This window comes from Hetaerina americana, unplaced genomic scaffold, assembly GCF_022747635.1.
Source record: "Hetaerina americana unplaced genomic scaffold, ioHetAmer1.1.p SCAF_2, whole genome shotgun sequence".
In the NCBI taxonomy this organism is placed as follows: domain Eukaryota; kingdom Metazoa; phylum Arthropoda; class Insecta; order Odonata; family Calopterygidae; genus Hetaerina; species Hetaerina americana.
In genome coordinates, this window is record NW_027286763.1 from 102,616,128 (window position 1) to 102,688,216 (window position 72,089).

Sequence of the window (72,089 nt, forward strand, 5' to 3'; positions counted from 1 at the left end):
CAAATTTGGTGCACATATCCAACTATTTATTTCAATAATCCTTCGTAAAACCTCGGTAAGATTCAGTTAGCGGTTTAATTAATTACAGTACCATACTTGGTTGTTCACTATCTTTGAAGATAAAATTTTAAATCAATCAATTTCGCTCAAATAACTTGCATACACATTCATACACTAATTTTAAAATGTAATGGTTAAATTCATGCGTGTGTTGTGTACGGTTTACCTGCAACGACATGTTATGTTATCGTTAAAGATGCTCAGTTCAAAGACAATTATAAAAAATATGAATTCTTTCAAAAATTTCTCTCATATTATGCATCGGACTATTTATTAAAATAATACTTAGTTTATTTCATACTAGAAGGATGCGCGGATTACGATTGATGGCATGCTACGTTTTTCACCATTGCAAAAGTTACTCGGTGCGTAGACAATTTTATAAAAAATAAAATTCTTCAAAAAAATTTCCCCATATTTGATACCCATATTTAGCTATTCATTGAAACAATGATTAGTTGTTCCAAAACGTGTGCAATTTACGGTTTATATGCAGCAGAATGTTGTTTTAATAATATAAACGATACTCATTTCTTATTAATTAGTATAAACTTTAATTCTTCAACCTATTTGGCCCATATTAAGCATACGTATTTACTTATTCATTTAAGCAATCCATCGTTTCATCCATTGTTGAACAGTGCATGGATTACGTACAGTGGTTTGTTCTGTTCTTTAACAATATTTTAAGATACTCAATGCCTAGACAATTTCATAAATATTGAATTCTTCTAACCATTTCGCTCATTTTTGGAACACACATCAAATAATTCACTCCTTTCAATACACATCGTACATGTGGAAGTATTCATTTAAATGACCCGTAGTTGAATCCATTCGCGTACAGTGTTTCAGCGTATTTTGTGTTTCACTATCGTAAATAATAAACATTTTAAAAAATACTTTTTAAGAAATTCATTTACAAATTTTGTTCATATTTGGTACACATAACTAATTATTAATTTAAAGAATTCTTAGTGCTATACGTTTGCGGTGAAAGGTTTGCACACAGCACAATGTTCAGATTGTTTACCTTCGTAAACGATACGCAGTTCTTAAACAATTTAATAAAATTTGAATCCTTCAAAACATTTCGCTAACATGTGGTACATATATTGAGCTATTCATTTAATAAACCCAAACATGTGCGGTGTACAATTTACATAAAATGGAATGTTATGTATTCAATACCGTTAAAAATACAGAGTTCAAAGGCCATTTTATGAAGATAACCTAACTCTAATTACAACTCTCCTTGATTATAATTCTTTCACTAATTGTGCTCATATTTGGTACACATAGCCAACTATTAATTGAAATAATACAATACATAGTCGAGTACATACTTATACGGCGTAACGATTACGTACAGTACGGTACGTTTTTCACTGTCGCAAACGTTACTCAGTTTTTAGACAAAATGAAAAAAAAAGAGTCCTTCAACCAATTTCCTTCATATATGGTACACATTTAAATAATCCTTGGTCAAATGCATACGTGTGCGGTGTACGGTTCACGTAGAGCAAATTTTTTTTAATGAGCGTAGACGACACCCAGCCTTAGACAATTGTATAAATTTTTAATTCTTCGATCGATTTCCCCCATTGTAAGTGCGTATTAAACGATATGTATGAATCGAACTATGGTATATTTCATTTAATTGTTAAATAAATGTACCAAATATGAGCGAATGTTATTGAAGAATTCAAATTTTATCAAATTATCTGTGTATAACCGTTTACCACACATGGATGCCACTAAGAATTATTTAAATGATTAATTAGATGCGTACTAAATATGAACTAAATTAGAGAATGAATTTAAATCTTATAATGTCGTTTTTGAATGGCAGATCATTTACGTTTGTGAAAAATAAAATATGGCTCTTTACGTAATCAGTAAACGAAGTAGTAGTATTTAGGGGAGACGACCGACTGTTGAGGTCATTTGCGCCATAGAGGATGGACAGGAAAGGATGAAGGGTGGAGAGAAACCCGGCGTCGGCAATAGCCTGCTCTTTGCGAAAGGCGCCAAGGAGTCCGCAGCTTAACGTCCCATCCGACGGACGGCGCACTCACAAAGCACACGGGTTCTCCACAAAGCACCTCAATTAGGGATGGAGATACCTCTGAAAAATATTCAACTCCGCCGGGTTTTGAACTCGGGGCCTCTGGGTGGGAAGCCAGTACGATAGCCACCGCACCATCTCGATCCCCTCGGCAAACCAAGCACGAACGGATTCAGCCATAGGTTATTTGAATGAATGCTTCCATATGCATTCCAAATATCAGGAAGATTGGTTGAAGAATTTAATTTTTATGAAACGATTAACGTTTTTAAAAAGCATAACATTCTTCGGCACATAAAACGTACACTGCACATGGATTCAAGGATGTTTTTAATGAGTAGTTCAATAAAAGTACCAAATAGAGGCAACATTTTGGAATAAATAAAATTTTAAGTAGGATGGTTATGGTTAAGGTTATGAAAAGCCTAACGTGGTACTGTAAGTAAACTGTTCACCACATGCATATTAGTTAAAATAAGGATTCTTAAAAGTGAATGATTCGATATGTGTTCCAAATATCAGGAATATTGGGTGGAGAATTTAAATTTAATAAATTTAGAACTGAGTAACGTTTGTGATTGGGAAAACATACCATGCCTATGTGTGTCATCCGAGTTAAAAAAATTGTTATAACATTAAAGAAACATGCATTGAACACTTTGAACGCTTCACAATCATCACTCCATATGAAAAAGCGGGTATTACTACATTTCATAGTGTTTTCAAGCTTGAACATTGCAGAGTAGAAAGATCCTCGTACTTCTGCTGTGTATATGGATAAAGTACACACATCAAATGATTCGAACATGTAGATGATGAATACAAAAGAATTCAATCAATGGCTCAGAAAGTTCAAATAACTAGTTGACCATTTCAATGCACAACTTGCATGCCATGCATGAGAAATCCTTTGTATGTTAGAATGAGGCACTTCCATATTATTTGATTAAACAATCTGCGTAATATACTCTGTCTTGTGGTCATGAAAAATGTATCGAAAGTCTGCTCACAACTTCAGAATGTTTCACTGAAGTGTTCCTATAAACAATTTCAGAGTTTAAAAATCATTCGCCTTGACCGGGATTCGAACCCGGATCCCCTGATGCCCGACTGAGTTCTTTAGCTAGTTAAGCTACCGAGGCGTCCTCTTACACTCGGAGATCTTGGTGGCTTTTAAGGAACAATTTGTTGTGATGAAATACCATTCATACAATCTCACTGACATTCATGGTCATGTTGGATGCATATCAGTCCACAAGGTTAAAGCCAACTTTAAAAACTAGGGGTGTCATACCTTTGAAAAATTTCAAGAAACTGCAGGAGATGCCATGACGGTAACATTTAATGGAGTCATATAGGTTCAAATCCTGGTCAAGGCAAACGATTTTTAAACTGAAATTGTTGCATTGTAATGGATTTTTTACAGATGACTCCCTTAAAAGTTACTATCGTGGCATCTCCCACAATTTCTTGAAATTTGTTACTATAAAGGTTTTATGATCATATCTCATCATTATGGCAGTCCAACAAGGAACAATTAAATTTGCATATCTCATTATAGCATTGCAAGACCAAAGTAAACATTCAACAACATACTATAAATCAGTTGAGCATATTAAGTAATACCCCGTCTATTTCATCAGTGAATGGCCTATGCAACTCAAGTATTTTTAATGTTAGAAGAAGCCCTTTGATGTTTATAACCTTATTTCCTCTTAACACCCATCTCAATAAAACTTTGTTAAAGTGATAACACTACATGATTTAATTAGCAGTAAAACTTTGATGGTCACTTTTCTTCACCATCGATATAAATCACAGAGGTTGATCCCAATTGCATGCTTAGGTTGTGGGGTTTACCCTCCCCATTTAAAAAATGGGGCGTTGCCAAAGTAGCTAGCAAAACCAGAGCTGTTTTTTTGAAAGGAAAAAATAGAAAATACGAGCTGGTTGCTTAACTTTCCTTTTCCATAAAAGTAAATGACTTCGCTATTTCTAAGGAGAGTTCATTCAAATCTTCCATACTAGTCCCTATCTGTAAATTGAATGATTGAGTTTACTATATTTTGATATTTTAATATTTTTTATTTTGATATTTTAGCACCCTGCAAGCCAATGTTAGGGTGTGTGGCAGGGAGTAAATAAAGACCAGAGTAATTTTGACCCGATTGACCACTACTGTGTTCAGAGAATGTTATTCTGATCCCTCATCGTTAGTGGAAAATAATGACATCTTAAATCTATTTATTCTAATCTTAATCTCTCTAATTTTATTGACATGATCTCTCCTACGATAGTATTATGGGGTAATAATATGTTTTCAACATCACTGCTAAAGAGAAGTCCTTTCAATTTATGCAAGAAATTTAATATTTAATTTAATCCTCGCTTTGTGAGTGATTCCCAGCCTAGCTGCTCTAATATTTTGGATGCACTACTAAGTTTATCATGGAAATGTTTTGCCAATCTGGCTCCTCTATGCTGCATGCAATCCAATTTGGCAATCAATACAACTTCATAAGGATCCCATATACTAGCAGCATATTCTAAATGAGGCCTAATCAGTAAAAGAAAACATTTCTCTTTGATCTTTTCATCACATATACCATGTTCTCCACTAATAAATCCTAATTTTTGTTAGTTTGTCCATATATTTCCTATATGTGTTTCATTATGAATGAATGATCCTGTAGGATCCTACAGTGAATTATACACACAATATTGCATGAGAGAATGCAGAGCAATGGAATGATGGATTGGGCTATAGGCCAAAGAGTGCTGGATTATGAATCAGAAAAGGCAGGAGGGATTGTCAAATATTGAGCGACACACAATGTATGAAAAGCACAGATTCCTCTGCCATTGTTAAAAAGGCATTCCAGAACTCCAAGGAGGTCAAGTTAGCTATCATCTCATCTGCTAGCATTTTGCTTTCATGAAGTTGTAATGGGTAAGAAAAAATTAATATCCACTACCTTCCTTGGTAGACACTTGTGATAACATGACATTTTCTGTTTTTCTGATGAAATCTCATCTCCAATGTTTTACTTCCTTGTAAACTCTACACTGTTTGAATCAAGTACCCATATAACCCAATGGTTCTCATCAAAAAAGATTAGTTTATCAATGGCAGAACTGTAGTTGATAGGGAAGTTTAATAGAATGATGGATCTTGTCAAGACAATACAAACAACACAGGTATGCAATAGACGCATCAAAAGACAAGATCAGAAACAGTATGAGAGATACATTCATCTACCGAATATAAAGCTTTAGATCCTAGCCATAAGTATATAACTGATCTGAAATCGGGAAAGCTATGTTGCTATCCTTACAGTTACAGGTACATAAATGATTTAATTCCCATATTGGAACAGAATTCTTAAGATATAGTTGACCTACATTAATTTACCAATAAGAGATTTTTTTCATGTATTGTGATTATGAGTATCACATTGCATAGGGAATGAACAGAACGTGCTGAATTGACCTCAAGTTATGTGGCATGGAGAGTAATGAGGAACCAATGCATTAATCCAGAACAATTAATTAAGTCTTGCATTTATAAATGTGTTGAGGTGCCTCTCTGCATAAAGTCGCCTAAAGGAGAATTAGTCCCACAACCAGATGATTATTGAACTAATGAGAGGGGAAAATCAGCCAAACAGTATGAAGTATGGTGGGAACATGGAGATGCCCATTTCATTTAAGCTTATGCATTCAAAGACTACATTTTAAAGTTAGATATTCTTTTGTCTGAACTAAAATTTTTATTCTTCATCCCGCTATTACAGAGGTGTGTAACTTAGGTGGGGATTTGACTTACTCAAGTAAAGATTACACAGCAAACGCTAGATTAGATCCATATCAATATGTGCACCATAGAGTTTGCTAAGATGCACTAAAATGCCATATGACCATCTGTTAACTCCTTTATCTTCCCTTCTAATTAGAAAGTGAAATTTCATGTTTTTAATAAGCAGTGATATTAGTTTATCAGAACTGCAACAAATATTGTGATGGCTATGTTATCTTAAATTTATCTTTACATATTAAAAATAGTCATAAACGCTAGGGCTAAAAAAAGGTCTGATTTTAGACTATTTTTTAGATTTTTTTATGTACATTGTTTATTTTTCTTCAATATATAACTTTAATCTAGGCATAAAATAAACAATTGTTTGTTTTTAGTAATAAAATATTTTACTGCTTTAACTATGTAGTTAGGCTAATAAATACATTTTTATTATCCTTAGACAATCACTGGAACAAAATATTATGCCAAGCTTCATCTTCATGTGAAGATCCAGTTATTTCCAGCCTCACTCAGCAATGGCTAATTATTCTTCAAAGAAGAAAATGGTCGCAAAGCAAAATCTAGGAAATTGTTTAACTTACAAATTTTACATGTAATGCTAAGAAAACTGTAAAAAAAAAGAAGACAGCAATGATATCACATTGGTCAACACTTCCTTAACAGCATGGTGCTGAACTTAAGCTTGTGCCATGTTGAGCTAAACACAGGTACACAAAAAAAACTGTCCCAATGCACGAAAATCTATTGACTGAAATGGTAATGAAGGAGAGAAAATATATATATATTTCCCTGAGCTTTAAAATTTCAAGCTTTAAAATGATGCACCAATTATTGAAAATAAATATTTCTTTTTACTCTTAAAAAAGAAAAGGAGGTCTCAATTTTGGGACCCCAGAATATCAAAAACATTACCCAATTATATTTCACAGATTCACAAACAACTACAATGATGAAAACAAGGAAATATTTTTCCATTTTAGGTCCATAAGAAATGGTACAAAAATGTGCACTGATAGATTTTAAGAGGCAAAATGAAATAGGTTCACTGGCCCTGTGCTAAACTTACATCTAACACTGCTTGATCCTAAATAAAACAGCAGGACTGCCTCATCTCCCTCCATTAGGTGTGGACAGGAATATTCAATTGTTCCCGGCTCAACTTTGTGGAAGTTCATGTTCATTAAATGAAGAACACAATGTATCTTTCCACTGTTCTTTATTCATGTACAACTAGTTTCAATTATTAAGCATCATCATCAGGTGCAAATTAATCAAGTCGCAGTCCATTGAAATAAATAACAGTGGAAAGACACATTGTGTTCTCCATTTGGTGGACAGGAATGTTTAGTAACCACTTATTCAGAAGCATACACAATGGAAGGAAGAGTTTTACAAATACCCTGTTAAAGGTTCTAGAAATCCCATTTTCTCATATGCTTTCCTTTTTTCATCCCTTTTAATTTTATATTATATTTAATTGGCACCAAATTCTGATCAGAATCCACATCTACTCCTGGGACAGTGTGCAAAATGATGGCACTGATCCTTAATCTAATAGTAAGCCAAATCATATGAATAATTTATCTGATATTCGTCACATTACATATATTAATAAAATCAAAAACATTGCTACTGAGGGTACTTGTAAATGTATGCTGTGCATTTTGCCATTGCCACCATCTCTCTTATGGGTTGAGGCAGTGGGGTTGCCAAAACTATTCTTCTTTCACAGAACAAAGCTATCAGAATAATATGTAGTACAGATGCTAGATATCACAGTAAACCACTGTAAATTGCTAATTGTATAATGAGAGTTTAGAGCTATTGTATTTATGTTATCTTATTTGATGTTAAATAAAATGCCAATAATCTCCTCACAAGACCCAGGGTATATAATTATGAAACAAGAAAAAACATTAGCTAAATGCATTCCATTCTCATTTGGCTAAGACTCAAGCCTCCATGGGGGTACCATTTTTAAGTAATTATTACTAAGAAATTACCAATATTTTTTTTTAAGGTAATCTACCGGTTAAGGTAGGTTTTTGGATGGACACAACTACCAATCAAATATTTTATTACTCCTAACAAAACACAAAATCCATCATCCTACTCTATATCAGGTCCCTCTTCATCCCTGAGTACTTTCTTCCTCCCTTCATCCCATCCAACATCCCTATCCTGTTCCTTCCCTTTCCTCTTTTGCCCAACATTCTACCCTCTATCACAGTCTTCAACATCCCACTGCCCGTCAACACCCCCTTCATCCACTTTTCCTGCCTCCATAGGATTTCTCCCAACAAACCCCTCTCTTTGCCCACCATACCAAGTACTTCCTCATTTGTTTTCTTCTCTGTCCATTTCACCTTCTCCATTCTTCTCCACACCCACATTTCAAAAGCCTCCAATCTACGTCTATCCTCCTGCTTCAATGACCTCGTTTCCGCACCATACATAGCTACGCTCCATATCAAAGTTTTTACGAGTCTTTTCTTAACATCCTTACTCAAAGTCCCTGTCATCAACTCCCTCCTCCTTGTGAAAGCCTCTTTGCCTAGCGCAATTCTTCTCCTTACGTCCCTACTACTTTGACCGTGTTGGTCCAAAACACTACCGAGATAGGTAAACTGTTCTACCTGCTCTAGTTTTTGCCCTCCTATTTTAATGTTAAGCTTGGCCTTTTTCTTTCTAGAAAATCGCATAACCTTTGTTTTATTAATATTGATTCTCATCCCATACCTGTCGCACTGAATTTCCAATTCACTCAGCAATGCTTGCAGCCCCTTGGCTGACTGACAAACTAAAGCTTGGTCATCAGCAAACCTAACTGATTTTACGAATTCCCCGCCCACTTTCATTCCTACCTCGATTTCTTCCCATGACTCTTTGATCATTTCCTCTGCATAAAGGTTGAACAGCAACGGTGATAATCGGCAACCCTGCCTTACACCCCTTCCTAACACTGCCCATCCTGACTCCCCGTTTCCCACCCGCACCTGAGCAGTCTGAGACATGTACAGGTTGCGGATTAGCCTCCTTTCCCTCCAATCTATTCCTATTTTCTGCAATATAATCATTAGTTTTTCCCAATTCACTCTATCAAACGCTTTTTCGAAATCTACGAAACAGGCAAATACCTCCTGGTTGTGTTCTATATTCCTCTCGATTAATAATCTCATTACTGCAATGGCATCACGCGACCTCTCCCCTTCCTAAAACCAAACTGATCATCCCCTAAGTAATCATTTGCCCTACTCTCTATCCTTTTGTTTATGATCCTGAGAACAACTTTAGCTGCGTGGGATATCAAACTAATTGTCCTATAGTCCTCACATGACGTGGCCGTTACCTTTTTCGGAATAGGAACTAAAACTGATCTCACCAAGTCTTCCGGCCACATTCCTTCTTCCTAGATACTACGTATCAGCCCATATAGCCTCTTCCCCCCACATTTCCCTGAACATTTCAATAGTTCCGCGGGCATGTTATCCACCCCCACGACCTTATTTCGTTTCATCCCCCTTAATGCCCTTTCTGTCTCATCGTCGAGTATGCCTGGACCTAAGCTGTCTTCCTCTACGTCATTTTCTTTTTCTATGTCTAACTTTGTTGGTCTGAGTTCTTTACTATACAGTTCTTCTATATACTCCTTCCATCTCTCTTGGATCTTTCCTGCGTCAACTATTACCTTACCCGCCTTATCCCAAACTGCTATCGTTGATCTGCCTTTCTTACTTCCCGATAACGATTTAACTTTGCTGTACAGCGCACCGATTTCACCCTTCCTCTGCAGACTTTCCATATCCTTGCACTGCGTCTTCCACCATGCTTCTTTTGCTTTATTTGTTGCCCGCCTCAATTTGTTGTTCAATTCTTTGTACTTCATTTTGTCTAATTCTGTATTTACATTCTTCCATTTTCTCTGCTCATCCATCTTTGTAATCATCTCATCCGTGATCCATGGTTTCCTAGTCCTTTTAGCGTTAACGGTTCCAATAGTGTCTTTTGAGGCTTTAGACAACCCTTTCTTGATCATTTCCCATTTTTCTTCGATAGTACTCAGCCCTCTACCATCTTCCATGATTTTCTCTACCGCCTGTTTGTATTCCTTCCTTTTCAACCCATTTAATGCTTCTACATTCAATTTTCTAACTCGCCGCCCCTGCCTTATCTTTTTGAAACGTACGCTACATTTCATAACAACTAAATTGTGGTCTGAGTCCGCATCCACTCCAGGGAAGCTGTGGGAATTTATCACACTGTTCCTAAACCTGTGTCTAACCAGGATATAATCTAGCTGATATCTTCCTGAGTCACCTGGCATTTTCCATGTATACCTGCATCTTTTGTGGTGTCTAAACCAAGTGTTGGTGATGACTAACCCCTGTCTCCTGCAGAACTCAACTGCTTTCTCCCCGCGGTCATTCCTCGTGCCTAAACCGTAGTCTCCCACCTCATCACCATCCCTTCCTTCGCCTACCATCGCATTCCAATCCCCCATCACTATCAAATGTTTCCCTGCAGGAACACACGCGATCATGTCCCCTAACTGATCGTATATCCTATCGACCTCTTCTTCCTTATGGTTGCTCGGTGGCATGTATACCTGAATAATAGCTAAGTTCGTCGGTTCTGCTTTTATCTCCACTAGTAGTATTCTATCCGTTACCTGCTCTATGTTGACTACGCTTCTTCCTACCTCTTCATTTAATACTATGGCAACCCCTCGTTGGCTCTCGTCCCCACTGCTGTATATTATTCTATACTTATCACTCCAGTAATCCCCGCTATCTTTCCATCCCACCTCGCATAGACCTAAAATATCTATATTTCCCCTTCCCATCTCTCGCTTAACATTCTCCAATTTCCCTGTCGTCATCATTGTCCTAACATTCCACGTTCCTATTCTAACTAATTTGGTCTTCTTCTCCTGCATCTTCTGTCCTGCTGCTGCTGGTTTTCCCTTGCAAGGGTTTCGTGGGATGACGACCGCCGAAGCCTTGCCTCCCCCGCTGCCGGGCACGACACACGGCCGATTGGGCCGAGCCCCGTGGTTGCCAGTTCTCAAAATATCTCTATTGTCCTTCACATTGTTCTTGGGAATGATAATTGAGGTGGTTTCCCGTTGCCTTCCTCAATAGTGTTTTTAACGTGACACCATCACTTAGTGGCCGCCCCACTGGGGTCAGACGCCATTGCAGCCGCCTCACTGAGGAACAGACGCTGCGTGGGCTACCTTTCGTCTGGCTCCTAACCTTTGACCTATCTGGCATGGGTGACCCTACCAGGAGCAATTTTTATTACTCCCGCCAGCACAGCTCTAGGGGTCATCGGAACGCACAAGCCCTTCCACCACGTCAAGGTTGTAGTCCGGGGAGGGATTACCAATATATGTATATAAAATTTATTCTGCTAATGAATTGATCCTAATGTACATAATCATGTTAATTATAGCTATTAATGTTGATCATTTGTTTCGGGAAGCCGAAGATTACAGTTACTCATAGTAAGGAGATGATAGAGGCTCACAGTCTGATTAAGTTCCTTCATTTGAAAGGTTGCAGTGCCTGGCAAATCCATTATAAAATGATGGCTGTTCATGGAAATGATAGAAAATCATATGAAATAGTTGAGGTGGAGAAGGAATTTTTAAACTGGCCACATGTCCCTCTCATGCAATCCATGAAGGGGAAGATGGTCATTCACAGACAATGCTGCCACAGAGAAGAAAGTTGTATTTCATTTGGGCGAATTGAGGGAGAATTTAAAGTGCCTTTAAAAAACATGCTGTATAAATGTGAAATAAGTTACATAAATTGTGCATTATTGAACATGTCATTTACACTGAAAAGAAATTTCAATTTTCCTCTAAGAGGTTTTGTTTTTTAACTCGGCCCATATTAACAAAAGGTTAGAAGTTAATTTAATTCTAACTCCCTTGCACCTCGTTTACTCCCTTCTCTTTAACCTCCTCCTCCATAGTCTCTTCCACCTCCTTCATCTCCTTAAGTTTGATTCTAACCTTTTGCATGTGACACGCTGCCTTCTTGAAGACAAGGCTGCTACATCATAAAATTTGACTTCTTTGAACCATTCATACACCTTTCTTCGAATTTTTATAAAATCAAACGACAGCTATCTATATGAAGGTTGATTTTGATGGGTTATGGCAGAGTGTACCCAATACTAACCTCAACAACCTCTGGAATTGATGCATAGGGTAGGGGGTGCAGCGCCTTTCCCTGGGTCGTCTGTGATTTTGCAGGAAGATGTGGAAGCCGAAAAATCATAATTTTGCCAAACGGCAAAAATATTTTGCATACTTTTATTTATAGAGGAAGGTACAAATGCCATTTAATGTGAACAAAATGACCAATACAATAACATTCAATGCGGTTCTATTTCAACGCACCGCTAAAAAAAGTGCGCTTATCGACAGTGTTTCTAATATAGTCAGAAGGTTGGGGTGGAATTACGAAAACATTCGTCATCAATGGAGTACCTTGCGGTGTATGATGGACGGAGGGAAGAGAGTGTAAGAGATTGAAATTTTCGTGCTTCATTTTAATTTCAAGTATCAGAATTTGAAGTTGATTCCTAGTGTTGCTAATTCAGGATTAACTGTCCAGTAAATAAATAAAATGTAGGAAAAGTGAGACAAGTGCTTAGTGAATTTATCGTGATCATTGCAATGTTGTTGAAGTTAATAGTTTTTAATCAATTTTCCCTTGGATGTCTGGAAGTATTAAGAAGTTGCTACCTGTCGCTTCCGTCGTAGTGCTGTTTGGGTGTATTCCGTTTTGATTTCATTCTTTGAAAATTTCTTTCTTTTCAAGCAGAGCGATGTGTGCTCTTAGCCTCTTTAAGTTTATTTTGTTCGTCTTAGTGATGCCGATGTATGGCTCATTTCAAAGTAGTGAAGTCGATAATTATGTAGCGAAATCTCCGGTGAAGTCAAACTCATTCATTTCAAAGATAGTGGAAGGCTTCTACGGTGTAGGTTATACATACCAAGTAAATAGCAGCATTGAATACACAATTCAGTATTTAAGCGCATCTCAGGTAAGTGGTTATTAAGCCTTGACAATATGCTATGAAGAACCTATAAATTATAAATACACAATGCAACAAAACGATGTGAGTGTTTTTTCCTTTCCTAATTTAAGTGGAAACCGAATCAGACGGCAAGAATCAGTGTCGAAAGTATCTCAGCAAGCAAAATCTTTCCAGTCCTTGTAGTTGTCCGGCAGCAGAAGGGAATTCTGTCGTGGCAACTTCCCCTCATTGTGGGTACCCATTCAAACATTGAGTAAGTGTAGTAACTTATTTCTGTAAGATTTATTTTTTCTGAGTTACGACGTACATTATTTTGTTTGTAATGACTGATGAATTTACTTCTATCTCCTATCAAAATTCCAGAATAAAGATCTCTACCCAACCGACTTGGCTTTAGGAATTTTGAAACCTAAGGTTGAATCATTTTTAGCTTGCACGAAGCCTTACTGCGGCTCTGACACAATTGTCAATGCAGATTTATTTACATATTTCCCTAAAGAATAGGTTATTCTTCGTCACGAACGTCGGACATTCGAATTCACAAACCATATTCCAAATTGTGCCGTTGAAAAATATTTTAAGTGGTTTTTAATGCCACAAGTTACTGATATGATTTATTCATAACTTACCTTGCCTTTTTTCACTCGGCCTTTTATGATTGTTCTTTCCACAGTAAGGAATATCAAAAGGTTTCACGTACGCTGTGTCCGTCTAGATATTACATTTTGGATGACAAAACATCATATGCTGGTGAAGAGGAAACTGTCATAGTCAGTGTGTCATCTTCCAGTCCAGTGAATATTACTGTTAAAATTCAAGTTGAACTTATGGAAGATTTTTTCCTGGAGTAAGTACAGTCTTTTGTTATTGTCACTATTTAATTCCATTAATTTTCCTCCATCGATTTTATTCATGTAATTCAGTGCACAAAATCTAAGCATTTATGCTATTCAGAGCACTTGAGTTAAAGCAATAAGATCATTTTCACGAGTAATCAATTTTTGACATTTTGAGGTAACTTATAACTTTTTTTCCATAATTTTTTTTAAATGTGGCATTGGTAGTATGTGAATTTTATGTAAACAACTATCACTTTTAAATTACTTAAAGAGAAAAGTGAAGTAAAGTAGTCATGTTTATAATAGTATTGACTACCTAGTGATATTAATCACTGTCTACTTTGAATGATATATTTACCAAGAAATAAAAATACAAAATGTGGAGTTGGTACAATTTATTACAGATTACCTGGTATTATTGGACCCTTGTGATTTATAAATGTTTCAAATTATTTGAAGAATGGAGGCAATACCACGACTCTGACTGTAACCGTGTATTTTGCTAATGTGCATAGACATCCACAATGTAAATGCAAATATCACTCTGTAAAAATGATTCACCTTTCAGTCCTATGCAGTTTAACCCGTCAAGGCATATGATTTTTATACTGGGAAATTCCTGCATTTTGGTACAAAATAAGTTATCTATTGATGCCTCATAGAAAAGGCATGAGATGATGTCAAAACCTCGTTACACAATTGACTCTCTTTGTTAAAACTAAAATATGATGAGCCCGATTAAGAGTGTTGTAAGGCCTCTAGTCCACTGCAGTAATTGGATTGTAAGAAATGTGTATCTGCTACCAGTATTAGTACTCAGCCACCACCCACAGAGTAGAAGGGAAGATTCTCCATGATAGAAGCTGAGGTGTCTCCAGCAGATTAGTCAGTTGACTTTTTGTCTTGGGTGTGAAGTAATGGACCCATGTTTCATCCATAGTTATGAAACGGCTCAAAAATTCTGCTTTGTTGTTGTGAAACTTTGCTAAACACTTAATTGAAACATCTTCACGACACTGGTTTTGCTCGAGTGTGAGCACCCATCTTGCCCACAACTTTCTCAAGTCCAAATTTTCAGTTAATATGCGATGTACCACACTTTTTGAAATGCCTACTGTAACTGCCAGCTCGCACACTTTCAGTCGACAATCATTCAGTATCACTTTGTGGATTTTCTTCACCGTTTCTGGAGTTGTCACCTCATTTGGTCGACCAATGCGATGCTGGTAAGGCCTCATTTAAACTCTGCCACCTAATATTTTACTGTTATAAACGAAGGAGGAGACTCACCCAGAGTAGAATTCAGTTCAGCTTTTATATTGGCTGGGCTGAGGCCTTTCAAATAAAAGTATTGTATCACATAACGATGACCAATTTTCTCCATTTTCACAAATTCACTGGAAACGTTCACTATTGTCGACGGCTAAACAAATACTAACCTACACAGCTTCTTCCAACTTGAAAAATATGCTTAATAGATTGCATACTTCTAATACAACGGTGTTTTTCAAGCAACTACCGCCATCCCTAGGTCAGGTTGGGTACTTCTGGGACCACCCTCATATATAAATAGGTGTTACATCACAGTTACTCTAGGAACTCTCAAGGAGTTGTGACTCTGTGTATTGGAAATTAATCAATAGATCCCTGCATTAATTTCTTCACGGTATTATCTATTTGTTCCGCTCAAATATGCTCGTTAAAGACTGTAAATTTCTTTTGATTAAGAACTTAGGGAAGCAGTTAATTTTTGTCATTAATAGGTAATTTATATTGTTTTCACTTGTATGGAATTGACTTATGAAAACTAGTCTGTCCTTTGTGCATAAATTACGATTCCATTTATCACATGATGCTCAGGGGAGTTTAATTGTCATTTTAAATTCTCAGTTCAACAAATAGAATTCCCAAGAACCATGTATTTGATGGTAGTTTCTTCAATTTTTTCCGGTCAATTTTAAGTGAATAATGTGATTTTTCAATGTATGAATTTCACCAACTTGTTGCCTTGGTTTTTTGCAGGCTCTCTCAACCCAGGACTATTTTCGCTTCACCAAATGGACCACATTTTTATGCATTCCACTTCCCTAATGACACAGATACTGCCCTTCTTCTGGTAGATTCCCCGGATAATATATGTACCACAGTTTCCATTCAGACAATTAATGTAAGTTTTTACCTTGGAATATTTTTACACTTAGTGAATATAGTGCAAATCACTGCCTCATTGCTGACCATTTTTACTGTATGTATTTCAAAAGTGAAACCATTTTCAAACGTATTTTGCATGTGCGTAATAAAGAGTTAACAATATAGTATTTACTTTAAATTTTTGATTCCTAATCCAAATTACCATTTATCTCCCGAGTCATAATTGAGCTGTCAAGAGTCTGATTATTTGATGGTAGTTCTTCATAATTTACAGACAAGTGTGCAAAGTAGGGAGCACATGTTTATTGGATAAAAAGTATTTAGGCTAAATTCATTCATAATAGTGAAATAGTACATGAAATTTGTAATTGAAATTTCCTTTTCACACTTATTTTATTTCAGTAGTGGAGTGATTTCAGATTATGTTGGATTACTTCAAGGTTAGGTGTTATATTTTTAATTTGTGTCAGGCACTAAATTGTAATGTCATTGCTAATAGACTTTTACTTTGGCAAATGTTTTAGTGTTTCATTTAGTTATTTATTTCTGGAAATGCATTTTGTTATATTTAAATAGTAGTAATTTATATCAATTTAACACTAGTAATTCTGCCTACTTCATTTTCCATTGATTTTTCTCCAAAAATGCCCCCTACTACCACATTATATCTGTTGTTCATTTCTTTACCACACCATTCAGCTTGTTGTCTCCATCAAGCATCCAATTTTCAATCAACCTCTTATCTGAAAGACCAAATTTCACAACCATAGGATGTTAACTTCAAATCAATGTTTTCACTTAACCTCTCATTACATCCTCACTCAATATTGATTGTCTCCCAACTTGTGAATGCTTCTTTTGACTACTTATTTTGAAATTGTTTTCATAATATTCTCAATGATTCACCCATTTCCTCCAAAATGCTATCAAAATGTGTGAACTGTTTCACCTCTTGTAGTTTATGCTCTTGTATTTTGGCTTTTAGTGCTGTTTTCTTACTTCTGGGGCATGCCATTATTTTGCCTTTCCTGTTATTTATCTCATACCCTAGAGATGGATTAAGTCCTTCAGTATGTTTAAAGCTAATTGCTTGGGTCGTATTATGGATTTTGAAAACTTGGCATCTAGCATTACAGAATCTACCATTAAATAAAATAATGAAAAGTGCAGAGAGCAAAAAAAATTCTATAGTTCGAAAAACTTAATTCTACAGGTTGAAACTATGACATGGCATTTCACAGTTCAAACCTCCCTGAAGCTTCAAAGGGTTATAATTCCCATTTGCTTCTATGCTATGATTCTTTTGAAAGTATCATACCCAAATAAGCTCACTTAGCTAAATTATATTCAATTATAAATGCATCATATGCAGCCATTGGTGAGAAATTTTTTTAGTTTTACTTTGTGGAATCATATTGCAATCTATCTGTACCTTATTTTGTATTACTGATTTTAAACATCATGTCAGAAATGCATGCATAAGTTTAGCAATGAATAACAAGATCATGAGATCTTTTATAATGATATCTGCCAAATCTGATTCATATTGATATTTTCCCCAAGTCATCAATCCATCCAGTCTACACAAATATTGGCCTTGTACAGTCATTATCTTGGTTCGTTCTATTTTGCTTAATTATTTCTTAAGTTTTTCAAAGGTAACAAATGAATAATAATTGTTTCCACCATTCATTTCTATGAATCTTCTCAATATTATTGTAAAAAGTGTATCCCTTCCTAAAACTAGTCTAACCTTCATACTACAATAGGGAAAAGATAATACCTAATTTATGCTTCTGTCGTACATTTTATCTTCTTACTGCATAATTAGAATGTCTTTTATATACACTAAAGTAAATGAATTAATGGCAATATTTCAAGCTTGCTGTCTCTGTGTATATTATTTATTATTTCAAGTTTTCTTCCCATAAAAATTGCCTTGCCACAGTTTAGCAAAAAAATGCTGTTTATAAATTCTAATTCGCCCTTGGTTCCATTTTTCTTGCATATTAGTGTCCTGTATTTGACTTGGAAAAAGATGTTCAGTTTGAAGGTCAGTGGGAAACAATGTTTACCAAAGGAGGAATAACAATAATGGTGAGTAGGAATTAAATTTTATTCTAAGTTGGTGCTCAGGTTATTATTTTTTTCTACCTGGCAACTTAAATTCCATTTTAATTTATATTTCTATTGGTGAGATGAGATACTTAAGACAAGTTAATGATCACCATACTCAATATGTTGTCAATCAACTAAATTTTTCAAGTTGGTTTGTTTAGTAAAGAAATTTTGAAAAATTGATTACGATTATGATTTTTTAAAAAAACTTGATTTCATTACCTTGGCTGTTTTACTGGAAAATTTATTTTCTGTACATTTAATTGCTCTTCATATACATTATTTGCCTAAGACCACATTTCTTATTGCTTAATTTTTTTGCATGCATTAATTTATATCGACCTATTTTTTCAATTGCTTATGTCCATCACATGCACATTTCACATGTTTGTTTATTATATTTTCCATATGGATTTCCAAGGCAAAGATTTTTTTCACTGCGAACACCCGCCTGAGCCCCTGAAAACACTGGACAAAGATCATTTTAATTAGATACATTAGTACAAAATGTACTTCCTTATTAATCCATCTATACATTTTAAATTGTGATTATAATAAGGAAATGCATATCTTACTAAATATGGAACCAACAGCACACATTCATTAATTCCCATCAAAGTGGTGTTTTTACTTCAATTAATTAATCTTTGGAACCATCAGATATTTTAATGTAGAAAAGTAGTAATGTTGTGAGTGCTAACATTTGGCCTTCAAGGGATTGCACAATCAGAGGTAAGCAAATTTCATTTGCAGTACCACATTCATTGGTATACATTATAGGTAAGGTATTGTGTTTTAAGACAATATAAATCGCAATCTGCATGATAATTAGGCATACATAGTCCAATAGCTATCCAGCGGTTAACAAGTGATTCACAGGTATTGAGGGCCAGTTTTAATAGTCATTCCATTTATTTTATGAGTGTTATATTAGGTGTCATTTGTTGTATTTATGAGACAATTGGATCAGATATTGGTTATTGATTGGTTGCATCAAAATAAAAGGTTCAATTTTGGGTGTTGCCTCTGGGTACCCCTAGATTCACACCAGCTATGTATTTTTTTGAGTACCAGATCTTCCTGGGAAACCGCAGGTGGCACAGAGAAAAGAATGGGTCCCCTTACCCTGATTTGTGGATGCCACTTGCCTTTGGGCTTAGTATTGGCTGAGCTCTACCCTCACCCATCAAACTAACCTTCTGTTTGATTACTGTGACTTCTTGTACTTATTCATAAATCCTGTAATGTTAAAAAATGATGGTAATTCATTGGGACACTACTATAGCTAATATTATAAATGTATGAGAGTGTTATTTGGGTCATTCAATAATTCCTTAGAAAATATAAGAGATGGTGCTCATAGTATCGGAACAGATTTGTTTTTAGTAAGCTTCATCTCTCACTAGATTTCTGTTAAAGTTTCCATCCATCATATGGTTTCATTATCATAGTTGATTGAAGCAACAAACTTTTGTTTAAACACTTCTATTTAACAGGCTTAAAATCAAAAGATATCAAAGCTGAGTTGGATGAAGTTCTTGACATATGTCCTCGTGTGTTTTCTACTATTCGCTATTGGAAAATGAGTCTAAATGTGGCTGTACATCCACAGGTGATGAGCATCTTATGGGATGTCCTGTGAAATTGACTTCCTTCGAAATTATTGACAAAATGTACCTTATGGTATTTTGAGTGATCAAAGAATCAAACTTCAAAAAATAGTTTAGGCGACAGGCATATCACAAGGCAGAGTGTTTTCAATTTTGCATGAAAAATTGTATGGGAAAAAAATCTTGGCTAGATGGGTGCCGTGTTTGCTCTCAGTGCAGAATAAACACAATCATGTGGTTGATTCTGAGGCTGCTTTGAAGCTTTTCAATTGCAATCCTGACAAGTTTCTGTGTCGATGCATAACTGTGGATGAAAACATGGATTCATTGTTACACTCAAGCACAGGAACAGTTGATGCAAGGATCGGGATGATGTGGTGGCAAACGTACTGGCTTCCTGCCCAGAGGGCCTGGGTTTGAATCGTGGAGATGGCATATCTTTTTCAGTGGTATCCCGATCCGTACTAGAGGTGCTTTGTGGAGATTATTTTGAGCGAGTACGCCATCCGTCGGATGGGAAGTTAAGCTTGGGGCCCCTTAGTGCCTTTTATTAAGAGTAGACTAATGCAGATGCTGGGTTTCTCTCCACCCTCCCTCCTTTTTCATCCATCCCTAATGGTGCAAGTGACCTCAGCCTGTCAGTCGCCTCCCCTAAATATACTAATACCACTAACAGTTGAAACAGTGGATATCTAAAGGCGATCCAGCTCCAAAGAAGGCAAAGATGATGAACTTGGGCGATTAGGTGATGACCATGGATTACAAAGATGTACAAGGAATCATCCACATCAGGATTATTGGAGAGAATTATGCATTTTTATTGTACCAACAGAGTGAAGAAATCAAAGAAAAACATCCTCATTGGGCAAAGAAAAAAATTCTCTTCCATCAAGTCAATGCAATGTGTATTTTGCCATCAAAATTGCACACCTGCAAAAATTAATTAATATGGAGTTAAACTTCAAATTTTTAAAACATCCTCAGTGTTTGCCAGATTTCGCTCCAAGTGACTCATTTTCTTTCCAAATTTTACAAAATGGCTCATTGGAAAAAGATTCATATAAAACAAAAGAGGTCTTAACTATACAGATGCCTTTTGAGAACTTTTGAAATCCTACTTTTTGGACGGTTGAAAAAAGTTGGAGAAATGCTGGGAAAAATATACATTCAGCTGAAAGGAGATTATTCTAAAAAATAAAAAAAAATATTCCCAAAATAATTGGTTTTTCTATTTTTTCCTAAGGACTTATTGAACGACCCATGTTAATTAGCAAAATGAAGTTTTCCAATCATCACGATCTAGATTCATTGTTACATCCAAATCTTAGAGTCACATGAGTTGGTCAGTCAAGTCAAGTGCACAGCATTGCTGGTGAAATGAGCTTACTTCTTAAGTATCCTTTTATGATTTTACTATTGATCAAATCCATGCATAATTATTGGGGAAGGGTGTACTCAGAAAAGGTGTCTCACTTGAATCTGGTAGCTACTGGAGTGAATATGTCTGCATTCATGACTCCTAGATAAGAACGCATAATATCAGTTAAACCGTAGCTTAGAGAAAATGATTCTACCTTTGTGTTTTATTGGTATGGAAGACCATAATGAGAGGTTATTGGGAAATTGCCTGCCTATCAAACCTGAAAGTAACCTTTTTCCCATTTCAACAAATGTTGGCCACAAGAAAAAGGAAATTTCATGCTTGAGAATGATAAACTTCCTGTCAATAAAATGATACTTGATGCTATTAATTACCTATTGCACCGACGCCTGATGAACTTATAGCCCCTTTAATTTGACCGTGTGATAGCTGAAAGGGTAAAGTGTAGATGTAGTGTCGCTTCCATCCCAGCTCCAGGACTTGAATAGGTACATATTTTACTTTTATGTCTATTACATATCTGCTGATAGATTATGTACTTGAAGGAAAATTAGGAATTTTCAGAAATTCTAAGTGATAACAGGCCATGACTTGGTGAAGTCCAGCTGCCCAAATGAGCCCTTACCATGTATACAAGAGATGGAATGTGCTCTGTAAATGTTTGATTGAACATTCATTTGACTTCATTAGTATCCTGTTTACTGTTGACACTTTTTTTGCTATGTGCATTTAACCTGGACCATTTTGATATATGTTAAACCAGAATCACAATATGTATAGAGTTTGTATTATTCATTATTTCACATAATCATGTGAGATTTTGGAAAGTACGGCTTACCCTCAGAAATGGGGGCACTGCTGTGTTCTCTTAGTTCTCTACTGTTTCTAAGTCAGAATATATTTCCCTCATTCTTTTAGAAAGAGTCATATCCACATGGTCTCTATGTGGTGTTTGTTGTGCAAGGTGATGATTGGGAGTGTACTGGGAAGCAGACAACTGGAGACAGCAGTCGCAACAAGTCACTAACATTTGTCCTTCAGCCGGGTATCACTGAGCAATACTATTTAGTGGCCACTGTTAGTTCACTGATGGTCTTCCTTCTATTCTACATCTTCTCGGGTGGTGTCCTGTTCTTTAACGTATTTGGGTGAGCAAGCCATTTCTCTACAACTGTTTCTAGGGGAAGAATTCATGGTGTTGGTGCATGACTTAATTTCTTACAGTAATTTGGAATGGGTCCATTGAACTAATAATTATTTTTGAGAGATTTAGTCATAATGAGTTTTCTTATTAGCTTATAGTATACTCCTTGCCAAAGGGTCTGTATGATAGGCTTAATCTACTCAATTACTTTCCTCTAGTAATCCACAGGAGCCAATAGCTTCAGGCATTCTTAATAGCACAATCAATGATTTAGATGCCCCTGGTAAGTACATTTTTATTATTAGTCACAGCTTGGCTGGAAGTGTATATATGTTATTCCATTTCATTTCCTGTATAGTATCAAGAAATTTTTGTAAATATTTATTGTAGATAACTTTGGTGAAGCATCAACAGCTTCTTCAATTCCTCATGAAACTGAACCTTCCGTGGCTCATTCCGATTCAACATTAGATGAGGATGACATTGATGTTATGCTGGATGTTGAACATGAGAAAGATATATTCAGGTAATTTCAGAAATGTGTTAACTGCCGATGAATATGTACAATAGTGCTAGCTTTAATCAGATTGGGAATATGTATTGCAATACTATATACAGGTTAATAATATTCTTTGCAGGACAAAACCAATTCTACATGTTTGTGACCTAGCTCGTAAAAATCCACGTGCACTTCAAATGAAGTCCCAGCAGTATTTGTGGAGTGTTTTCACTGTTGGAGTTTTCTATGCTCTCCCTGTTGTCCAATTGGTTTTTACCTACCAGACGGTAAGTCGTCTTTTTCATCAAGTCTTCTATTTGCCCATAGTTCTGTTAATAGACTTGTTTGGGCATGATACAAGTAAGACATTCTCACCGTTAAAATGTTCCCTTGGAATCTTACTTTAGATATATAATCAGAAACCTATGTCTGTAAGTGAAATCTGAGTCTTTCAATTTTTAGAAACCAGCAAAATGTTATTAGTAAGGTGCCTATTCTGCAGCCAATAATGATTTTTTGTGGCACTCTGATATTTCGGTAAACTAGGTGAACATCAACAGGAGTCAGAGTTTGACAGCAGGGAAGGCAACAGTACTGCCCGTGATCAAGTTACTTGAAAAATATGTACATTATAATAAATATATATTCATTTCTGAATAAAAAGTGGCCAACAATCTAGAGGAAAGGATAGTGGGAAAACAATTATACAACGTCATAAATCCACAGCATGTCACAAAACGCACTGTTCCTATCCATGATGATGTTGTATGATTGCTTTCCTACTATCCTTTCCTCTAATCATCCATTTCTCCTTTGGTAGGTGAAACAGCTCCCTAACGCCATCTCCTGGCCAAAGAATCGGGGTACTTGGTTGCATAAACCCCCACATTTTCCATTTTGTTTCCTTGATAGCTTAAGTAGTTAGAGCATCGGCTCAGAAAATCAAAAGATCCATGGTTCAAGTCCTGGTCAAGGAAATATTTTTGCACTTATAATCTTCTTAATTCAGCCTTCCCCACCTTCTTGTGTTCATCCTTTGTGTGTGTTCCTTCCCTTTTCCGTATTTCTATTTCCATGTGAATGAGTGTATGTGTATATGTATATATATATATATACACACATGTGTGTGTATTGTGTGTGTGTGTGTGTGTGTGTGTGTGTGTGTGTGTGTGTATATATATATATATATATATATATATATATATATATATATATATATATATATATATATATATATATATATATGTGTATGTGTGTGTGTGTGTATATATATATATATATATATATATACACACACATATATATAAATATATATATATATACACACACACATACAGGTACATACATATATACATATATATACATATACATACGCATACATACACACATACATCAGTATTTCATATTTCATTGACCATTGCTGATTGAACTAAATAAGCAATAACTTTTGTTACTTTCTGTAATTGGATCCTTTTGTTTACAATCAGGTCCTTCGGCAAACCGGCAATCAAGATCTCTGTTATTACAATTTCCGCTGTATGCATCCATTTGGTTCACTCTCTGATGCGAATCATGTGTTCTCCAATATTGGTTATGTGCTTCTTGGACTGCTCTTCATCATCATCACAATTCATCGTGAGAAATTGCATCAGAAGAATGGCTGGAGCAATGTAAGTAAAGTAATGCTTTCTCGAAACATATTGACATTTCATCGATGCTCATAGTTGATGAAAGTACATAGCCACAGATGTTATTATGCTAAGCTCAGAAATGTTTTTTTTTTAATTCTACTAGTTTGAGGAAGGACAACATTTAGTGGGGGTAGTTACTAATAGTAGTAGTTATTTGAGGAGGTGACCGATAGCTGAGGTAATTTGCACTATTATGGATAGATTGGTAATTTGGATGGAGAGAGGTAGGATTTGCGGAGAATAGAGGAAGCATGAAGAGAAAACCACATTAGCCTTTGCCTACTCTTAATGGTAGGCACCTAAGGGTCTACAGTTTTAATGCCCCATCTGTTGTACTCAATGTGGGGTGCTGTCTACATATGGAACCCCAAGTAGAGAATGGGATACCAATGCATAAACCCGCTACCATGAGGGTTTGAACCTACACCCTAGGGAATGGAAGCCAGTACATTAGTCACCACAACATCTCAATGCCCATAGATATTTAGTCTTTCTGAGGTTATTAGTGGTGAGCTGTGGTTGTAGGAGGATCATTGATGCAAAAATTAGAGCAGAGTCACATGTATTGAAATGAAATGAAGTTAATGACTTTGTAATTCCATTGTGGAATTAAAAAGTGAATAACTTCATTTCGTTTCAATATGTACTGCAAATTCCATAAAGTTACGCCGGAGACAACAAAAAGAATTGCATATCTTTGTAAGACTATTTTGAATAAGTAAACTAAGTCGTACAAGTATAATTTGCAAATCCTGAGTGCAAAATCTGAATTTGTTTCTAGTTGCAGTATATTTCATGTGCTGTGATGCTGTAAATGTTTTAATTTTTTAATCTTGTATCCAATTAAAAAATATGGTTAATCCAGTCACTTAAAGATATTTTAACTTCCAAGGCATTCACTTTTGAGTAGGATGAATGGAAATTGTTGTGCAATTAATATGTATGACTCTTTGAAAGATTACCTCAAAATAAGTACATTAAATCCATCTGCATTGATTACTTTAAAATTGTAGTAAATTATCAGATTATACAAGTTCATTTTTGTGAAAAAGACTAGAGAATGAGGAAGGAAAAAAGATTGTCCGCATCCTAGTGGTCTGAGAGTGCAACCTCAAAGAATGCTAGTTTCAAGTTAAGCAGGTCATTTTCAGGTCAAGAAAGCCAGGTGGCAGGGATAATATCAAATGAACCAAGGGAAAGAAGTAAATTTTTGGGCAATAAATATGAGGTTTTCCGGCTTGAGGATGTTGGTATTGCATTTATCTACTCGGTAACATTAGTGCAAGGAATGACTGGGGATGATACAACCTCCAAAATGGGGTCAGCTACAGGTCAGCTTATATTTATGAGGAGGTGGTAAATGCTTGGACCGTATTTCATAGTCATTATTGTCTAGCCATAGTCATGACACTCCAATAATAATTATAGCTTGCATTAAGGTTATGGTAGAGATAAAGTTACAAAATAGTGATTCCTGAAGTCACTGCTTTCTTAAGGGCTTGTATGCTGAGAATGTTCTCATCCAAACCAAAATTGACTTAGCGGCAGACCTGATAAAGCCAGCTATTTCTTATCTCAAATTGCCATATACCAAATGAAAGTGGGCAGTATTAGCAACATTACTTTTTTGGGCAAAGTCTATTCTTGTACATAAAATCTCTCATTCTATTAAGGAAAAGTATTCTGTGCACTTTACTGTACAGTTTACCATGTGCACTTTAACTTGACAGGTTTTTACCTGTAACTAAATGCTAATTGTCAATCTAACACCTCAGTATTTTGTTCATCTTTTGTTTGCAGAGAAATCTTGGGATACCACAGCATTTTGGCCTGTTCTATGCTATGGGAGCTGCCCTCATGATGGAGGGTGTATTAAGTGCATCATATCATGTTTGCCCAAATCACTCAAATTTCCAATTCGGTAAGCTTGCCCCTTATTCTTATTTTTTTAAACTTGTGCATAAACAGAAGATTAAATTAAGGTCTATTATTAGATATTCCCGTGGTATGTTTTTCTACTCTGTGATGACCTAAATTTGTGTCCTCTTTAAGTGTGTCTGTATAAGTAATACATGGGAATGGATTTCTCTGGATATTTCATTGGATATAAGCAAAATAGTTTTCTTTGGCATTAAATTGAACAGGTTATTCTAGCCTAAATCTTTAAATTCAGTTTTTAGAACATTCATAATTAATTTTTTTTTAATTCTTATTAATCAAACGTATTTTCCTTTTTAGTTTGTATTTAGCAGTGAGTTATGATCATCATTGTGTGTTGTCAATCCAAGGATTGGTTTGTAGAAGATCTGCCAACTCTCCCGTCCCCTTCCAATCTATTTGTTCCCTCAGAGCTCCTTGCACCATCATTTTCCATCATTTGCTTCATTTAATTCAACCTTGGCCTTCCTCTGTGATTCCTCACCTCTACACTTCAATAGTGGTCTTCAGTATTCTATTGTACCTTTGGAGATAGAACAGTTTTTCTTCATTCTTCTGCTTCTCCCACCTATATCTTAATGTATATGTTGGTTGTGAAGATTTTCAACTTTTTTTTTAAATTGGAATTGGAGGTTAGCTCAAGTGGCAATGTTGGTGTATGAGGGCGGTTCAATAAGTACCCGTGTTTGACAACAAAGGGCGTTCCTGTGGGAAGTTTATGTTATCATCGTGTGCTGTCATCTATCAAACGACAATGAAACAAATTTCAGACTGATTTATAGGTTAGTTTGGATTTGGCACTCATTCAAGTAAGACATGTTTCGTGATTTTCTAAGATGGAAAAAGAGCAGTATCGTTCGGTAATTTGCTTTTTGTTTTTGGATGGAAAGAAATGCGAGGAGATAAAAGCAAAGTTGGATGCTGGAAAGGAAACAAACTATGCAAATTTCACTTGAATAGAGATTTATTCACGACCCGGGTTTCAAACACTTAATGTCATCTTCAGGTGACTATACAGAGTTACATATCCTATATATATGACAAGCAATGGGGGGGGGGTAGGGGTTTAGGAGCGGAGGAGAAGGGAAGCGGGAGGGGCGAGAGGGGGGGGAGAGGGAAAAGAGTGTAGAGGGAGGTTTGAGAGAGAGAGGGGTGTTTGTGTTGGGTAAGGAGAGAGAAGGAGGAAAACGGGGGGGGGGGGAAGAAAAGGGGGGGAGGGAGGGCTCTGGTAGAGGATGGGAGGGGGGAGGTCCATGAGCCGAAAATTCCGCTGTATCCTGTGCGTCATAGTCGGTCACTGGTGTCGTTGGCTGGGCGTTGACCGGTTGGGCTTTGCTGGATTCTAGGTAACGTCCTCATTACCTGGCTTGGTTTCCAAGGGTCGACGTTGGAAAGGCCTCCTGCGGGGGAGGCCAGCGTACCGGGAGGAAAAGGGGGGGAAGGGGAAATTCCATCTCCTCCTCATCAGCGTCTTACATTGGGTAGTCCCATGGACTCAAAGGGAATGGAAAAAAATGGGGAGTGGGATGGGAGAATTTGGTCGTTAACCAGTAACGTCTTTCTTCGGGAATGCTGGACGATTTCCAACGCTTCGAGGGCGTCCAGTCTCCTCTCCTTATCTTCGAAGTGCAAAATTTCTGGAGCGAAATTGCTATAATGACCATATTCAAGGAGATGTCTGGCGAACAAAGAATGATCCTTGCCCGCTTCGAAGCACTTCCGGTGTTCATCCGTTCTTATTTCAAGGCTCCGAAGTCCTCCCGATGTACATGGCTGGGCAGTCGTTACATTTTAACCGATAGACGCCACTCTTTTTCCGGTTGGGTACGTCATTTTTGGCGTTGATTAACTGTTTGCCTAGCGTGGATGGAGTAGCATAGGTGATACGGTATTTGTCCACTGGGATTTTTTTGGCGGCCGCGTACGATATTTTTCCCAGAAAGGTCATTTTGCGCCACTGTTTTGGTTTGTCACTTAACTCAAGGGCGGAAGTTTCCGAAACTGCAAGCTTGAGAAACGACAAACGAAAGTGCGCAAAGTAGCAGAGGCCATGGGTGTGTCGATCAGAACGGCAATTAATATATTACATGATAAGTTGGCGATAAAAAAATTGTCGGCCCGATGGGTGCCGCGATTGCTCACAGTTGACAACAAGCTGATCCGGCTGTCAACTTCGAACTGGCCGCCAAACTGCATGAACTACACCATGAATTGCTGCCATACCCCCCGTATTCAGCCGATCTGGCTCCCTCGAACGGGGAAGTTATCGCCGAGACAGGCATATTTTGGAGAGTTCAACAAATCCTATTTTTTGGAGGGGTTAAAAAAATGGCCGGAAAGTTGGGAGAAGTGTATCTTTCTGAAAGGGGACTATGTTGAAAAATAAAAAAAAATGTTTTAGAAAAAATGGTTTCTTCATTTCTAACATGGGTACTTATTGAACCGCCCTCATAAATATAGTTAGAAGTGAACATTTTTAGATTTAGGTACTTAATGGACCAGTCAGTCATTTTATACCCATTATGTATACTTTTTTACTTATATCAATATTTTTCCTTCCAATTTTTTTTCCCATAGACACAAGTTTCATGTATGTGATGTCAGTGCTGTGCATGGTAAAGATTTATCAGACACGTCATCCAGACATCAATGCAAAAGCCTATGCTACATTTGCTGCTCTTGCTGGGGTGGTATTCATTGGAATGTGGGGTGTCCTTGGACCTTCCACCTTCTTTTGGATTGGATTTGCTGCCCTTCATATCATTACCTGCCTTATTATGAGTGCTCATATTTACTATATGAGGCGGTGGTCTATAGGTGAGTTTAGTTTGGTTATAAGTGAGCTCACTGTGTGTGGCTATTCAATGACTTCCTCTCTAGGTACTTTTTATTCTTCTTTATTCTAAGAATTAGTAGTATATAATAACAGCACGCAAAAAAATTACCTAACCAGACGCACCATGCAATGAGCAAATGGGCTATCAAATTTACTTAAAATTTAGGTTTAATAATTTAACAAAAAAGGCAGAAGTTTGAAATTAAGCTCCTAAAATACGAGGTAATTCATAATTACCTTTGGGGTTTCAAACATTTTGTATTGGTATTATACATATGTTATTTATTACAAATACAACTGATACAGTAGTATACCAGTGTTGCAACGTTGGCTGGTGCCCGATTACAGGAAAATAATGCAGACTTCATTTTGCAACAAGATATGGCTCCCGCACATTTTCTTGGAGACATTCATGATTACCTTGATGCTGGACTTTGAATTGATGTGCTTTGTGAGATGCCCACCTTTTTCTATGGCTCCACGCTCACTTGACCTAATCCCATCTGACCTATTCTTTTGAGGTCACATAAAAGATGATGTCTTTGCTCTTCCTTTGCCACATGACTTAGCGTATGGGCAAGAATGGATCAAACATGTTGTGGCTGCTTTTGATTGTGATGTGCTGCAATGTGCTTGGCAACAACTTGAATCCAGGATTGAAATCTGCCACATCACCAAGGGTGTAGACATCGAGTTCACCCAATGTGCATTCAAAAGAGAGAGAGTGTTTTGGAGTGGAAATATGCTAATTTTTACTCTATGGTTGAAGTAATAAAATAATAAACCTTCAAAATTCTGGAAGTAAATATGAAAGATACTGTATGTGTGAAAAGCAATCACATCAGATCAATTAGGCAGTGACTAATGAGGTATAGGCTGACAATGGTTAAACTTTGACCTTTTCCCTGCTGAGAGTTGTTATCTGTTTCTCAGGCAGAGAGGAAAGGCAGGGAGGGATGGATGGACTTTCATGGAAAGGCTGTCCCACAACATGTACACTGTAGATGTAGGTGCTGCTGTAGCATTTAAGGGGAAAGAACCTTGACCACTGGGTCAAGTGATGAACTTGCTGATGCAATATCAATGAGCCCAGTTCGGAATATTCTCAAGTGTTGTCGGGACTGAGATAATTATGCTATAAAGTGAAAGTGCATGGATGAAACCCAAACATGGATGCACTGAATGCATGTGCATCAAATGAATATGTGCATGGTGGCAATATACTTTCAGTGACCCATTATCATTGTCATTGAGACATTTAAGAAATGTGCTGTTGGCAAGTGCCAAAGTTGTGCTTGAGGAGTTCGGGTGATTTGTGCAAAAAATATTGTCACAACCATGTCATGATTGCTGTTGACCTGGAAAACATTGATAAGTGTAAAGTAAAATAAGAAAGGTGATAAGAGTATTTATCGTAGAAAATTAGAGAAGTTAGGAAGTTAATGCATGCGTACAGAATCCGTACTTTCTATTTTTTTTCTGGGCAGTTATATCTAGAAGAGGAAAAGAAAGAAGGATAAAAATTGGGCATTGAAGGACTCCAGGTGAACAGCAAAGAAACTACCATGCTCTGGTTTTGAGATGGCATTGCAGTAGTTGCATAAACCGGAGAGAACAAGCAAGCACTTCAGGAATATGAGCATCAACAAGAAGAAAACTAAAATCCTTCTGTGTGGAAGAGAGAAGCTGAAGGCAGATATCTAGATTAGAGGAGTGAAATTAGAGCAAAGGGAATCCTTCATCTACCTGAGATGCAGTGTAACTTGGGATAGAAGAAGTTCAATGGACATCAAGTGAAGAATAGCTCAAAATAAGAAGGCATTCATGGAGTTAAGACAACTATTATGTTCAAGAATCTCATGTTGCATACCAGAAAGCAGTTGGTCAAAGGTGCGTCGTTCATTCATAAGGAGCATGGAACTCCATGGATCAGAAGATTGAAATAATGGAAAGGGTGACCAGGGAAGAATAGAAGCCTTTGGAACATGATGCTGGAGGAGAATGGTGAAGTTTAAATGGAGAGACAAAGTGAAGAACAAGAAAATTTACAGAAGAGCAGGAAAGGAAAGTGCAAGATTAAGAAGTCTATGGTAAAGAATACCTAGAAGGATTGGACTCATCGTGAGGCAAAATGGATTAGTTAGAAACACAATGGAAGGAAAACTGAAGTAAAGATCCTACAAGAAAGGCCAAAGGCAAGTTTACAGGAAAGTTAAGATGACAGTAAAACAGAGAAGGTATATCAGGGGGGAGGGGGAATAAAAACTGAACAAAAAAGAATGAAGGGTTGCAATAAACCAATCTTAGGATTGAAATACTGATGTTGATATTGAAATACTGATGTTGATGATGATGGTGGCATGAATAGTGTTACAATCCTACTTCTAATTTCCTCCGACTGTATACTTTGGAGTGTCACACATTTAATTTGATAAGCTTCATTTGGAAATTATTGATAAGTAAAGGAGAATTTGTGCATCCATAACTTTAGCAGACTTGTATTAGCAGTAGTGGATGGATGAATGATGTCTGTTACATTAATGTAGCACTTAAATAAGTCTCTTTTCCGCATGTAACTCTTATTGTATATACTGGGCCAATTGTTTCAATGGAATCATGCTGTTCAATCAATTTAATGTTACAGTTATTTAATTGAAAGAGGTTGTTTTACATGTGTAGATAAATATTAGTGGAGAGATAGGCAGGGAGGAGTGAAGAGTTTCAATAACAGATGGCAACAAGCTTGAAAAAGCTCCCAAAAATTAGGAAAATGGTGCATTTCCAATTCCTGTAAAAATTTTGTGAAAAAGATTAAATTAAAAGTATAACTAATATCCATTGTAGTGTTTCAGTAATTATTCTTACATATTTTGTTGAACAAGAAGCTTCAATAAGGAATCTCCTTTGGCTTTCAGAGTTGAAGGCAATAAGACGTGTCTCAGTTCTATGGTGGAGTGAATTTCGACAAAGGCCTTTACAAAGTATTACCCCAAGGTATCCTAATAGAATGGTACTACTTGTATTGGGTAAGTACAGCATTTATTTTTCACAAAATTCGTTATAAGTTTTTAGTGCAGTTCTTTCTTTGGGATTTAGGGAGTAATAATAAGTATGGTTCATATTAAAACACAGATGCAATGGTAGTTTTCCACAGATGTTAATTAGTGTGATGCGTTTCACTACGTTACAGCATCATCAGGTACAAAGACTGAGCATGGAGTTTGTTTATATGTACATAAAATAGTTCCCCTTGATGAACCCCCCTCATTACCTACCTCTCCTCCCCCACCATCTTCCTATGTAATGATGCCTTAAACTCATTGAAATGACTCATGCCTATAAACATCTTTGGAAATGAAGAGGTGCATCTGTATTTAATTATGAACATTCAAAACTTCCCTGAAGTGAAGCCTGAAGTAGTTGAATTTATTAATAATAATAGTATTTCATCATTAACGGAATGGCAAGAAAGGTGCACTCAATGTGAATCTTGTTTTTCAGGTAATATCTGCAACTGGGCTTTGGCTGCATATGGAATTAAGTACAGCTTTTTAGACTTTGCTTCCTATCTGCTTAGTATATTCATGGCGAATTTAATCCTCTACCTATTGTTCTACATTGTTATGAAGGTATGTTGCGTGTATGCATGTATTGTTTATACATCCAAACCTCGGAAATCAGCCCAAAAGTTCCTTTTTTGCATTTTAATGCTTATGTGTATAATATCTTAACATGTTCCCTTATATCTTACTTAGTCTTATTGATAAATAATATTTCCACGTTTTGTTGAAGCTAAAAATAAAGAATTTGATTCATTTGGTGGCATTTGAAGTTTGCCTCTCTCTTTTAAATGATGGGAAAATATATTTTCAGCTACAATTATGTACCCTTACCATGCGTAAAATTCTGATGAAATCATCAAGAATACAGGTTGAAAATGGATTTTTTTTCAATGTGGTGTTTTGTCTTTACATAGGCCAAACAAGAACATGTATTTAAGGTCAATCGAACTGCACAATACTATAGTATTTCAGTTACAATTTTCAAAACATCTTGAAATTAATAATGTTACTTATAAATATATTTAATTCTCAACTTATATTCATTCTATTCATGTTTGCGTGCTATTTTAAAACCACAAATGTACACTGTATAGTACCATTTGTGCTGACTATGGGTTGAATCTTTGTCTAACTCCTTGGTAAAATAAGCTATTATTTTTCCTCTTTTCTTCAATCTTAAATGATTTCTCTTCTCATTAATGTGTTCTTTTGATTGAATAGTTTTGGCTTGTAGGTATCAGTATCATAATTTTCATCTTTTGTTCTTATTCATGCATCACTAGTGTTCTCATAGTGACATGTAATTATTTTTTTTGTATTATCAGCTTTGCAGCAGGGAAAGAATACTTCTCCAACCATCACTCTACATTCTGTTGTCTTTCGCTGCCTGGATAGCTGCTCTCTACTTTTTTGTTCACAAATCAATATCTTGGAAGGTTAGTCTTATAATATAAAGTTTGTTTTCTGAAAATTTTAAGTAATAGTAATAGCATCATCAAGAGAAGGTTACAAAATAGTGCAAATGGCTAACTAGGCAAAGATCAGTTTAGCTTCAGAAAGGGGAGAGATGTGTGGGATGCCATTGAAGTGAGGAGAACATTATTAATAGAAGGGAAGGTTGAATATAATCAGGGTGTTTTTGTGGCATTCATACTTAATAATACAGGGTGCGGTGCCAAAATCCGTTCAAATTAAACAATTTTTCCAAAGATTTTTTGTGACAAAAATGAAAACATTCGCAAAATTTTGTACTAAATTGTTGGTATTGCCTTAAACCACAAATTTATTCAATGTATCCCCCATGTGCTTGAATGACAGCCTCCATTCTCAGTCCGAAGTGTTTGCATTTTTATGCACCACAGTCCTCGTCAGCAAATGTCATTTCAATAATGGCTCTCAATGAAATAACATTTGGATGTCTAGACTTGTTGGTGAGCTTTTCGACCACGCTCCACACATATTAGTCCAACTAATGTAAATCTGGGCCATAAAAATTTTTTGTCAGAAAAAAATTGATTCGCATGGCAGCATTGTGTTTTAAGGAACACAAAAGCAGGTTTGAAATGTTCAACTTGCTTTTTACCCTGTTGGTTTTGGAAAGCATCAGTCTTATTTAAACAGTGTAAGACTTGTAGCATAGGGCCTCCTCCACGATTCAAAGCGTAGTCTTTTCACTCTCACCAACAACCAACGGCAATTTTCTGACAAATTGCCCTAGATCATCAAAAATGAGCCCATGATTCCGTTCGAGGATGTTTGGGCGTCCTGACAATGAGCCCCTTCGAGTGAGTTTTCCTCGCCAGAGTTGCAAAACCATTGTTGGGCTTTTCTGACTCATTATACTTTGCAATGATATCATATACCATCAATCTCGACTACCCGAAAAGCTAAATGATTTCTGTCACCTAGTGACTAGCACATACTCTTTCAATGATCACAGCTCTTCAGTTTTACTCCGAATTTGTTCTCAGTATTGTCACCATTTTGAGGTTATGACACTTTGGCACAAATATCAAGCATATTTGGGTACAAAGGGTGTGACCTCTGCATGTGGGATAAAATGGTGGCAATTTCAATTGAATTTTGTCTGGATTTTGGCACTGAGCCCTGTATTGTTTTAGTCCTGCATGTTATTTAGAGCAAATTACGGTCAATTAAAAAAAAGAGTGGTTATTAAGTAAGTGATATGTAGGTTTTATAATATTTGTATTTAGGCAGGTGATTATTTTAACTATTTTAGTGCCAGCTACTTTTGACTGGTATACATTAAAAGTGCCAGGACTTTTTTTGATGAATTCAAATGTTTGCATTGAGAAATTTATGTGAAGTTTAATATGAATGTGTTGGAGCTATTTTTTTACATAAACACTTAATAAATACAGTTTTGATAAAAAAGTTATTTTTTGTTGTTTTCTCTTCCATATATTTAGGAAAACAATAAATTATTGCATTTATTTTTATCAAGTGGAAAAGTGCTTCAATCAGTTATTCATTATGTTCGACTTCCACCACATCATGCCTGAAGCTACTCAATTTGTTCCAAAATATTTGTTTTTTTGTTGGGTAGGGTACCCTCGTAGTATGACTTATTTTTTGCTGGGTAGTCAAACAGATGGCCAGCAGGTTCTCTGGCTGGGTTTCAAGGGAGAGGAGTTTCAGGAAAGGTAAAATGACATTTACATGAAATTTAAATTACAATACAAAATTGAAACAGTAAGGTCAATTGAAAATTTAGACCATATATATTTGACATATTAGACCATATATGTAAGTTGACAAATGAATAAACCAGGGATCTGGAGAAAAAATTAACTGAAGAGGTTGTTTAGACAATGAGTTCCATCAAATCATGGTGTAAGAAAAAGTTTCTAAATGTTATGCTAGTGTTTCTAAATGTTGAGCTAAAAAGAAAATTTTTAGTTTTCCCCTTGCTTTAAATTATGTGCTTAACTCTTTTAATCATTATTCTCTTGCTTAATATTCCTATTCATTTCTTTCAGCTGACTCCTGCACAGTCAAGAACATACAACCAGCCATGTTTAATTCTTAACTTCTTTGACAATCATGATGTGTGGCACTTCTTGTCTGCTGCCAGCATGTTTTTTTCATTCATGGTAGGTAGCAAATAATTCAGCGATGCAATTTGAAGGAATTGCTTTTTCTATCTGCCATTATAGAGCTGTTTGTCTTTTTATTTTTGAAAAAGATATATATTTTGTGAACAGATTTGGTGTTAATAATCCAAGAAACAACATTTTTCCATTCTTCCATATTGATTATTTTAAATATATACAGTAGAATTTGCTCTCAGAGTTCTTTGAGGCAAATTTTACATAACCATGATGAACTTAATAATAAGCATCCCAATTATGACATTCTTCACTCAAATAATAATATTATTTATTTGATTAGGTAAATTACCGGTTAAGGTAGATTTTGAATGGATACAACTACCAAATAAATATTTTGTTTCTCCTAAGAAAACATAACCCAACATCCCTGTTCTATTCCTGCCCTTTCCTCGTTTGCATAACATTCTCCCCTCAATTACAGTATTCAAGATCCCACTGCCAATCAATATGCTTTGATCCATTTCTCCTGTCTCCTTATGATTTCTCCCAACAATTCCCTCTCTTCTCCTACCATACCTAGCACTTATTCATTTGTTTTCCTTTCAGTCCATTTCAATCCCATCCTTCTCCACAACCACATTTCAAAAGACTCTAATCTACGTCTATCATCCTGCTTCAGTGACCACGTTTCCGCGCTTTACATAACTATGCTCCATATCAAAGTTTTAACAAGTCTTTTGTTAACATCCTTACTCAACGTCCCTGTCATCGACTCCCTCCTCCTTGTGGAAGCCTCTTTTCCAAGTGCAATTCTTCTCCCTACGTCCCTACTACTTTGACCGTGTTGGTCCAAAACACTACCGAGATACGTAAACTGTTCCACCTGTTCCAGTTTCTGCCCTCTTTGAATTTTAACCTTAGCCTTTATCTTTCTGAAAAATTGTGTAATCTTAATAATATTAATATTGATTCTAATCCCTTATCTATCGCAGTGAATTTCCAATTTACTCACCAATGCTTGAAACCCCTTGGATGACTGACAAACTAGAGCTTGCTCATCAGCAAACCCAACTGATCTTACAAATTCCCCTCAGACTTTCATTCCTACCTCCAGTTCTTCCCATGCCTCTTAAATCATTTCCTGCAAATATATGTTGAACTGCACTGGTGATAATGGACAAACCTGTCTTACGCCTTTTCCTAACCTCCATGAGATGTAATACATTCCTAATACATGAGATGTGGACGATTTTTTCAACCATAATTTTGAGGGAAAAGGGCACTTTTTAAATGCTGTTAAATATTGTATTTAGTTTTAGTTTATAGCACTCAATTTTACAACAAACACTGCATCACTCTTACTGGTACAGTATGATAATATTACTAATCTATGCAAAGTGTATGAGTGGAAGAATGTCTAAAACCTATTTTGATGCAATGCTACTTTACTTATGCATTTTGATGCAATGCTACACCTTACTCATGTGTATACTCTGAGAAAGAAAACTAGAATCCACAGTTTTCATTCACATTTCTAAAGGGAGAGACTTAAGAATTATGAATCAAAGGTCTCTGGTTTCTTTGCAGGCAATCAAAGGGTGCTATCTCCCTATCTGTTGGAGAACTGTAGAAAGCTCTGCTCTTGCAAGATTCCTGTAAATGGCAAAATTCACTGTTAATAACTTATTGCAAGGAATTTTCAAAGTTGTTTTAATTCTTGACTCCTATCTCATGCTCAATCCACCCCTTGCCATTTCATTCTTGCCTGTCCAGGTCTTAGCTGTCTTGGTTTAACTACTAATTGAACTTAACAACCAATTCAAGTTAAAAATTAGTCATAACTATATTTAAATTCCAAGCTGCATGAGTTTACTTCATAATTTCAGGTTTGACTATGTGAAACTTATCCATTACTCAAAGAAAAATGCAGCTTTGTTAATTCCACTCAATATTTTAATCTTACGACTGAGGTTTCAAGGCATAGTATCATCATCAAAAATTTTCTTCCCATGACATGATTGTACTGTAGTGACCTCAAGGATTGTCACTCTGTTCTCTGCTTCATTTCAAAATCAGCTGGAATCATTTGGCTCAAGTATCACTGAATGATTAGCTTTTGGTACTTATGCTTAGCAAATTTTTTATGAAGTCCCTTTACCAAAGGGGGAAATTCAGCTTCCCAAAAGGTAATTTGCCCCTAAAAAACTGCTTACAAGGTACAAATTACCAGAGAACAAGTTTAATGAATGATAAACCAGAGTTACTGCTTAAAATTACAATGTGGTGCATTCCTCATCGATTTCTAATCAGGTTTTTAATATTTCTATTTTTTTGGCATCTTTTCAGGTGTTGCTGACTTTAGATGATGATCTAATCCATACACCTAGGGATGCCATTCCTGTATTTTGATTTTACTTGGTTTTACATTTACTCTCAGTATGATTTCTTTGTCATGTATTGTCATAGTACTTTTTTTTATGAATGTCGACTTATTCCTTGTTATTTGCAATCTCATTTTATTTAATGAGGTAAATGATGAGTATGCATCTGTCGATTTTGAGGAATATATTTTGCTAAATATGATAACTATACCATATTAACATGGAGATAATTGCTGTCATTAATATTTTTTATTATTTTTGCTAATGATGTAAATAGGTTATAATGGAACTGTCAGTGCAAAAATAAAGGGCTATTGTCATTAGGCATGGCTCAGGTGGGGCATTCTCTATTGAAATGCCCTTTTCAGGACTACTTGTGATAAAGTAATGGAAGAATGGAAATTTTGCATGTTACCTGCTGTAAGAAATATGTGAATGATTGTATGAGAAATAAGAATGAATGTTTTGTACATCCAAGAGCTCTAGTTTTTATGCCAAGTTTTTGTGCTCAAATTTTTATGACCAGTGCAATTTTTTGACATTTAAAGGGGATAGTCGGCAAGTTTTGGTGGCATTCTCAAAATCTCCGCAGCCAATGAAATTCAATAGAAATCCGTTCAAAGAGCAGTGGCAACTGATGAAGGTGGGCTGTAGGTTGTAGGTCCCCATTGGAAGTTGCAGTAAATAAAAATTGAGTGCATTCTGATTGTTGGCTGTCAAATTTTCAAGGAATAAATGATTTACGTGGAGGCTTAAAACGATAACATTGGACCAGAAATACTTTATAACATGAGACAGAAGAGTCATTAAAAAGGAAAATTAATCAAATAAGACTGTGATAATAAATAATGCCCCTTCAGAAGAACTCGAGGGTTTATCAATATAGGGAAAAGTGTTTACTGGCTTATTTGAAGCATTTATGTTGGAGGAATTGAGCTGGAAGACTTTGAGATCAGTATTAATACAGGGAAAAGCAGCAGTATGAGAGGACTATGAGTTTGATTTCACATGTAACGAACATGTTGCTTAGCATCATCAACGAAAGGATGGAAAAGAGGGCAAATGAGTACTTGGGCAATGACCACTTTGAATTTAGAAAGATGATGGGTATGCATGATGCTATAGAAATGAGGTCACCAGTAGAAGGAAACATAAAGAGTACAGCCGGGATGCAATTGTAAGCTTCGTTGATGTCGAGGCTTTCAACAGGGTGAAATGGGCACAATTTATGAACATTTTGTGGAAGAGAGCAATTGACTAGAGAGAGAGAGAGGACTTATTCGGGACCAGTACATGTCTCAGAAGGGACAAGTAAAAAGAGTTTTTAGGGGCTTGGCTTGGTAGGGAAGAAGGACAATACTAAGGATGCCCAATACCTTCTGCTCTTCTCAATAAGTATGTGGAGGAAATGGCAAGGGAGCATAGGCTGGAGGCAGGACTTAAAGTAAATGGAGAGCTATTCAAATCAGATGGGTTTGATGATCGAGCATTAGTTTGGGTCAGCAAAAGGGTTGCAATCAATAGTTAGCACATGGCAGAATCAGTGTGATAAGTATTGGATGAAAATTATGTGATTATTAAGAAGTCAATGAGATTCTAAATGAGTAAGGAGGAAGAGATAAGCAAGTCAGGGTACACAAACTGGAACAGGTGAAGCAATCCACCTAATTAGCAAATGTTGAAGAAGGTGGGAAAAGTAATAAAGACAATGAAAGAAGAATTGGATCTGGTAAAGAAGCATGTAAAAAGAGATGGGAAAAAGATGACACACACAATAAGTAAGGATATAAAGAAAAGGTCATTGTAAACTCAAATTTAGAGTGTAGTTCAATATGGCTTAGAAATTTGTTCATGAGACAGGAGGGGAAGCATACAATTGGAGATATGGGTGTGGAGGAAAATGGAAAAAATTAGGAGAGCAGATGATGGAAGTTCTATGCATGGTTAGAGTGGAAGAGAAAATGACTATTTATTCATTTAACGACTTTTATTGAGGTGAGATTGAGACTTAATTGTCCCTTCTTCCATCTAACCCCTATACATACATATACCGAACACAATTACAAACACCCAAGCCCTAGATGGAAGAAAACAGACGGAGCTTTGGGAGAAGTTCAGCAAAGGCAGAACTAGTGGATGCAGGAAATTAGAAGTTGAAGACTGTGATATTGTTGGAAGAATGCTAGGAAAGCGCAGTTTAGGGAGGAAAATAATGTCCAATTTGGATGATATGAAGGGAAGTATAATGTAGAGCTAATGGATGAATTATTGTAATATCGAGTATGGAGTAGTGTGTTTTTGTCCTGCCAATTAGGGCTTAGTGCAGTAATGTGTGTTGTGACATGGTCCATCAAACACCTATCTTAACTCGGCAGGCTACTGCAAATAGGAATAATTATTATGTTACATTATTATAATTTTTATGCAACCTTGTTCACTAATCTATTTAATTAATGGTGATGTTTTATAATGCTTCGCATGTTCAAGCACACTTGTGAAGGAATCTTGAACATGTCAAGTATAAAAATGTCGAACTATCATACAGTCTTCCTCTTGAGATCAACCTTTTGAGTGCAGAAGTTCTGATTTTTGTAGTAATGTTTTTGCTTGTTTTGTATTTCTTTTCTTTCTTGTGTAAAAAGGCTTCATGTCTTTAATGACATACAATGCCCAAACAGTATCATTAGGCTTCATTACTAATCGTGTGAAACAAAAAAATCATTTTTCATTCCATATCTTAAAGGTCAATCGGTAGAATACTGCAATGATTGACCGAAGTTTCTATTCTAACAGGATCTAGTTTTATAACTTATAAGGCCATTCTACGGTGAATCTTAAGTCTCAAATCTTTTAGCTGAAGACTCACAAATTGTGCAAATTCTGAAAAGAGCTGCTACTTGACAATGTGTGCCTGACGCTTGCACTTTGGAGGAGAAGGGAAGGGACATGAAATGCTTGCTCTTTACAAAGTTTAGCATTTAGCCCACTATCCTTCATGTTTAATCTCCCTGCCAGCCTTCTCAGCATTCGCCTCCCTTCCAGATGGCTCACCCTCTAAAGAAACACTTGACCACTTTGGTGATTCCTTCTCTCTCCCATCCCCCTCCCAGTCCCCATTCTATTTGGTCACAAACGAAATTGCTAAGCCACACGTATGATTCTCTCATCGGCAATGACATATTGTGATGAATTAATGGTCAGTGTATTAAATTATGAGTGAGCATTGATTTGTGTTATCCTCTTAGTACAATTTAATTCAAATGTTTTCACCAAGTTACACCCGAGGCGTTCGCCATTGTGAGACTTTTTACATATTTGCTTTCAAATATTTGTGTTATATCAACTGCAAATAACATCTATATGGTGACCTGCAAAACAATCGCAAGGGTGTGTGGTTCAAAACCAGGCATGCAATGTCAAAGTATAAGTTTTTTTAAGGACTAGTTTTCAAAACATGTAAAATAAAGACAGATGCACAACGACATCAAAGTTTGAAGTACTTCCCTACGCAAAAGAGACTAGCTGCTAGTAACAAGAAGGACAATAAACTAAGGTAAATGAAAAAATGGCAATACACTAAGCCTCTTTGAAAACACTTTTCCTCCCATATCTCGGTAATTTATTTTTGTTCTGATCCTAGGTAGTTTTGGGGTAAAAATGAAATCGTATATCCCTCGGTCCCACATTTAATCTCTAATTTTATTGTCATGATCTCTCCTACCGTAGTACGTTGACGCTACTAGTACCTCTTCAACATTATCGCTAAGGAGCCCGATTTTCAATTTATGCTATCTGTGATTTAACCTTCCCTCCGTGAGTGATTCAAAATCTAGTTCCTCTGACCATCCAGATATGCTTCCCTTTTAAGTGCATGTTGACTTTTTACAATTTCTACAGTCAAAAAGTTCATTCTCAGAAAATGCATAAAAGATAGCACAGAGCCTAGATGGTACAACGTAGATGTTAGAAAATCATGGCTATGTCACGCCAAGATGAAAAATATTAGGAATGCTGCTTCCAGCGACAGAAGGACCGAGATCATTTATGGTTATAAGATATGCATGGCGAATGCCAAGAAGGAATTTCGGACAACGTTAAGCGGATTGGCAAAGAAATTTAAAGAGAACCCGATAGCATTTAGGTCGTATGCCAGTCCATATATACTTCTAAGCACCCAGCGGTGTAACTTTCTTAGTGACATAAGAATGTCATATTTTCATTATTTCGCCCTCCCCTTTGGCATCTACGCCGTCCAAATTTGCCTTTCTCCATACACTGGTGCCATTTTCTTCATAATGCCAAAGCTGTGGGTATTGGACGAAATATCGTAATGAAAATTTGGTATGTTCATGTCACTACGAAAATTACAGTCGATGCGTATATGGACGGCATAGCTGCCTAAGGTATTGGACGAAATAATAAAAATTTCACATGCTCACGTCACTAGGAAAATGACACCAGTATGTAATTACATCGCTGCAGTACTCATTGGAATTTAGTCTGTTCGGTATCTCGAGTCCTTAGAGCTGCTGTGGAGATATCTAAAACCCAGCTGCTAAAGACAACTGATTCTTACTTGGCGGGAAATAGGATGGAAAGTATTAGGGAGATCACGATGCATAAATGCATTTATTTTAAAGATTGCAATTAAGTAAACTGTGTATTTAAAGGAATGTATTGTTACTTGTAAAATAAATTCTACTCGGAATATTTGTGGATTTTTTGGTATCTTAGGATACCGATCGGCACATCAATCATATGAATATAAAAATAATGGTGGTGATAAACTAATAGTAAACAGAATTGTTTTATCTATAATTCGGAATTAATTGGTTCTGTCCTTTTGTCAGCGAATCTGAGATTGTTTTCCTTCTCATATCTTCCTAAGAGTTAGTGCCGGCATCCTTACACTAATGTGAAAACATAAAGCCAATGCCGCTACCTTTATTTTCTCGTTAATAGTTTTAAGACAATGTATTTAATAAACCCTAACGTACTCGTATATAACCCCTTAACCATGCTCAGTTCTTTTGACTACGGTCTTATGTAATTTCCCGTCGTCCCCGATTTTTCAAGCACCATAACTCTTACCTACCCAACTATCGACCAACATCCGTTGCTAACGTCCAACGCAAAGTCTTTCCATTTCTTGGGGCATTACTGCAAATTAAGGCAATGGCCCCAAAAAAAATTGTTTATAAAACTCGATTTCTTTAGTCTAAATATTTTCTACCTTACAAAGCTCATTTACTGAAGACCAATTTTATCGATTAATTTCCCCTTTTGCTGTTTGGAGTGGTCCTTAAGACGAAGGGGTCTAAATCACGACACAGTCAAAATGAGCACGCCTTAGACTTTAAAGAATGGAAAATATCAAGGGGCACTCGGAAACGTTTACTCTTCCACTGTTGATACCTTGCAGGACGTTTCTGCTCTGAATAACGCTTGCAGAAAATCTGGATTACTTTTGATTGCCTATATCACGTTCATTATCCAAGATGTTGTGTTTTCAGCTTCCTGATTATGCTCTTCAGCAGTTATTGGTTTTAAGTCCTTTTGAAAATACTTTTCTCTTGATCGTTTAGTTTATATTGTCACGCATATCTTTTGCCTATCACGCGCATTCCTTTTTGATTAAAAAAAGGAAATAGAATGCTTTTTTGGGTGCACTTATACACACCTTGCATACCAATGAGTGCACACTTCAGACAAGAACCACGTGTTCGTAAGATACTTCATTTTTGCCACATGTATTTTATTCGTATTTAGTTCCATGAACAAATGCGCACTTTTGAGCTCTGGTAGCGGCAGATGTGCCGTAGAGATAGGGAACGTCTGTACTAAGCAAAACGACGTAGCGAGAGGGATGGAAGATCAATTGTGTCTCGAATAAATTAAGTAAGTAACCATGTACTCTAAATTATCAGTGGTCTTCCTTAAAAACTTACCTTAATACCCGCATTGTATTGCTAAAACGCATTTCCCCCGTTCTTCGAATAAAACCCTGAACTTCTTTTATTTCTATCCTAATCGTGTCATATCTTTTCTTGGACACCTAAATGCCGTAATAATGCGGGTTCAAGTTTGAAAGGATAAATTTGGACACAACACTACCCTAACTGAATTAAGGCATCGCGGCACTTAACACTCGAAATTTGACGCGACGTTACCGAAGGCGTCTGCTCCTCTCTTTTTCACTTACTGCACTATTCAGACCTAATTTTTTATTGAGAGAAATAGTTCCCTTGTGTATTCCTTAAATGTATGTTCGAGATTCGCGGAAATGCGTTGGAACATGCGAATCCAGTAACTTTTCTTTCTGAAATTATTTTGCATTCAAATGTCACGTGCCTGACATGAATGTTCTGAACGAAAAAATGTCATATATTATTATTATAATATCATACTTCAGGTTACGTGATTTGATTTTTTGTTTGCGTGACTTGCTTTTTTTCAGTTCATCCGAAGGTATTTGAAGTCAAGAGGGGGCTAATCAATTTCTTGAGATCACGCGCTCAGCAGTCAACAAGTTCATTCCTAGTAAAGTTATAAAAGATAACACGGAAACTAGATGGCACAACGCGGTTGTTAGAAAGGCATTACGACGTCAAAGGCTGTCTGCCACGCCAACACGAAGAAAATTAGGGTTGATATATGTAGCGACAAAAATTATGAGATCTCTTATGATCACAAGACATCTAGGGGCGAATGCCAAGAATGAATTTTGGAAAGCGTTAAGCTAATTCAAAAGGAAAAGATTAGCGGAAAATTTGAAAGAGAATCCGAAAGCATTTTGGTCGTGCATCAGAGAGGTTCAGGGAAATAATTCAACTGTTAATTCACTCAAAAATGATAAAAACGACAGATAAACCAGCAGTTTGGAAAAGGCTAGCTTGTTAAATTCCTCTTTCAAAGCGTCTCTTCTAATATCTTACTAAATACCTCCGATAGTTTACCACATCGTGCCGGTCAACCAACAACCACAATTGAAATTTCATATGATGGAATAGAACGTTTGCTGAAAAGTAATAAGCCTCATTAATCCTCCACGCCCGATGAAATACGCGCCAGTATATTTAAGGATTTAGCTTCGGAAATGCACCGTATCTAGAAATAATATTTAATAAGTCACTGGTAGATGACAAGGTCCCCAGAGATTGGAAAACGCCTAACGCAACACCAATATTAAAAAACGGTGGCTAAGAAGAACCGAGGCAATTACAGACCTTCCTTCCTCACATTCAATTCGTTCAAGGTTAGGGAACAAACGTATAGCTGCTAGTTAGATCGTCAGACACCTCGATAATCAGGAGTTATTAATGAAAAATCAGCACGGTTTCCAAAAGGTAGATCCTGCGAAACACAACTTGCGCTTTTTGTTCATGATATTCTTACTTCGGGAGAGAGCAATGTTCCAATTTACGCGATATTTCTAGATTTTAAGAAGACCTTAGATCAAGTACCTCATAGTAAACTACTCGCAAAGCTAGAAGCCTATGGCGTAAATGAAAATTCCAAGGTTGTTAAAAGACTTTGAATGGTCGGGTACAAAGAGTAGTGATAAATGGAGTTACCTGAAATTCAGTAGAAGTTACTCCAGGAGTTCCCCAGGGAAGTGTTATCGGACCTCTTTTGCTCATACTTTACGTTGTAACCATTGACTCCGAAGTCACCAGTAAGATACGTTTATTTGCAGACGATGCAGTGGTTTACCGTGTTATCCGTGATGGTGAGGACACTAACTTTATCAGATGACCTTAGTGTTATACACCGCTGGTGCGACACTTGGCAATTAGAATTAAAATTAAAAAAGTGCGTAGTCATATTTTTTGGAAAAACAGCAATTCCCACCCGAACGCCTACTGCATTGGAAACACCGAAGTGAAATGTGTAGACTCAATGAAATACCTAGGCGTTACCCTCACTCACGATCTCTCCCGGGTGAAGCACATACGCGGAATATGTGGACTAGCTAACAAAAACTTAGGATTTATTAGTACAAGGTAAATGTGATGAAAAGGTCAAAGAGAAATGTTTATCTGTCGTTGGTTAGGCCTCATTCGGAATATGCTGCAAGTATAAGGGATCCTCACGAAGATAATTAATTGCCGAATTGGATCGTGTGCAGCGTATTTGTAGAGGAGCTAGATTTTTAAAACGTTGTTATGATAAACTGATAAGCGTATCCAAAATATTAGAGAAGCTACGCATGGAATCACTCACGGAGCGAAGGTTAAATTACAGATTAAATCTCCTGCATAAGTAGGAAGGACGTTTCTTCAGCAGCGATGTTGAAAATGTATTATTATCCCCATCGTATTACGGTAGGAGAGATCATGTCAATGAAATTAGAAAGATTAATTGTAGGACAGATAAATTTAAGATGTCATTTTTTCCACGAACCATAAAGTATCAGAATAAATTTGTCCGATCGCGGTAGAGTCATATTCGGGACAAAATTATTCTGGTGTGTATTCACTCCCTTCCACACACCCTAGCGGTGGCTTGCAGGGTATTAAAATTAAAAATTAACTATTTTCATGGAAGACCATTCCTCATCTAAAGCAGTTTTACCAGCTCAGAGCATTGGTGCTTTACTGGCCGAGTATTAAGCGTCCAGTTATTAGTTTTGAGTATTAACCTACCTGATTTGAATACGTTAGTTCCATATCACTTTTTGAACTTTCTAATTTTACGACGATAATGGTTAAATCTTGGATTTAATCAACAATTTTATTTCGAAAAACTTAACCTTACTGCACTCATGCCTTGCTGACGTATCATTTCATCTTGCCCATCATATTACCTGGACTCCAGAACACTTGCACTGCGGAAGAATGCATCGCATTGCCATTTCATTAAATCGAGAGGTTCGCCTCGAATTGAGAATACGCCGAATTCCCTTGTGATTGTTTTCGACTTTCCCGGTGGTAGTTTTTAGTCGCGGGTGCAACCTCAGTTCGGAATGCGTAGGATGGGTATTACGCGCTCGCTGTAGATTACGGAATAAATTGCGCCTTTGAAATAACTTAACGATTTAACTTCGGTTGTAGACTAATTATTTATTGCGTCGATTGAGAACTTTATGTTTCCGCTGGTTTATCCGATAGTTTTTTGTGTGATATTAAAACCACATCAGGAATGTCTGCGAACCCCGTCAGGCATTGGAATGCTTCTAGCCAAATGTTTTTCCTAAAATATTTTAGTTGTCTATCACTGAATTGATTTCTGCCTCCGAATTTCCGTGCTGATCATGTAGAAATGAATTTAGAAATAATTTGATTCGGGTTGTTATTATTATTATTTAGTTTAGGGTTGAACTTTTTAGTGCTTTGTGCATGTCTACTTCATGGTTCTCGTCAGCGTTATTTTCTTCCAATCTATTTTTATTTAAATAATTTAACGCGAAGCTGGATGTTTGTAAAATACTGGCATGCATTGTCGTGATTCGCGTCCTAAATATTATCTATCTTTATACTTCATATGATGCTCGCCTCACTGAATAAGAAATTATTTTTTTTAAGGTAATCTACCGGTTAAGGTAGGTTTTTGAATGGACACAACTACCAAACAAACATTTTATTACTCCTAACAAAACACAAAATCCATCATCCTACTCTATATCAGGTCCCTCTTCATCTCTGAGTACTTCCTTCCTCCCTTCATCCCGTCCAACATCCGTATCCTGTTCCTTCCCTTTCCTCTTTTGCCCAACATTCTACCCTCTATCACAGTCTTCAACATCCCACTGCCGGTCAACACCCCCTTCATCCACTTTTCCTGCCTCCATAGGATTTCTCCCAACAAACCCCTCTCTTCGCCCACCATACCAAGTAATTCCTCATTTGTTTTCTTCTCTGTCCATTTCACCTTCTCCATTCTTCTCCACACCCACATTTCAAAAGCCTCCAATCTACGTCTATCCTCCTGCTTCAATGACCACGTTTCCGCACCGTACATAGCTACGCTCCATATCAAAGTTTTTACGAGTCTTTTCTTAACATCCTTACTCAAAGTCCCTGTCATCAACTCCCTCCTCCTTGTGAAAGCCTCTTTGCCTAGCGCAATTCTTCTCCTTACGTCCCTACTACTTTGACCGTGTTGGTCCAAAACACTACCGAGATAGGTAAACTGTTCTACCTGCTCTAGTTTTTGCCCTCCTATTTTAATGTTAAGCTTGGCCTTTTTCTTTCTAGAAAATCGCATAACCTTTGTTTTATTAATATTGATTCTCATCCCATACCTGTCGCACTGACTTTCCAATTCACTCAGCAATGCTTGCAACCCCTTGGCTGACTGACAAACTAAAGCTTGGTCATCAGCAAACCTAACTGATTTTACGAATGCCCCGCTCACTTTCATTCCTACCTCCAGTTTTTCCCATGCCTCTTTGATCATTTCCCCTGCATACAGGTTGAACAGCAACGGTGATAGTGGGCAAACCTGCCTTACACCTCTTCCTAACACTGCCCATCCGGACTCCCCGTTTCCCACCCGCACCTGAGCAGTCTGAAACATGTACAGGTTGCGGATTAGCCTCCTTTCCCTCCAATCTATTCCTATTTTCTGCAATATACTCATTAGTTTTTCCCAGTTCACTCTATCAAAAGCTTTTTCGAAATCTATGAAACAGGCAAATACCTCCTGGTTGTGTTCTACATTCCTCTCGATTGATAATGTCATCACTGCAAGAAATTATTGATCAAATACTTTTATAATCGTCACTGATGTGCTTCATAAATTTGGTGCCGTAATTTTTAGTCGTTTCAATGAGTTTTGACGGGAGGATGTTTCATTTGATGTTCCACGCTTCGAATTTTAAGCCGTTATGCTTGAAAGTTATTCTAATCAAATAACTTTCATGATTGTTAAACTATATTTAGCTTTATAGAGAAATATTTTCATCGTGCCAATTTTAATTGCGTATTAGTACTTACAAAGTATAAATAATGAAATAAATGTATTTTTATATTATATTTAATCTTACTGGTTTTGTTTTAATACAGATTCTTCGATGCCACTGCACGGGTGCAGTGAAGGGCTATGGACGAGGCATTCAGTTGGAGTGGATGCTATGGCAGAGGGACACTGAAACATTTTTACTTTATTCTGGATGGCTACCAATCTTAGAATATCGGATACTTGGCTACTTTCAACCGTCAACGAAAGATTACTTCGGTGAATCGCCATTTCATCAAATCGAGATAAAAGAGTCCGGTTTCGGAGTGTGGAGCAAATGATTTCCTGTGATCAGCTGATCTGCGAAAAATCACTCTTGTCGCTCATTTCTACTCATCATAGAGGCAACTTATTTCTTCCCGTGTGATCGTTTTAATAGCAATACGATAACTATCATAGAATGTCAATACTCATTGACTTGCTAGTTATATGCTTTGGCCACACTGGGGGAGGATTAGGCATCGAGCGCTCTCTCGGCATTTCTGAGTCGAATTCTGCCTCCGAATTTTCGTGCAAGATTCGATTTCTGGAATTTCCATGACGACGGAAATTATCATCTCCTTTTTAAGGAATGTTAAGGGCTGAAATTTAATAATAGCAGATTTCTCGAATTTTTCAATGTAATACTTCCAATCCTGCTGTTTATTGTACCCCGTAGTAGTAGTAATTAGGGGAGGCGAACGACAGCCGAGGTCATTTGCGCCGTAGGGGATGGACAGGAAAGGGTGAAGGGTGGAGAGGAACCCGGCGTCGGAATTAGCCTACTCTTAACGAAAGGCGCCAAGGGGTCCGCAGCTTAACGTCCCATCTGACGGACGGCGTACTCACTCAAAGTGCCCTCCACAAAGCACCTCAAGTAGGGATCTAGATACCTCTGAAAAATATTCAACACCGCCGGGATTTGAACACATAACCAGAAGTTTTATAGAGCTGTTTTCTTTATTCTATTGTAGAATGTTCATTCAGATTTTAAAATTCTTTTTGAACTCTGAGCATTTCAATTTTCTCTCTTCTGGTAAGGTTGTCTCTCTGCTGTAGCGGCGATACATTTCCAATGGGTTCGAAAAACTTGCTGCGGCTACAGTTCGCCGATAACGGCGTGATGTTACTCCAATCTTCGGAATTGGGTGGCACAGGGAAAGGAGCTGGAGCAAATATATATATATATTTGTCACCTTCTAATTAATCTCTTTGGGCCAACGTTTTTTTCAATCCTCAAAGCACTTGCAAAAACTTTTTTTGTGATCTTGTTCAGCTCCTCCTTCGATGCTGTCTTTATCTCGTCAATCGTAGCGTAGCGTCGTCCTTTCATGGGCCTCTTCAGTTTCGGGAACAAGAAAAAGTCACTGGGGGCCAGATCTGAGGAATACGGTAACCGCGGCATCATTAGTTATTGGCACCTGAATTTTCGATGCCAATACCACTTTACGGATGGAAGTTCCTTCTCTCCCGAGATAAAGGTGATACTGCCACCTAGAGTGCCTGTAATTCTAATTCTAAACAGATCGGTATGGTAGGTGATGGTTCCCCCATTACAAAGCCCGACGGTGTGTGAAACATGTCACGCTGTTCACTTACACAAGGTGAACTGAAAGGTCATGCTGGCAAGCTTTCCTGATACAATTCGGATGAAGTCACGCTCGCCACGGTCTTAGGTTCTCTCCATATAGTATAATGGTTAGGGTTATCTTTTCTTATCACAACAAATCTTCTGACCGCAGCAGCGTGATGAAAATTAATTTGGCAGAGCTCCAAGCCTTTTCCCCTTTATAAACTATCGGAAGAATAGGGACATGGCAATCTTAGCCTTATCACTATTAAGGCTTTATCCGCTTCTTAGAAGGAGCGACTCCCCGAAGCCTTCTTTCTTTTCTCACTGGTTCTTATACTGTGCGATAAGTCACGGACGGATCCACCATTTTCATTTATTTGTTGTCTGTTGGAATTTTATTATCACTGTACATTGTTTTTGTTAATCTAGCAAACTGTCGAGACTGGTGCGACTCACCCAAGGAAGAGTTGGAACAGTCTTTATTAACCTAATTTATTGCGATTGTTTCAACACATTCATTTACTAAGACGATTGTCCGTTATATGGAGAACAATGGAAGAAGAAAATGACTGCAGGTCACAATGAGAAACTGTACCAAAAACCCAAGATTTTTTTGTGCCATCTGCTCTCTCTCCTACCACCTAAGCTCTATGCAGCGAAACAATCAGTGCAAGAATATAGGGACTTAATACTTTTAAAATTTTCAATAGTGTGCTTCTAATTAGGTATACACAAATGAAGAAGAATTGTATGCAAGTAAAATACGTTTCTTAGTCGTTTACAGAGATAACGGTAGTCCTGAGGACACGGCAGTTTTATCAGAGTAGCGAAATTTATAACAACGCTGGTGCGTCACTTGGCAATTAGAATCAAACTTAAAAATTTGCAGAGTGATGAATTTTTGTGAAATGACATTTCCCTCCCGAACCCCTACTGCAACGGGAACACCGAAATGGAATGTCTAAACTGCATTAAATACTTAGGCGTTACCCTAACTCATGGCCTCTCCCGGATGAAACATATACGGGGACAAGTTAACAAAAGGTTAGGATTTATTAGAACTGTTCTGGTTAAATTTGAAAGGCCAAAGAGAAATGTAACCTTTTGATAGTTACCTATGCCTCGTTCAGTATATGCTGCTGGTACATGGGATCCTCGTGAAGTTGGATTGATTGTCGAATTGGATCGCGTGCAGCGTAAAGAAGCCAGATTTGTAAAACGTTGTTATGATAAACTGAGTGGCGTATCCAAAATGTTAGAGCAGCTAGCCTCGGAATCACTCCCGAAGTGAAGGTTAAATTAAAGATATGAAGCTCATGCATAAATTAGACGGGCGTCCCTTTATCATTGATGTATAAAATGTATAATTATCCACATCGTACTAAGTTAGGTGATGCCAATATGAAGCTAAATTATTTGACAAAGAAGATTCTTAGAAGGTCCTTTGCCTCGTAGCCTCGCACTTACTTTCATAAGCCACTTTTATGGCTGAATTTTCCGAGTAAGCCGACGACGGCAAAAGGCAGTGTAGGGGCGAGAGGCCTGGATTGCGATGATGGGACCGAGGGTGGGAGAGCGGGCAGTAGTGTATAGGGGAGCAAACCCTTGTCACTCGTCGGCCTCTCGTTAATCCTTGTTCCTGGTCACGTTCGAGAGGGTATCCCAACTATGAGAGGCCGGCCAACCTCCTCAATATGGATGATGGGGGGTTGGTTTTTTGTCGAGAAGAGATCTCATTCCTGTTAAAACTGAATCTCGGCATCTTCGGAAGAAGTCAGATTTTCGCTGGCATATCACTTTAAAAAAATTTCCGATCTCAGCTATAGCACCCAGGTGATGTTCCGTGTTCGGCAGTTCGTTCGGTTGTGCAGCACATTTAACAAAAAAAACCAGATTACTATGCAAGACATGATCATTTATCCAAGATTATAGATTAAGATTGTCGTTATAGATAGAAACAGATGCGATTCACATCACCTGGAGAATATATAGTATATATATATACTATATATTCTCCAGGTGATGTGAATCGCATATATATATGGATACAATATATATATATATATATATATATATATATATATATATATATATATATATATATATATATATGTATGTGTATATGTGATATATTAGAATATAGAATATATATATATATAATCTAAATTATATTTAAATATTGATAATTTATATATATATATATAATTATATATATATATATACATTTATAAATATATATATATATATGTGTGTGTGTGTGTTGATTCCCATTTTCCTTGCAATTCTTGTCATACGCGTATACAATTTTGTTATACTGCGACAACTTAGTCATTTAACAGATTGTGAGAGCTGTTTCAAAATATGCATTTTTTGACTTGCGTAACTGACATTTTATTAAGAAATTTCAAGCTAAACGCCTAGTGTTGAATCTCTCCTTGGCAGGCACCCGTGTACAGAATTTCATCTCCCACGACGTCCTATGATTAAATCTTCAGATATCGAATAACATATTCAGAACATAGGCCTGAAATTATCAGTGAAAACTTCATATTTTTCACTTTCATTATAAATCTCCGAGAGTTTTGATCACAAGGATTATTAATTATGTACAGTGAATGTGTGATTTAGCAGGGCTTGTGGAATATTCTCGCTTTTGAAATATGCTTCCCGCTTTAGTTTCATAAGTTGATGATCCATCACTCCCACTCAGATATCCACACTGCTGAGAACGATACGGAAATAAGGGTTTGAAAACGTTTGGCAACGGTGCATCGTGCTGCTCAGCGATGGTCATGAGTGGCGTAATTCCTCCATGGTGTGGCAGTTGGAGACGAAGCTTCTGCAAGGCAAGTTGTACCAAGGCTCCGCTGCGAGAAGTGATCCTGGAAGGTCGTGTGGCAATTTTAAAACACGTAAGTCCCGTCCTTCACTGATGATTATGTCTGGCCAGCCACAGCATATGAGTAATGTCAATGTTTGTCTCTGAAATCCTGTTCACGCAATTGAAATAATATTTCGTCTTGGTGGCTCGCCGTTTATCATTGCTGAAACACCGTTGAAATTTAGCATTATTGGTCTTTTATTTCATTAATTTTCCACTCTTTATATAAATTTTGCAGTTATTCTGTGGGGCGGGTTTCAAGAACGAAACTTCTACAAGGAGAGGCTGTCGACGTTTCCAACGTTAGAAGCAATACTGGAGATAGTGTGGCGATTGTAAAAGACGTAAGTCCCGGCAATGATTGATGATTTTATTTCTGTTCAACAAATAGCATATGGGTAACTTCAATGTTTGTCTCTGCAATCTTGTTAACGAAATTGAAATAACAATTAGTCTACCAGCACGCCGTTGATCATGGTTTAAACTATGTTGAAATGTTAGCCATAAGGAAGTACCAAGAGTTAAAGGGATTAAATTAAGATGGTTATCAAATAAAGTAAAAGAGCATGGTGGAAGACGCAGTGCGAGGTTATTGAAATTTTGCAGAGGCAGTTTAGTTGGTGCGCTGTTAAGTAAGGTCAAATTACAATCTGGAAGAAAGAAGGGAAAATCTGGGCTAAGAGTTAGAAAGATAAGTCGGGTAAGGTAATAGTCAACACAGAGAAAAGCCAAGGGAGATGGAAGGAATATATAGAACAACTATGGTAAAGAACTAAATTCAACCAAGTAAGATATTATAAAGGAACATGACGTAGAGGAAGATAGCTTAGGTCCAGGCATACTCGACGATGAGACAGAAAGGGCATTAAGGGGGATGAAACGAAATAAGGTCGTGGGGGTGGATAACATGCCCGCGGAACTATTGAAATGTTCAGGGAAATGTGGGGGGAAGAGGCTATATGGGCTGATACGTAGTATCTAGGAAGAAGGAATGTGGCCGGAAGACTTGGTGAGATCAGTTTTAGTTCCTATTCCGAAAAAGGTAAAAAAGGCTACATCATGTGAGGACTACAGAACAAAAAGTTTAATACCCCACGCAGCTGAAGTTGTTCTAAGGGTCATCTGCGAAAGGATAGTGAGTAGATCATATGATTATTTAAGGGGTTGATCCGTTTGGGTTTAGGAAGGGGAGAGGCACGCGCAATGCCATTGCAGTAATGAGATAATTAATGGAGAGGAATATAGAACACAACCAGGAGGTATTTTCCTGTTTCGTAGATCTCGAAAACTCGTTAGGTTGAGTGAATTGGGAAAACCTAATGAATATTCTGCAGAAAATAGGAATAGATTGGGGGGAAAGGAGGCTAATCCGCAACCTGTACATGTCTCAGACTGCTCAGGTGCGGGTGGGAAATATGGGAGTCCGGATGGGCAGTGTTAGGAAGAGGTGTAAGGCAGGGTTGCCCTTTATCACCGTTGCTGTTTAACCTGTATGCAGAGGAAATGATTAAAGAGGCATGGGAAGAACTGGAGGTAGGAATGAAAGTGGGCGGGGAATTCGTAAAATCAGTTGGGTTCGCTGATGACCTAGCTTCAGTTTGTCAGTCGGCCAAGGTGTTGCAAGCATTGCTTTGTGCATTGGAAATTCGGTGCGACAGGTATGGGATGAGAATCAATATTATTAAAACTAAGGTTTAGCGATTTTCCAGAAAGAAAAAGGCCAAGCCAAAAATTGAAATAGGAGGGCAAAAACTAGAGCAGGTAGCACAGTTAACGTATCTCGGTAGGGTTTTGGACCAACACGGTCAAGTAGTAAGGGCATAAGGAGAAGAATTGCGCTGGGCAAAGAGGCTTTCACAAAGAGGAGGAAGTTGGTGGCAGGGACGTTGAGTAAGGATATTAAGAAAAGACTCTTAAAAACTTTGATATGGAGGGTAGCTATGTACGGCGAGGAAACGTGGTCATTGAAGCAGGAGGATGGACGTAGACTAGAGGCTTTTGAGATGTTGGTGTGGAGAAGAAATGAGAAGGCGAAATGGATCCAAAAGAAAACTAACGAGGAAGTACTGGGTATGGTGGGCGATGAGATTGGCCTTGCTGGTAGAAATCCTAAGAAGGCAGGAAAAATGAATGAAGGGCATATTGGTCGGCAGTGGGGTGTTGAAGACACTATTAGAGTGGAGAATGTAAGACAAACGAGGATATGGCAGAAATAGGATATTTATTTTGGACGGGATGAAGGGAGGAAGGAAGCACGCAGATGAATGGAGACTTAATGTGTAGAGTAGGTTGCTGGCTTGTTTTTTTTATGAGTCCCTAAATATTTATTTTATTGGTAGTTAACTTATTGGTCGGTTTTTGGTCGTCAGACTCTTACCCACCTTAGTGAAAAAACGTTTCACTCACAAAATTTTACTGATCTCGCTCGAAAGAAAGTTCACTAGCTGCATACAACAGCCACTCGAGAGCATCAATGATTTTTCTACTCGGTTACGGCTCCTAGGTCGGAAATTAAGATAAGTAAATACGGAACCCGACACGCCAGCGACAACGGTAATGATTGAAAATCGCTTGCTAGCTCAATTCTGATTGGGATTACGAGTAGACACTGGACGTTCTGCGTTAGTCCGAAACCCCAAAAACTTGTTCGAGGCCGAAGAATTTGCGTGCATGGAAGAAGCTAAGGCGAGAAATTACTTGATCAGTAGGGAATTTAACTTTGTTCACCCCTTTGTTTCTCCCGTCAGCTATGGCTTATCTTTAACTCGCAGAAATTACGACCAAGGGCGATTCGCTCATCTTGATGATTACAGTTCAAAACCCGATATCAGCAACCCTACTCGTAGGAACCAAGGATTTTCCACCGTTGCATTTCATTCACACAATAGTTTTAGCGAGGTAAGCTAGAGGAATAGTGCCACGTGTGATAATTTGAAGGCATCGTCGGATATGAAAGTAACCCCAGGTCACGGGGCTGACGATTTTTCAAATCAGACCACCTTCCCCGGCGGAACAAATTGTAATTGACCTGTACGCCTAGCACCGAGAAGGGTCGCGGTACAGAAGAAGACTGCCTGCACGCGACAAGTTGAGCTATTAGAAGCCACGGTGAAAGAAAACATTTAGATTCCTCCTTGTTCAGTTGTATTAGCTTGGACCAAACAAAATCAATGGTTGCCTTGGGAAAGAAATGATGGTCCAAACGGGTGGAGAAGGAATAATCATTTGGCCGACTCTAGTTAATGTCTCACCCGGAGGATTCCTCTCTGTTGATTTGTATTTTGGAATAGGAAAACCGAATGTCGAAGAAAGGTTTGAAGATTCGTTATGATATTCATTCCGACGGAAGTTCTATTTGCAATATTAAGGTAAACACGCCGGAGACGTGGCCTGGAGACCCTTTATATGATGATCTGCTCTCCCTATCTGATTTGACACAGGTCCCCCTCGAGACACTCGACACCTTGACCAGACTCATATTAGAGTACCCAGATGTTTTTGTCCATGGAAATGTAAGACTAGGCTGCACTCCGCTTGTTAAGCCCTGCATTAATTTGAACGACCCTAAGCCCATGAAAAGACCCCCGTGCCGCGTTATGCATTCGCAGAGAGAGAAACTTCAATAACGTTTCAGGAAATGCTTGACGAAGGAGTCATTTCACATTCTAATAGCCCGTGGTCTTCACCACTAATTCTGGTTAGAAAAAATCTATAGATGGATAGCCTAATACCTTAGGCCCTGTATTGACTATCGTGCCCTAAGTAATTTCACTAAAGAGGGAGTATTTCCCCTACCGAATATGGATAAAACCTTGGCGCTTTAATATTTCAGTTGTTAAAACTTGAGAGCCAAGTTTAGTGGCAAGTAGAAATGGAGGAAAATAGCAGGTAGTATTCTGCGCTTAGTACACCAGACGGACACTTGCGAGTGCAATAGAAAGGCCTTCGGCCTTGCCGTACCGCCTTCAACTTTAATGCGCTTAACGACGACATCGGAGAGCTTTTCAACAGAGGAGCTCTTTTTTATCTCGATGACATCTTGCGATTCGATACCGCGATGAATGAACATATCGTAGGTCTTAGAGAGATTTTTTAGAAGACTAAGAGGAGCTAACTTGAAATGAATACCTCGGAAATTTTTTCAGAACTGTGTGAAATTTCTGGGACATTATTTCTCGTAGGGGTGGACGACACTTGAGTTCATTGTACCCGGGTGAATACAGTGAGTGGCTAATCATTTATTATTATCTATTGAATTACAAGGGTAACTTACTAATCGAGCGGGCCTGTGTCGGTGAGGTCAGACCGTAGGTAGGATAGTCACGCAACCTGGACTCCTAAAGACACCGGCGAGGATTCGGAAAAGGGAAGGGGAGAAGAAGGATGGTTGGAGCTTCTGGTCCCCTACGAGAAGCGCGGGTAAGGCAGGGAAGGATAGGGTCAGCGCTTTTGGTCGCTTAAAAGGGAGACCGGAGAGATTGCCGGTTATGCAGGGGAAGGACGGTGGCGACACTCAGACCCGCGAGCTAATAAGGCCTGGCCTTGGTCATTGCCCGAACGACAGAGTAGGCTAGAAGCCCGACAGTGTGTGACAAAATGTCACCCTGTCCACGTACACTATGTGAACAGAACACTCATGCTGGCGAGCGTTTCTGATTCAATTTGGTTGAAGTCACCAGAGCCTCGGTCTTAGGTTCGCTCTATATAGTACAATGGTTGGGTTTATCTTTTCTTATCACAACAAATCTTCCGACCGCAGCAGTGTGATGAAAATTAATCTGGCAGAGCTCCAAGCCTTTTCCCCATTATAAACTATGGGAAGAATAGGGACATAGTACTCATAGCCTTATCACTATTAAGGCTTTATCCTCTTCTTAGAAGGAGCGGCTCCCCGAATCCTAACTTCTTTTCTCGCTGCTTCTTATACTGTGCGATAAGTCACGGACGGATCATTTATTTGTTGCCTGTTGGAATTTTATTATCACTGTACATGTTTTTGTTAATCTTGCAAGCTGTCGTGACTGGTGCGACTCACCCAAGGAAGAGTTGGAGCATATTAAACTAATTTATTGCGATTGCTTCAATACATTCATTTACTAGATACGTCGACCTCACTTCTTCGGCCTTTTATCAAATTCAAGTGCATATACGCCATTGGAAGGTTTCCAGCATAAAGTACCGCGGCGCATACTACGCATTTACACGGCTCCCCATGGATAAACCCCTTAAGTCCAGCTATCCTACAGTGGTGGGCCAAAGACTTCCTGCAATTGATACACCAAAAATTTCACATCCGCGCAATAGCTTATGTAGACGACTGGTTATTCCATAATAAAGACTGCATATGTGGGTACACATTGATTACCTACTTGGAAGAAATCCTAGGAATTGGTTCAAATCTACACTCATATCCGCTACCACCATCCGTTACCTCGGCGTAGAAATAGATACAACCAACCTTTGCCTAAGATTAACTCTTTAAGGCCTATTATTCCAATCCCCAAATATTATTTGGTATGTCTAACTCATAGGAGCACTAGCAATTGTTTCCTGCAGTTCATGGTATATTTCATCTGTATCCACTCTTTAATACATGTCAGTAAGCCTGAATAGCAGTTCGTTCATTTTATAAGTAAACTTATTCAATAACCCACGCACCAACTATATTTTCATCTTTCTTTCATAATAAATTCACAACATTTAAGGAGTGATTTACCCGTAGCGCGAAAATAAGACTAAATCAAATTAAGTTTAGGATTTATCGGGTTTACTTGTTTTATTTCAACTATATTCTCCCTTTTTTAATTTTCAAATTGTAGCAACCTCAGTAAAATATACACCTAATAATCTGGACCATGGTTTCAATCAGTTTGGTTGACACACAAGATTCATATTAATGGATATTACTTCAACTTATTTGAATTAGCCATGGTAGTATGAGCCTCCAAAGGTTCAACACTGTTGGGATTCTTCTGATCAATTAATTCTGAAATGCTGCGATTCTAATGTAAGAGAAATAAGAAAAACATCGTGTATGTTATTGAATATTTAACTCATTAGGTCAAGGAACTTTTTCTTATTCAAGGTTACATCTCAATAAGTATTCTAGGATTCTAGGGTGGAGGCAGATGAAGTTAAGCACCAACTATTGGACATGATTGCGAGTACTCACGTGAGAACTCGCAATCTGCACCTGGCAATGATCAAGGATTCTTCATGGATCAACGATCTTATACATTCCCTAATTTGAATCAATTTCCTTATTCCCTTATTAGTTTCATTTTGAGACTAAAATTTTTGATACTTCTGCTGGAACCTTGCCCCGTGGTACAGAATAATTAATGTATAATACCCAGAATTTTATGCCCACCAAAAGGATAAATGTTGACCATTCGGTGAGTAAATCTGTTTTTACACGGGGTTTGTCCAGCTTCAAAAATGTTTTTTCTATGAATTCCTAGCATCTAAAAAAAAAATACTTGATTGAGTAAATTATCTATTTGATGTCTGTTATCCAAACGCAGGAGTTTAATCATAAATATTAGTTTTATCCTAATGCTGTCGTCTCTTGATTAAAAGAAAGACTCCACTCGATTTGGTCTGGTGATAATTAACTCCGCCCTCAGATTTCGATGCCTCCCTTTACAGGAAAAGCTTATCGTTCTATTCCAATAACCCAGCTCACTTGGACAATAATGTGTCCCGCCGCCTCAGGGAATCGAGGCCCATTATATCAGAGTAGTTGAGGAAGTCGTCACCCTCGGGCAGCAGATTCTAGACTCTTTCAGCATATAGCGCACTCAGCCCAGGAGTATTGACATAGTTTGCCTCGACAAGAAAATTTTTTCCATCAAGATCACGTGGAAAAGCATTTTATTCTTCCCAGACCACAGTGCATGTAAGCTGCTATGAAAACTCTCCATTTTTCAAAGTCTCCTTTAAAATTTCTCATCTTTTTGGCTGCAGGCATTTAACGAACCATTTACCTAAGGCGGTGGTTCTACTCATTCCTGATTAGAACCACCACCTTTCGTAGTAGTAGTAGTATTGAGGGGAGGCAACCGACAGCTTAGGTCATTTGTGCCATAGGGGATGGACAGGAAAGGATGAAGGGTGGAGAGAAACCCAGCGTCGGCATTAGCCTACTCTTTACGAAAGGCGCCAAGGGGTCCGAAGCTTAACGTCCCATCCGACGGACGGCGTACTCACTCAAAAGGGCCCTCCACAAAACACCTCAAGCAGGGACCGAGATACCTCTGAAAAATATTCAACACCGCCGGGATTTGAACCCGGGCCCTCAGGGTGGGAAGCCAGTACGTTAGCCCCCGCACCAACTGGATCCCCCCCACTGCCTTTCATGCACCTTTATGGAAGCTTGTAGGGGGTATCATGTATCTTAGATAGAGCCGTGACCACCTATACTGGTCACCGACCAATGCAAGTTTTTCCAACGAACCACTTACCCCGTAGCTTCTTCTGAGTCTGTCTCACAATGGATTTTGTAATGAAGAACGTCTCTGACTTGGTCAATGAAAAGTTATTTCGTCATCTGTCATCATAACCTATTGGGAGTGGTGAACGCAAACATTTAAAGCCATTCTCTAATTAATTGGTCTATCTTCGTACTGCATGAGGGATAGATAATGCTGTAAAAGTTGGACGTTGTAGTATATACTGCCTCGTTTAACATTATTTCTAACAGGCGACGTATGAAATTTAATTCCGATTGATGTTATTACGTGTGCTACTGGCATTTTCATTCCCACCTTAGCCCTGCCATATCCTCTGGGAGGTACAGGCTAGTGTCTGAAGAATATTGTGTTGCATTTTAAAGTAATGTTGGTCCCTGTCATTGGTAAAATGATTTTACTCATTCTTGAATATGTTTCAAATGAGTTTGTCTTTGAATGTGAAAGAGGATTTGACCAAGGTTAGTTCGCCATTAGTGAATATGGTGATGAAGTTAAAATGGTTGGCCTTATTCCTACCTTTTTATTCAATACTATGGCAACCACTCCTTGCTTTTTGTCCCTTCCTCTGTATATTACCCTATAACTATCAATCCAGCATTCCCTGATATCCTTCCATTTCACCTTCCCTAGACCTAAAATACCAATATTTCCTCTTTCCATCCTTTGCTTTATATTCTCTAATTTTCCTGTTCTTACTTTGTCCTGGCTTACCTTTCTGAGTCACCTGCCATTTTTCATGTTTGCCTATGCCTTTTGTGGTGTCTAAACCAAATGTTGGTGATAACTAGCCCATGCCTTCTGCAGAATTCAATTGCTTTTTCCCCATGGTAATTCCTTCCCATCTCAAATGCCAAAATATTTACAGGAGGGGAAAATGTATATGGAGTGGATGTAAGGTTACTGGAAAACAATTTAGGGGTTTAATAACATTAAATCTGATATCCCATTATACCTCTCTCCAGCTACAACCGTATATTTTCTAATTGCCTTCTCGTTAGCATCAACCTAACATTTGAAGTCCCTTTTGCAACTGGTTTGGCTTCGTTTTGACTCATTTATGCTGCTGCTTTCCATTTTTTTACTTAGATTTCCTCATATAATGCCTTTGAATTTAAATATGGAACATTTGGAGTCCTTGCCTCTGCTGCTATGTGCAACACACCTCCCAGTTGGCTAAGTCCCTTAGTTTCCCGGATTCACTTCTATATTTGTGCGCATCATCATTTCTTGGGATAAATAATCAATGTGGCTTCTTGATCGCTCCCTCAAAAATTGAGGTGCCGATCTTTCCGTGATTTTTTTTCTTCTAGCTCTTGACCATAGACTTGTCTGAAATAGGTGTCCCTACCTGGACCTGCTATTATGTTTTCTACCAGCACAGTCTGGGGTCCTTAGAGAACACCCATGCTAAAAAATACTGGATAATTTAACTAAATCAGTTTCTAATCTACCGATACCATCTATCCTCAACTAAGCTATCTAAAAAGATATGATGAACATTAAAGGTGCCAAGGTGGGTTACGGTGGTCCACGGGTTGAGGGTTAGACTACTGACCGGAGGGCTCTGGTTCAATTCCTGGGCAAGCCTCTCTGAGCACCTACAGCTCCAGCCTTGCTAGGTGATTTTTGGGGCACCAGATCCTCCTTGGAAACCATTACTGGCACAGGGAAAGGAACTGACCCCCCATATCCTGATATGTGAATTGTGCTGTCGGGCTTAGTATTGAGTGAACTCTACCATCGCCTACCAAACCGACCTTCGGGTTGATTACTGTGTTTATGGTTTATAGGCACCAAAATCGTTTCTCCTTTGGATAAGTCATATAACTTCTGTCCAAGGTCATTAACATTACTTGTGCAATTTAAATGGCATTTAAAAACCCATTTTATTGAAAATTTATTACTTCATTAACTAGATCATATCTCGTCAATCACATAGCATGCCTACTCATGTTTATCTTCTACTGGCTTTGATAATTTCTTTGGACGGTTCTAAGAGTTACATTCTTTTATTTACTCCCCATGAGGTTGCTGAGTCTCCAGGGGACCTGAGTCACCCAGCAAGAGGGGATTGCTGTAGCAACTTGAAAGGAGTGACGCCAGCAGTTGATAAATATCCTGACTGAGATACGGAATAGCCCCCACCAGTAAAAAAAGGATGTAAGCAACTTTTAGAATAAATATTTCAATCAATAATTGTAGGGGTCAAATTGCCTTTACCGAAAAGGGAAACCCTCCCTCCTTTGATATGCCTGCATTAATTATAATAATTATCATATATTCTAATATTATTATTATTTCAGTAATCCATTGGTTAAGTTCGGTTTTTCATGGATCCAAACTACAAAAAGTCATAGCAACAATTCCCTGCTATGTTCTAGAAAAATACATGAAGATATCTACCTTACAATTGCCTCCACTTTATTTCCACAATCTTCTTTCCTCCCTTCATTCCATCCAACATCCCTATCCAAGGCCTGCCCCTTCCTTTCTTGCTTAATATTCTCCCCTTTATCACAATGTTCAACATCCCACTGCCAATCAATATGCCTTGCATCAATTTTTTCTGTCTCAAGCAAGATCTGATGCTTTCATGGCGTATTTGCTCGATGAAGTTTTCTCGGGTCTTTCACTGGGTCAGGGGTTCCATGTTGGCTGATGTTTTGATGCCAGACTCAGGGGTTGGCTGACGTTTTGATGCATCGTCCTCGGGGATGATGATTGCCACTCTGTTTTAGGTTGTCTTATATACATGCGCCCTCTGGTTCAGGTGACTTCTGATTGGTCTGACGAGGAGCTTCCTGATTGGTTGCCAGGTCCTTGTGCTTTGCTCCTTTCCCTTCTCACCTGCATTATCACAGGTTTCCATGTGTGGCTGAGGGAATAGCCAGAATCCCTGTTGAAATTCCGTCCTGCCATTCTAATTTCGATAGATTCCTTGACGAAGCGGTCCCAGTAACCACCGGCACGGGCAACCTGGAATGGAAACCTGTGCTAATGGAGGTGAGAAGAGATGGGAGCAAAGCAACAACGACCCGGCGACCAATCAGAAGTCACCTGCACCCAAGCGCGCATGTACATAAGATGGCCTAAAACAGAGTGGCAATCATCATCCCTAAGGACAATGCACAAGTCGGGCATCGAAACTCGGCCTACATGGAACCCCTGACCCAATGGAAAACCCGAGAAAACTTCATTTTTCTGTTTCCTTAGGATTTCACCTAGCCATCCCCTCTTCTCTCCCACCATACGTAGCACTTCCTCATTTGTTATCCTTTTTGTCCACTTCAGCTTCTCCATCCTGCTCCACGCCTACATTTCAAAAGCCTCCCAATCTATGCCTATCATCCTGCTTCAATGACCATGTTTCCGTACATTTCATAACTATGCTATATATCTAAGTGTTAGCAAGCCTTTTCTTATTATCCTTACTCAGTATCCCTCCAATCAATTCCCTTATCCTTGTGAAAGCTTCTTTGCCTAACACAATATTTAGACCATTTTGGTGCAAAACACCTCAGAGATAAGTAACATGTTCCACCTGCTCTAGTTATTGCCCCCCAAATTTAGCATTAAGCTTAGCTTTCCTCTTCCTAGAAAATCGCATAACCTTAATTTTAGTTGTATTGGTTCTCAGCCCCTTACCTATCGCACCATGTTTTCAATGCACTAAGTAGAATTTGCAACCTCTTGGCTGACTGACATAGAAACTCTTGAATGTCCTCAAACCTAACTAATATTATGAGTTCCCCACTGACTTTTATTCCTCTCTCCAGTTCTGCCCATGCCTCTGTAACCATTCTCCAAAATACGGCGAACAGCACTGGTGATAATGAGCAGCACCCTCTGCTTACTCTCGCCCTCTCCACCGCCATTACTCTCTAACTATCACTCAAGTTACCAGAGCTATTCTTCCATCTCACCTTGCATAAGACCAAAAATATCTTGTTTCCACTTTCCACCTCCTGCTTTAAATTCTCTAATTTACCTGTCTTCATCATTGCCTTAACATTCCAAATGAATAAGAAATACTTAGTTTTTCCACACAAACTTACACAAACATAAAATTCTTACTCCTCTCAAACCACATTGTACTCCCTTTGATTCCAAACAAACCCCTTGCAACTGAAATTGCCCATGAATTGTCTCCAGTTGATAAGGGGCAATTCTAAAATCCCCTATGCCAAATGTGTTTTCCACATTTCTTACCTTGTCCAACAGTAAAAGCTGCCTGGTCCCGCGGCATGCCAGAAATATCACTGGGATTTTTGTCATTTATTTATAAATGTGGTCAATGGAGTTATGAAAGATGAAAATAACATATTTGAAATACTAGTTTCAAACCCAAACCCAGAGACAAAGCCCTTGAGAGGGAAAAGAAAGTAAAGGAATGGTATTATACCCATCCTGAAGTGCCTCCTCGAGAGAAATGATGTTCCTTTTTCTATTCAATCATTTCTTGACGGTGGACAAAAATCAGAATAAGATTCTTCTCCCTCTTAAGGGCTCTACAGCATATTCTTTATCACTTCATTATACTCTCATTATATAGGGTCCGTACAATAAGTATCGGGACTGGTTCCAAAAATCATATTTATTGCAGTTATTGTTACAACTACTTAATAATCTTCAAAATACATTCCTCCTGCATGGATACACTTAGTTCTGTGCATCTGCCACTCGTCAAAAGCCCACTGGAAATCGGTTTCCGGAATACTGTGGAGAGCCTTTGTCGTCGTCGCTTAAACTGCCTCGATGGAGTCGAACTGATATCCTTTGAACACCTTTTGAGCTATCCTTAGAGGTAATAACATAGTCAAATATCTTCATCCTCTTGGACACAGTCCAAAATTTTCAGCCGCGACAGGTTTTGTTCCTTGCTCAAGACCTTCGACCAACTTCGCGCACACTCTTCTTCATCGCAAGATCCACTGTTACAATAGTGTGGATGGTTCTGACTGAAAAGCTGGTCTGATCACTGATAAGGGTGATGGTTAAACACCTGTCAGAGTCCAAAGCTTTTTTCACCTTGGCCACCTGAGCATCTGTTCGAGCGGTCGTTGGGCGTCCGACACTATGTGGGTCTTCCACGAACTCCCAGCCTTCCTAAAACATTTTGTGCCACTCAAAAACTCTTGTGCGGCCAAAGGCATCATCCCCATAAGCTTGTTTAACGAGTTCAAGGGTCTCCGGTGTGGATTTCCCGAGTTTAACACAAAACTTCACAGCATAGTGTTGCTAGACGGTGTGCTCCATGCTGTTTTGAAGACACCACAAACAATCACACGTCGCAAAAATCCAACTCTTGTCTCAATGCATGTCCGGAGGTGACTGAACTTAGGTGCGCCTGAGTGGTGGGGATCCCTATACCGAGTCAACCGTTTGGACCCCTATCCACCAATCCATTGAGGCTACAGCAAACCAGTCACGTTACTTATTGTACGGACCCTGTATTTCCGTCTCTTCATATGGCACCCAATATTTTCACTGGATCAACGAGTTTGAATTTCCACCTTCTTAAGAACTAATGTTTTTGGTGTTGTTTTACATCCCTTTATTATATTACTTATGCTTATTCTATATCTTCTAGTTCTGTTAAGTATTTTTTTGGGTTCATAATTTTGGTTGTTTCTAGTATTCTATCTGTTTATACTGTTGTCTCTCCAGCTTTGTTGCCATAATTTATCATTTGGTCTAATTGGTGATATTATATTTGTTTAGGCATATGTTTCTTTTCCTCAATACTTGTAATTATTAAATCTGGATATCTCAATTGAATAAGATGAAATGGTCAAAATATAACGGAAAATAAGGACCAAAAGTATTCTGATTCTAATCGATGTAAAGTTGAATTGGGCTAACCACTTAACCTTGACTCTGTTATTGTTGTGTAACAATTTTTACTTTTTACTGATTCCAAGTTTTTATTTTCAGAAACGGAGTTTGTTATATGAGTTCCTATTAATGAGAGTCTAAGAAACAAGGATCGTCTTGGTGTTGACAATTAATAAATCTGGTGGCCTGTCATATATCCTGATGAAGTGAGAACTTGCTGTGAGCTAAAACATTGTTTTTGTACAGAATCCTCCGTACTTATCTTTCATTTGTGTCAGTGTTGCAACACATGTCATATCTTTGATCCTTCATTTTTGATGCCAGTTACAAAAGCAGATGAAATCACTGTCATTTCCTGTAACTAATTTTAGTGACTGCTGCAATTGTCTGGCTTATTGTTAATACAAGTAGAAAGAAAATTTGCTGTGCAAACCTCGTCTTGAATGGCGTAAGGGGAAAAGCAGAAGAATCAATACACATGTTTTGTTAGTAGAGAGATATTAGTAAATGATATTCCATTTTGTATTAGTTTAATAAGCATTCATAAGGCACCAAAACTTCAGTATTATGCTTGAATAGTGTGAAAAAGGAACTTATAACCAATTTTATGCTTGTGATTTATTGTATTTTTATTGAAGTACTTTTAAAAAGTATTTCACATGATATATTCATATGAATTGAAAGACATTACCATCAATTGAGCAAAGGAAACATTATTATTTGTTTTGTTTGGAGAGACCAGAGAATTATTTGGTTGTTGTGTCCATCCAAAACCTACCTTAACCGGTAGATTACCCAAAAAATATAACATTATAACTATAATAACTATAAAATAGATTTAATTTGTTCAGGTTTTTTTAAGTGTGCTATAACATTTGGAGATGGTTGATGGAGAGTTGATAATGGCACTAACTTTAGTAGATGCAGTAAAAGTTAAAAACCTTTGACAAATTCTAAGAAACTGAGGGAGATTTCACGATAGTTACCTCTAAACTGAGTTATCTGCTGTAAAAGTTAAAAACCTTTGACAAATTCTAAGAAACTGAGGGAGATTTCACGATAGTTACCTCTAAACGGAGTTATCTGCTGTGTGTGCATTTCGAAGAAGTAATTTCAGAGTACTGAGTACTCATATTAATATGACAACAAGAAATTGGAGATACGGTACACTCCACTCAACTAGGAGTGTAGAAATTGCCAGAGAGCTATTGCTACATGGAGCTTCAGTTAATGGAAAAAACGTGTGTGGACAAACTCCATTGACTTACGCTATTAAACATGACAAAGGATTGGAATTTGTCAGAGAGCTTTTAAAACATGGTGCTCATGTAAATGCAACTGATGGTAAAGGCAATACTCCACTGAACCTTGCAGTTAAAAAAGATAAGTTCCTATCTAACATAATTAAAGAGTTATTAGAGCATGGTGCTGATATGAACATAAGAAGTAGGCAAGTTCATGCATTGGGGAGTTTCAATTCTTCTTTAGATAATGCTGTACATAACCCGCAATGTGCAAAGCTCCTCATTAAAATGACTCTACTACAGAATTTTGATAAGAATTACAGAGATATTATCAACTTAACTCCATATAAATCAATGCCAGTATTCAGGGAATTGTCTAACTTTCTAGGAGATTGCATCCTTGAAGTGACTCAAATGAAAGCAGATAAAGTTAATGAATCCCTCTCACTCTATGAGTTTATGATCACCAAGAAATTGAATACAGAAGCATTATTTTCTACCAATGAAGAACGCAAAAAGATTAATGATGAAGTATTGGTAATACGAAATAGCACTAATTACCACGTGTATCATGATTTGATAACAGATAAGATAAGGTTGGGATTAAGAGATGTAACAAGAGAAATCTTATTGAATTCACTGGATGGATTGAAAATTTACACAGAATCTGATGTTTCAATTAAGGATGTTAAAGGAAAAAGAGTTGTCCTGGATTGTTATTCTGCACATGGAGTATATAAGTACTTGTCTAAGGATGAACTCTTATGCCTTGTAATAGCATTCTACAATCAATCTTCAGTTTCTGTTGAATCCCATGTACAATTACAACAGCAACAAAAAAGACACAAGATTATATAAATACTTGCCTAAGGATGAACTGCTTTTCCTCTTAATAGTATTCAACAATCAATGGTTAGGTTTTGTTAATTCCTATGTAAAATTACAACAGCAACAAAAAGACAAAAGAGTATGTAAGTACTTGCCTAAGGATGATCTGTTTTGCCTTGTAATAGCATTCAACAATCAATCTTTAGAAATTGTAGATTCCTATGTAAAATGACAATAGGAACAAAAAAGACTCGCTGTAGCAACTAAAGAATGTTGCAATTAGCAGGATAAGAAACTTCTTGCTAATGGATGTTGCAAAGCGCACGTCAGACGGAAGGGGCCAATTTATTTTACTTCCTGGAGTTTTAAATTTTTTGTGCTGGGATCTAATTTTTTTTCATTTTTACCATGACGGGTTTATTTTGTATCAGCAGTTCTAATGAAATATCGTTTATTGGGGGAGTTGAAATTTATGATATGCAAATTCTTATGAGCCAGTTCTTTGTGGAAGGTTTTGTTTCTGCTGAGGTAATGTAGTGAAAACCTTGTAATGAAGTGACACCTTAGCAAATTTTCAATAATAAATTTATTTTTTTCCTGACATTTTTTATCATTTCACAGCCATCCCAATACCTCATCTCTCTGATGAATTTTAAGTAAATTTTTGCATATAGCCTTTGTTATATTGACCCCCATATTTCTTATTAAAATCTCCATTTTTTACACACTAGCATAAATTAACCCTAGTTTTTTATAATTATTAAGTTCTGTTGAGTTAATTTCAGTGAATTAGTTCTAATCATAACTTGTAAACTTAAGTAAAAATCCATACTCTTTGAGTAATAATGGCAGGAAGAGCAATTTTTGAACACTTTCAATGTTTGTTCATAAACACAGTAATCAACCCAAAGGTCGGTCTGGTAGGTGATGGTAGAGTTCACCCATTACTAAGCCCTATAGGGCACGTGAAATAAACACACCAGGGCAGGGGGGCCGGTTCCTTTCCCTGGGCTGGTTATGGTTACCCAGGAAGACCTGGTACCCGAAAAATCACATAGCTTGAGTTGGAGCTGCAGGTGCCCAGAGGCTTGCCCGAGAATCAAACCTGGGACCCTTCAGTCAGTAGTCTAACCCCTAGGCTACCACGAGCCATTTTTGTTATGGAGAAGTAAATAATTGTATCTATTTTTATTTTTTCATTATCATTGTTACTAAGAGTTTTGAGTGCATTGCAAAATTTACTGCTCAAACCATGTGTGCTGCAATGAATTGTTGCTTTTGCCACTGTCCTGTAACTAGCAGGCACGCAGTATCAGCAGTGGTCTATAACACCGCCCCTTACCTTTTGGTTAAGGTGCTGCATTCCCCATTATATATAATAAAGTAGTGTTCCTACCCATAGTCCCTTGAGGAATTGCAAATCCATACTTGCTGAAACATCTATTTTTAAAATGGAATAAACAATGATCTTATACCTTGAGTAAATGTATAGCTCCAATAGCCGTAAACAATTTACCTGTAGTTTGTTTTGAAAGGTAAACTGTTCACGGCTATTGGAGTTTTTCATTTATTCAATACTAATAGCTGTAAGAGCTCAATTCTATCATCATCTGATACCTAACGCAGTATTTGGGACAAATTATGACTTTGGTGTGCTCATTTGGTCTTATGAATGCTGTGAATGAACCCATTTGAAGATTTTAAATCCAATGTTTCAGAACTCTTGTGTAGCTCTGCTGCGGTGGTAATCTCTCCTTACCAGCTCACTTTAACCTTAGGTCAATGGAACATATTACTGCACCAATTTCTTTACCATGCAGTTATTTGAAGTATTGTCACCAAATCAGCTTGATATCTTCCGTGTGTTATATTTTGAATCAATAATAGTGCACAAGGATGTTGGTTTTCCGAATCATTTCATCACTTCTAATTTCTGTGTCCTAAATTCATAGTGCTATTTGAATCAGATGCTAATTGTAATTAAGCATCTTTTGCTGTGAAAGTAGATAAGTTTACTCCCCTATACATCTTTCTTGTTCTCTCACTGGAATATCCCACATCATTCCCACCTTTCTTTTTGACCACAGCAATTCCTATCTCCGATCTGTTACAGGTACTTAACACCACTGGAGCAATCACAACCGTTTCCGGCAGTTTATCTTCTATTAATTAATTTTACCTACCACCATTGAGTTGGAACGTATGATTGAATGAGGACCGACATCTTTCATTTCAGGAGATAAGTATTCAATAACATACACAATTTTTTAATGATTTCTCTCACATTAGAAGCACAACATTCAAGAATAATTAATTTAATAAGAGAACATCATATCATAGACATATATAGGATAAATGGGCTTTGAAATGCACACCTGATAATTACAAACACCCCTTCTCAACAGGTGTAATGTACTGTATTTATTTAAAGATTCAAGATGAGACAATTTTTGGTTCCAAAAAGCTTGCGCATGCTACATGGTCATATTTCATAAGTTCCTCTTCAAAGACTGCAATTCATCCTTTGTAAAATAAATCAATGAAGATTGTTCAGAATTGAAAAAAGGATTGAAATCTTTTCCTTTGTTACTTTTTAACAAAAGAAGGGCGGAGAGTGGGTGAGCATGCTTTCTTTTCATTTTGATCGTAGGTGTGTTGACGCTGAAGACTCTTCTCTAAACAAGTCTTCTGATGAGATGTTAGCCACGATACGCCCCAGGGAAAGGAAGATACCATCTAATATATTCATGTTTCCATCCTAGTTATTATTATTTTTGCATACTCCTTAGGCGGGCCATCTAATTTCATCGGTGCGACGACGCCAGACCACAAGAAATGCAGGTGCTATGGCCTGGCCTGGAAACTCATCTTCGTTGCCCTACTTCTCGCGTACCCCACCCAAACCAGGACGTGCATAGAATAAATCGGCCTGGTTTGCCATTAACTGGACTCCTTCCCTGTAACCTTCTGGAGAGAGTGGTTAAGGACAATCTCGACCTTTTTTTAGTTTCCTTAAGGGTGCCACCTATCTCATCCCCTGCCGCAATATCTCTGAAAGAAAAGCCATGTGATTTCCTGAGTGAGTCCTCACCACT

General features: G+C 37.6%; 1 protein-coding gene across 1 annotated transcript; it reads left to right on the plus strand.

Moving 5' to 3' along the window:
- The first annotated feature begins 12,426 nt into the window (after positions 1-12,426).
- On the plus strand, positions 12,427-38,700 carry LOC139688352 (SID1 transmembrane family member 1-like). Its single transcript, XM_071585881.1, has 17 exons — positions 12,427-13,007; positions 13,112-13,254; positions 13,675-13,848; positions 15,863-16,007; positions 18,005-18,088; positions 22,019-22,248; positions 22,463-22,527; positions 22,635-22,770; positions 22,883-23,030; positions 24,231-24,413; positions 26,235-26,355; positions 28,950-29,189; positions 32,124-32,234; positions 32,710-32,837; positions 33,596-33,706; positions 35,771-35,884; positions 38,189-38,700. The coding sequence occupies exons 1-17, from the start codon at positions 12,789-12,791 to the stop codon at positions 38,249-38,251; spliced, it is 2,415 nt and encodes an 804-aa protein (XP_071441982.1). The 5' UTR covers positions 12,427-12,788; the 3' UTR covers positions 38,252-38,700.
- The last annotated feature ends 33,389 nt before the right edge of the window (positions 38,701-72,089 follow it).

Coding starts and splice junctions, on each gene's coding strand:
- LOC139688352 (XM_071585881.1), top strand. CDS start 12,789: ATGTGTGCTCTTAGCCTCTTTAAGTTTATTTTGTTCGTCTTAGTGATG. Junction 13,849..15,862: donor ATGGAAGATTTTTTCCTGGA/GTAAGTACAGTC, acceptor GGTTTTTTGCAG/GCTCTCTCAACCCAGGACTA. Junction 18,089..22,018: donor AAGGAGGAATAACAATAATG/GTGAGTAGGAAT, acceptor TCATTCTTTTAG/AAAGAGTCATATCCACATGG.